This window comes from Hordeum vulgare, chromosome 2H (assembly GCF_904849725.1).
Source record: "Hordeum vulgare subsp. vulgare chromosome 2H, MorexV3_pseudomolecules_assembly, whole genome shotgun sequence".
Lineage (NCBI taxonomy): Eukaryota > Viridiplantae > Streptophyta > Magnoliopsida > Poales > Poaceae > Hordeum > Hordeum vulgare.
Genome location: NC_058519.1, coordinates 641,961,745 through 642,033,833, shown reverse-complemented (window position 1 = coordinate 642,033,833; position 72,089 = coordinate 641,961,745). Strand labels below are relative to the sequence as shown.

The 72,089-nt window shown below is 45.1% G+C and overlaps 3 protein-coding genes across 3 annotated transcripts; 2 read left to right on the top strand and 1 right to left on the bottom strand.

Annotated features, from left to right (window-relative positions):
• Nucleotides 1-5,966: 5,966 nt before the first annotated feature.
• LOC123431144 (probable indole-3-pyruvate monooxygenase YUCCA5) lies at nucleotides 5,967-7,532 on the top strand. Its single transcript, XM_045114979.1, has one exon. It carries the CDS (start codon nucleotides 6,052-6,054, stop codon nucleotides 7,300-7,302), a length of 1,251 nt encoding a protein of 416 aa, XP_044970914.1. The 5' UTR covers nucleotides 5,967-6,051; the 3' UTR covers nucleotides 7,303-7,532.
• Nucleotides 7,533-39,132: 31,600 nt separating this feature from the next.
• Nucleotides 39,133-42,011, top strand: LOC123431143 (exocyst complex component EXO70A1-like). Its single transcript, XM_045114978.1, has 2 exons — nucleotides 39,133-39,325; nucleotides 40,397-42,011. The coding sequence occupies exon 2, from the start codon at nucleotides 40,508-40,510 to the stop codon at nucleotides 41,957-41,959; it is 1,452 nt and encodes a 483-aa protein (XP_044970913.1). The 5' UTR covers nucleotides 39,133-39,325; nucleotides 40,397-40,507; the 3' UTR covers nucleotides 41,960-42,011.
• A 556-nt stretch (nucleotides 42,012-42,567) lies between these two features.
• Nucleotides 42,568-44,669, bottom strand: LOC123431142 (G-type lectin S-receptor-like serine/threonine-protein kinase At1g11410). Its single transcript, XM_045114977.1, has 6 exons — nucleotides 44,476-44,669; nucleotides 44,138-44,334; nucleotides 43,813-44,023; nucleotides 43,477-43,714; nucleotides 43,243-43,393; nucleotides 42,568-43,092 (listed from the first exon to the last, which is right to left on the bottom strand). The coding sequence occupies exons 1-6, from the start codon at nucleotides 44,525-44,527 to the stop codon at nucleotides 42,805-42,807; spliced, it is 1,137 nt and encodes a 378-aa protein (XP_044970912.1). The 5' UTR covers nucleotides 44,528-44,669; the 3' UTR covers nucleotides 42,568-42,804.
• Nucleotides 44,670-72,089: the final 27,420 nt, after the last annotated feature.

The window sequence follows — 72,089 nt, the reverse complement described above, 5'->3', positions numbered from 1 at the left end:
ACTCGGATCCCCTCGGTTCCTCGCTTCTGTTGCATCGGTTCTTTAGGTTTGCGTCACACGTATCTCCTTGGTTGAGCACAAACTGGTTGCGAGCATACCTAGTCTTTCAAAAAAATTCCAGAAAACAAAACTAGTAAACTGTAGCAAACTAGCATCGATAATAATAGCAACGAGCACTGTAGCCGTGGCGTATCGTTCGGAGAAAATGGCAACACATGTGGGCCGAAAAAAGCATGCAACGAGCTCAGTGGTCCTTGGAGTTGCAGCTAGATCACCGTTTAGGGCCTCTTTGATTCACATGATTTTTAAAGCGTGGGAATAAAAAAAGTGGAGGATTTGAGTGGCATGTCCATTTGAACCCTATAGGATTAGGGCTCCTTTGATACAAAGGAATTTTATTGGATTTTTGGAGAATTTTGATCCTTATGATTTTTTCCTACGATGGTCGTTTGATTCATAGTATTGAAATCATTTGGAATTTTTTCATAGGATTCGTTTGTACTACATTTTGGAGGAAAATTTCCATCCACTCAAACCTCTTTGTAGAATTTCTTTATTTTTCCTGTGCTATCAAACACACTTCCAAATCCCGTAGTGTAGAAAAGGACATGCCACTCTATTCCTACGTTTTTCCTATTCCTGCATTTTGAAAATCCTACGAATCAAAGAGGCCCTTAGTAAGTAGTGTTTGATGCCACAAAAAAAACAAAGAAATTGTAAAAAGAAGTTGAAGTGGATGTTATATTTCTTATGAAATGTATTACAAAAGATTTTATAGGAAAAATTTCAATGGGATTCAATCCTATGATTCAAAGGACCAATGTAGGAAAAATTCTAAGGGTTTCAATCCTCCGAAAATCCTATAGAATTCCTTTAAATCAAAGGAGCCCTTAACATGCTAACAAAAGAATGGGATCCTATGCTTATTCCATGTTCTGAACATGTCATGCACACGGCTAACCAACCACACGAAACACAACGTTATTTTTTAGGGGGTGATCTGCGCCGGCGCGCCGGCCGAGATTTTCGGCCGGCCGCGGGCGGGCCGCAGGATCCACCAACCCCGCGCCGTCCGCACCGTTGGATCCGCATGCAACATTTTTTTCCCTATGCAGCAAAATTTCGATGTCATGCAGTAAATTTTTCAACGGTTGCAATAAAAAACAAAAATTGTAGCAAAAAAAAAAACTACGTAATCGTAGCAAAAAAACAAAGCTGATGGTACGTGGTAGCAAAAGTCAAACGCCGGATGTAACAAAAATTTACGTGACGTGTATGCAACTTTTTAGTGAACGGTTGCAGCAAAACATGATGTCGGTTGTAGCAAAAATTAACACGGTTGTAGCAAAAAGTAAAAAACATCGATTGTAACAAAAAATCGATGAACTAGAGTTGCAACCAAACTTATATGTAGCTTTTTTACTGAGACAAAAATATAGTAAAAAAAACGCTTGCAGCAAAAATAACGCAGGTTGCAACATTTTTAGACGAAAAAATGTTGCATCCATTGACCGGAGAAGCGCGCGGCTGGAAAAATTTTGCAAGGCCCGCGCGCGCCAGGGGGCGACTGGCGCGTCGGTTCGGCCGGCGCGCGGGTGGAAAACGATTCCCTATTTTTTTAGGCGCACAAGAAACACACTATACGGCTGTACACTCTTCTGCTTCTTTCGATGCTTTGCACAGTACAGGTCAGTAAGTCCAACTCCACCGCACGACCCCATTTTTTCCGGTCCGAACCTATTTTGTCAGTTTTGTGTCCGACACGACCCATTTCAAGCGCAAACTTGCGCGGGATTTTGGTCACGGAGGACATCAAACGGACGCGCGCTCGTCCGCGTCGGGGACGCGTGGCAGGCGGCCACCAGCCTTCCACCCACCCGCATCAATGCGCACGAGCGGCCAGGCCCCCCTGTCATCCGTCCAGGGGACGGTCGCGATCCTTTTTAAATAAGGAAGTTGTGGACCGGTCGTCCACAGTTCCCATCGCCGCCCCGCGACCTCCTCGAAACCCGACAGTTCCCTCCGCGAACCCTAGCCTCCTCCTCGAACTCGCTGGCCGCCGCAGCCATGGGCCTGTGGAATTACGGTCGGAAGGGCACCTACGACCGTGAGGCTGGCTCCTCGTCGGGACGCCGCCGTGGCTCCGTCAAGGAGGAGGCCGCATCGCCACCGCGCCAAGCTGCGGCCCCCTTCACCATCGCTCCTAGGCCCGCCGGCCATCGCGACCGGCAGTAACTCAACGTTGAGGTCTGCCGGCGCTACTGGGAGACGAGGACGCCGGTCCCGTGGAGCGATGTCCACCTCCCCAACGTGTGGCACCTCTCCACCGACCGCGTCCCTATCCCTCCGGTGCCGACGAGCGGTCGTGCGCGCCGCGAGGAGATCGAGCGCCACCGCCACCTCCTCCCCGACGAACTCTTCTACGAGCCAAGGTACGCCGCCGACTCCACCCTCTGGGACACCTGGCTCAGGGACGAGCACGACGTGCGGCGTGCCTCCTACTTCGTCGGGACGGTCACGGGGCCGCGGCGGGCACGGGAGGTGCGCGGGCGTACACGAGTGCGCTCTTACGCCCACGCCGTCGCCTTCTCCGTCTCCGTCACCACCTCCACCTCCTCGCATGACAGAGGAGGAGGAGGCCCGACTCATGCAGCGCGTCATGGAGGACTCCATGACGACGCATGATGAGCGCCAATGGCCGGGCCTGGACCGCGCCATGGCCCGCTCTGCGGCCGGCGATGTCGCCATCCCCGAGCCGATGGAGGAGGAGGAGGTGGTTGCGTTCCCTCCGAAACTGGTGGGCGCATCGTGTGGCTGGTCGTGCACCGCGTCGGAGATGGCGCATGCAGTGGGGGCCATGAACTGGTGTCCCACGCCGCCGCGGTCACTAGAGCAGGAGGCCTCACCACGGGAGGAGGTGCTGTAGGCCAGCTTCCAGCACGCCCCCGCGCACCGGGGACCGCCGGCCCACCTCTGGACGCCGCTGCCTACGTCAACCTCGTCAGCGACGGCGACGGCGACGACACCGGCGACCAGTGAAGACGACGACGGCGACGGCAACGACGGGCTACTTTCTTTTATGTTAATTATGTTAAACTGGGCCGTTTTGTGACCGTGAAAACTGGGCCTTTATTAATGTTATTCTTATTATCTTTTAAGTTTTTAAACTGCGTTTACTAATTTTTAGTTGAGTTTTTCTTTTTTTAAATCAAGTCCGACACGGACATGATTTGGGGTACGGTCGCGTGGTGGACATGGGCGAACCCATTGCCGTCCCAAATAGACAAAATCTGACCAAACCGGACGTCCGTTTAGAGTGGTACGGTGAAGTTGGCCTAAGACCACCTGGATTTGCTTCCACTTATAGTGCCTCTGGGAAACAAGAAAAAACATTTTTCATACAGATTTACGTCTCATCATCAAGGCACATATTTGCTTTCATGAGAGACGTAGTCGTGCAAATAAGAATAGAAAATACATGTTTTTTCTTTTCTTTCGCGGCACATATCTACTTCTCATGAAGGCACGAATTTGCTTCCTGTGCCTCTTAAGAAAAAGGAAAAAAATATGTTTTTTTTACGAGAGACACATATTTGAGTCTGGTGGAGGCACATATTTGCTTTTGCGAGAGGCACAATTGTGCTTCTCTGAAAAGAAAACGATGCTCCCGGTTTGATTTTTTTCATCATATTTTTTGGAAACAAAATTCTTCAAAACATATCAACTACTATCTATTTTTAAAGATCTCGACACAACAAATTTAGCGGTGAAAATGATTCGAGATCTAGACGCACGGTTTAAGAGATAAATCATTTTTAATAAACTAATCTATGAAAAAAAGAAAAACTTATAGATAGCGCCACTTACCATAACCTGAAGATATAGAAATGACCTTTGCAAAGAATACTTTTTAATTAAGCAACACACATGACGCAGGGGCTGAGGTGACCGCGGTGGGGTAACAAACACCAAAATCGAAGAGGAAAAAAGCATGGAAACGAACCTGAGCAAGTACTATCTGGAGATGCTGCTGCTTCTGATCCAGATCAAAGAAGCTTGGAGCCGCCTAGCGCTGCGAAAAAGGAAAGAATGACTGGAACAAGCAATCTGAAAACGCAAAAATGAAACAAAAAGAGAGGCAGAAATGGACAAAACAGAACAATGCTAACCTTTCCTTATCCTCAAGAAGATGTACTGATATGACAGTGCCCTGTTCTCTTTCCCTGGCAAATTTTTTTTTGTTACTATCTTGTACTTGTCTGAAGAGAATGGAAAGTATCAAACAGACTCGTCCGAAAAATAGTAAAAGTGTTTGCATATCTGGACAATACTTGTCAGTTGTCTTTGCCGTATCTTTATGTTGCTTGCACAATTTGCATAACCGAAAGTTCTAATCAATTTTCTTTTTTAAGATTGATGTTGCATCGATGAAAGATTGGACCAAATCAATGACGTGTCTACAGCGATATCACTCTTTCTGTTCCACTTTTTGTATTTTGATTGATGCATAGTTGCTGCAGAAAGCCACAAAGCTCAATTCTTTTTTGTTAGCCTTAGCTCTTTTTTGTACATTTTCTTGTATAGCCTTTCTTGATTGCTCTTCTCTTTTGCTCTTTGTACCGAACCTTTTTGTAATAATTTTTGAAAATCAATAAAAGTACGTAGCAGAATCCCGCTGTTCCCCTAAAGAAAACTCAATTTATATCTAACTAAAAAAGTAACAGCAAGTGGTGTAGGCACAAGGAGGTTTGACACTCAATTAGAAAAATGGAAAAAAGCATCTTATATTTTTAAAAAGTTGGTCATAATTCTCTGAACATACGCAGAGTGTCTACTCAACATTTTACTAAGCAATGCATTTAAGCCTTCTCTTTCGCTAGCCATGCAAAATCTACAACATAAGCGAGTCGTGCATTTAACTTATAAATTATAATTATTTTCATATTAGTCTATGCATATAACGCTGCAACATCATATATTCATGTTAGTCATTTACATTTTCGTTCGAAATGGTATTTTAAACTCTAATTCAAAAGATTTTATTCTATTTTTAGAAACTTTCTTTTATTGAGTTTTAAGGTTGTACTTTCCCTTCATTAGATTTAACAACTACTTACATATTTTTTTAACAAAGTTACCGCATCAAAGTGCACGGAAAGAGTCATCCTTACTACTCATGTCTATTTTTATTCTTCAATGAAGAAGACACCCTCATGGACAATTCAAAAAAAACTAAACTCACATTATGCTACTTATGTTCCAAAACTATTTTGTAATAATAAACTAATCAAGTATAATAAATCTCATATATTTACATTATCATGCGCGTATTCTTAATTATAATATTTACGTTTTACATAACAAAGTATCATCTAAACACATTGCCAACAATTCTCACACATTACCAACAATTCTCACACATTGCCAACAATTCTCGCAGCAATGCGGCGCGGGGTTTCTCTACTACTCCCTCCGTTCCTAAATATAAGACATTTTAAAAATTGTACTATAAACTACATACGGATGTACATAGACATATTTTAGAGTATAGATTCATTCATTTTGCTTCGTATGTAGTCTTCTAGTGAAATCTCTAAAGGTCTTATATTTTGGAACGGAGGGAGTAGTTATCATGCATTAGGTGCCTAGTTCTTTTATTCTAGTACTAGCTTTATTGACACATTGAGTTGGAATTAATGAAGCTAGACAGAAGCCTTAGCCGCTAATTATCAGATCCACTTTAGTATTAGTAAATTAGCTGCAGCTTTGCACGAATGGGCTATATGCATTAAGAATTTAAGATTAGTGCTTGGAAACATTTTAAATTTGAGGTGCCGCCGTGATAGACCTCCCAGTTAAAAGAGCAGAGCCCTAGTCGCGAATCGAATCCCATCTCCCCACCAAACTCCCACTCACCCTAATTCTCCTGTATTTAAGAGCCTCCGCATGCAAAACATATCGGCACCAGCAGTTGAGCAAACCCAGCAAAGCTCACTCACTCTAGTGATCACTTTCACTTGGCAACCCAGGAAGCGATCGAGGGAAGCAGCCATGATGCTTCGCATGCAAAGCCTCTGCCCTCCTCGTCGTGTGTCGGTGGACGGCCCGATCATCGTCGGCGCCGGCCCCTCCGGGCTCGCCGTGGCGGCCAGCCTCGGCGAGGAGGGCATGCCGTTCCTCATGCTGGAGCGCGAGGACTGCATCGCCTCGCTCTGGCAGAAGCGCACCTACGACCGCGTCAAGCTCCACCTCCCCAAGCACTTCTGCGAGCTCCCTCGCATGCCCTTCCCGGACAGCTACCCGGAGTACCCCACCCGCCGCCAGTTCATCGACTACCTCGAGACCTACGCCGCCAGGTTCGACATCAAGCCGGAGTTCAACACCACCGTGCTCTCCGCCCACTACGACAACACCTCCGGGCTCTGGCACGCGCAGGCCACCCGCGCGGGCGGCGCCCAGGTGGAGTACATCGGCCGCTGGCTCGTGGTCGCCACCGGCGAGAACGCCGTCAACGTCGTCCCGGACATCCCGGGCCTCGGCGGCTTCTGCGGCGAGGTCACCCACGTCAGCCACTACAAGTCCGGCGAGCCCTACAACGGGAAGCGCGTGCTCGTCGTCGGCTGCGGGAACTCCGGCATGGAGGTCTCCCTCGACCTCTGCGACCACGGCGCCCACCCTTTCATGGTGGTGCGCGACGCCATGCACGTCATTCCGCGCGAGGTGCTCGGCAAGTCCACCTTCGAGCTCGCCATGCTGCTCATGGCGTGGCTCCCGCTCTGGTTCGTGGACAAGATCATGATCTTCCTCGCCTGGCTCGTCCTCGGCGACCTCGACAAGCTCGGCATCCACCGCCCGGCTGTCGGCCCGCTCACGCTCAAGCACACGCAGGGACGGGCCCCGGTGCTCGACACCGGCGCGCTCGCCAGGATTAGGAGTGGCCAAATCACCGTCGTCCCCGGCATCACCCGCTTCACGAACTCCGACGCCGTGCTGTCCGATGGCACCGCCGTCCATGTCGATGCTGTCATCCTCGCCACCGGATACAGAAGCAATGTGCCACAGTGGCTCCGGGCAACGGACTTCTTCGGCAAGGACGGCTACCCGAAGACGGAGTTCCCCAACGGCTGGAAGGGCCAGTTTGGCCTCTACTCCGTCGGCTTCGCACGCCGCGGCATCTCCGGTGCCTCCGCCGATGCCGTGCGCATCGCCAAGGACCTCTGCCAGCTCTGGAAGGAGGAGACCACGCCCACAAAGAAGGCCGGCCGGCCATCCTACAGGAGGTCTATCTCCGTCGTCTTGTAATCTAAGCAAGCTTTCAATCTGATCCTCCTTATGTAACTTGGGACCTGGAATTATGTGGAGACGGGATTTTTTTGAGCATCTACTCAGGGGTCACCCTATATGCACTAAAGATCTGAGAATGTTTTGGAGCACACCAGGTCAAACCACACTAAACAAGTAAACATTATGTACCATCCATGACGAGAAGCCCATGCGTGTTATGGAAATTTCCTTTCCTTTCACCAAGCTACCAATGAAATTTGTTAGAGCACTTGTCTTCAAACCACATGGTTGTTTTAAGATGGTCGAATTCCAAATAAACTTCCCTGTTTGAATCAATGTTTGGATCAAGGTCCTTCCAAAAACACTATAATTACTTCAGTGGGTTCCTCTTCCGGATTTCTCATCTAATATGTCTACATATATGAAGATAAAAAATAATACATTGAAGTATAGAGAATGCAGATTAACCTCTTTCGTGGGCTAAACACCTTGTGTTGGAGGTTATCCACGATAGATGTATTCTCGGTTAAGTCCATGTATACAAATTTGGTAAACACACTAGTAAAAAAGGGTCTTTCGACCGAGGGCCGAAAGACCATTAGTCCCGGTTCAAATCAAAACCGGGACCAATGCCAGGCATTGGTCCCGGTTCGATTTGCCGGGGCATTGGTCCCGGTTCGGTTCACCTTACTAGTCCCGGTTCGGGGGAAAATCCGGGACTAAAGATCCAGCGACTCCCACGTGGCGTGCCGCGGATCATTAGTCCCGGTTTGTGGCACGAACCGGGACTAAAGGGTAGGCTATTAGTCTCGATTTTAGACAAAAACCGGGACTAAAGTTCTGCCTATATATACCGTCGCCCCTGCCCACACTCTGCTCTGTTTTTTGGCTGAAGTGTGCCCATGCCATGCCACCCTTGCCACTCTAGTTCATGCACTTGACTTGTTCGATGAAATGCCCGAGCCACACTAGTTAAGCTTTCTCCTCTTCAAATTCGACCTCCAAACTTTATTTTCCTCAATATTTGTCTATGTTTGGCCGTGCACCAACTCCACAAGTGTTTTAAAAGGTTAGCTACTTCATCTTTTCATGTATCACCGCTAGTTTAGCTCATTTGAAATGCTCAAATTAACTTCTTAGAGTCTGCACATGTGAAGGGTGTCGTTCTGTGCCCGTCCTCACCGTTGTCGATCGCCCCGCGCCGATCTCGTCGCGAGCACCACCGCGGTGAGCCTCTTGTTCTTGTCTTCTTTTAAAAAAAATCTTACTTGTATGATTTAGATACATACTTGTATAAATTACTTACTTTCATTATTTTTTGTTATTAAATAGTAAGATGGTTTTGGTATCTGCCTCCGTCGGCCCTCGTCCTGTCTATGATTCGGATGTGGTATATATTATCTTTTATAACTATTTGTTTTATTTATTGTTTATGACAATTATGACGACCAACGTGACATATATTTTTTAATCTAGGAGGTATGTGAACCGAAAATTCCAACCCACATAGAAATTCTTCTCGAGAAGTTAAATTTGGTTGAAAAAGAAAACAAATACTTGAAGGAAAAATTGAAAATAACCGAGGACAAGAATATGAAACTGGAGTTGCATGTCGCCGATGTCATCGATGATTGCAAGATGAAGATCGACGTGATGTTGTTGAAGATGGATGCCCATTTCTTGAAGATGGATGCAATGCGCTCGAAGATGGATGAAATGCGCTTAAAGATTAGGAATATTAGAAAATATGCCATTGATAAAGAGGCTTGGTATCATTATGCTGTTTGGTCAATTGTTACCTTAGTTGCGATTTTGATCGCATTTGTTGTTGCATTTAAATATTTTACATAGTTGTATGTTGTTTTATGAGAGAACTTTATGTATTTATTTTTGCAATAATAACGTTTGATCACTACTGAGCTTTGGTTTTAATGTTATGATGAACTTGTATTAATTTGGTCATTTCTTTATTCATGATGCTCTGGGATTGTTTTTTGATATACTTAATTTCATAATAGAGATGAACCGCTAATGGATGTACGATGACCGGCGCACTTCGGAGTACATTATGAACCGGGACTAAGGGCCAGTTCTTTTGGTAGCTTTTTTGGGCTTCTAGAATAAGCTACCCCCTGCCCAGCTTATTCTAGAAGCCCAACTAAAAATATTTTTCTAGAAGCCTAGTAATCAAGTCTTAATTAGTAGGCTTCTAAAAGAATAAATTTGATTGGGCTTCTAGAATAAGCTGGGTAGGGGGCAGCTTATTTCAGCTTATTCTAAAAGCTACCAAAAGAACTGGCCCTAAATAATGCCCGAGTCACACTAAAGTTCACACGAAATGGTATCCTCGACCGAGGTTAGCAACCTTCTTCATGTGTAATTCATACAAAAATATTGCATGTGTCAATGTACGGTGGTCATTTCACTATTCATATATGATGCCAGATCGATGCACGGAAGCGATGGATGTACGGCGAATGACGCGGTTCCGGATTTATTGCATGCCTGCATAAATTTGTCGATGTGGCTAAGGCAAATAAAGTGGATAATTTTATGCCTTGCCCATGTGTTGGTTGTCGAAACGAGAAGGAGTACTCTAGCTCGAAAGTCATTCATCTCCACTTGCTTCAGAGAGGTTTCATGCCCACATATTATTGTTGGACCATGCACGGAGAAAGAGGGGTTATGATGGAAGACAGTGAAGAAGAATATGATGATGACTACTATCATATGTTCACTGAAGAACACGATGATACTACAATGGAAGACAATGAAGAAGAAGGAGGTGAAGAACAACCGGCATCAGATGAGCCCGCTGATAGTCTTAGTCGGGTCATTTCTGATGCAAAGAGAGAATGCGATACAGAAAAGAAGAAGCTGAAATTGAAGGCCATGCTAAAGGATCGTAAAAAGTTGTTGTACCCAAATTGCGAAGATGGCAGCACAAAACTCGGTACACACTGGAACTGTTAAAATGGAAGGCAGAAACTGGTTTATCTGACAAGGGATTTGAGAAGTTACTGAAAATATTGAAGCCGAAGCTTCCAAAGGATAACGAGTTGCCCGAGACTACGTACGAAGTAAAGAAGGCAATCTGCCCTCTTGGATTAGATGTGCAGAAGATACATGCATGCATTAATGACTGCATCCTGTACCGTGGTGAGAAGTACGAGAATATGGATAAATGCCCGGTATGCACTGCAAGTCGGTACAAGATCAGGCAGGATGACCCTGGTGATGTTGGGGGCGATGACAAGCCCCCCAGGAAGAAGGTTACTGCTAAGGTTATGTGGTATGCTCCTATAATACCACGGTTGAAACGTCTGTTCAGAAACAATGAGCATGCCAAGTTGATGTGATGGCACAAAGACGAGCGTAAGAAAGACGGGAAAAGGTTGAGACACCTCGCAGATGGGTCGCAGTGGAGGAAAATCGAGAGGGAGTGTCCGGACTTTGTAGATGACCCAAGGAACTTATGGCTTGGTCTAAGTACAGACGGCATGAATCCTTTTAGGGAGCAGAGCTGCAGTCACAACACCTGGCCCGTGACTCTATGTATCTACAACCTTCCTCCTTGGTTGTGCATGAAGCGGAAGTTCATTATGATGCCAGTGCTCATCCAAGGACCAAAGCAACCCGGCAACGACATTGATGTGTACCTAAGGCCATTAGTTGATGAACTTTTGCAGTTGTGGGCCAAACCAGGTGTACGTGTGTGGGATGAGCACAGATAGCAGGAATTTGACCTACGAGCATTGTTGTTCGTAACCATCAATGATTGGCCTGCTCTTAGTAATATTTCAGGATAGTCAAACAAGGGTGCAATGCATGCACGCACTGTTAGATAAGACTAAAGGTACATATTTGGAAAAATCTAAGAAGGTTGTCTACCTGGGGTGTCGTCAATTTCTACCGGCCAATCATCCTGTAAGAAAGAAATGCAAGCATTTCAACGGTGAGGCAGATCGTCGGAAGAAGCCTAACCTCCCTACTGGTGATGAGTTATTGGCTATGGTCAAGGATTTGGATCAAATAGTAATCTTTGGAAAGGGTCCTGGTGGTCAATCTGTTCCGAAAGACGACGTTACCAGACACGTGCCCATGTGGAAAAAGAAATCTTTATTTTGGGAGCTACCCTATTGGAAACACCTAGAGGTCCGGTCTTCAATCGACGTGATGCACGTGATGAAGAATCTTTGCGTGAACCTGCTAGGCTTCCTAGGCGTGTATGGGAAGACAAAAGATACAACAGAAGCACGGGAGGAGCAGCAACGTATGAAAGACCCATACGACAAGAAGACTGATAAAGGGCGTCAATACTTAAGCAGCTACGCTCTTAGCAAAGAAGAGAAGGAAATATTTTTTGAATGTCTGAGCAGTATGAAGGTCCTCGCTGGCTTCTCATCTAATATAAAGGGAATAATAAATATGGCAGAGAAAAAATTCCAGAACCCGAAGTCTCATGATTGCCATGTGATTATGACGCAGTTGCTTCCGGTTGCATTGAGGGGGCTTCTACCGGAAAATGTTCGATTACCCATTGTGAAGCTATGTGCATTCCTCAATGCAATATCTCAGAAGGTAATTGATCGAGAACGTCTGGAAAGGCTACAGAAGGATGTGGTCCAATGTCTTGTCGGTTTTGAGTTGGTGTTCCCCCGTCCTTCTTCAATATTATGGCGCATCTCCTGGTTCACCTAGTCGACGAGATTTCCATTCTCGGTCCTGTATTTCTACACAATATGTTCCCCTTTGAGAGGTTCATGGGAGTTTTAAAGAAATATGTTCATAATCGTGCTAGGCTAGAAGGAAGCATCTCCAAGGGCTATGGAACAGAGGAGGTCAATGGGTTCTGTGTAGACTTTCTTCCTAACCTTAAGCCGATTGGTATTCCTGAATCGCGGCATGAGGGGAGACTAAGTGGAAAAGGCACACTAGGAAAGAAAGCAGTGATATGTAGGGACGGGCATTCTTTCACTCAAGCACACTACACAGTTCTATAAAGTTCCACCTTCGTGGCTTCGTATATCGAGGAGCACAAGAATTTTGTACGCTCCGAGTTCCCGGGGAAGGCTATCTCCTGGATTGAAGAAAAACACATGGATACTTTCGACAGTTGGTCGCGAGCACGTCTCATGAATGACAACACTGTTGGAGATCAACTCTACTTGTTGGCCGCGTCACCTTCTTCGACTGTATTACATTTCCCAGGGTACGAGATAAACGGGAATACTTTTTACATGCCCGCCCAAGATAAAAAGGGCACCAACCAAAACAGTGGTGTCCGCTATGATGCGACAGACGATAATGGGAAAAAGGACACATACTATGGTAACATAGAGGATATATGGAAACTTGACTACGGACCTACTTTGAAGGTCCCTTTGTTTCGGTGTAGTTGGGTGAACATGAATGAAGAAGGGGTAAAGGTAGACCAGTTGTACGGAATGACAACAGTTGATCTCAAGAATCTTGGTTACACATACGAGCCATTCGTCCTAGCCAATGATGTGGCTCAGGTTTTCTATGTTAAAGACATGTCCTCCAGACCAAAAAAAAGAAAAAATAAGCAAATGAATACATGAGACGATGAGCCAAAGTGTCACATAGTTCATTCAGGGAAAATAAACATCGTGGGGATCCAGGACAAGACAGACATGTCAGCAGATTAGAATAAGTTTGATGAAATTCCGCCCTTCATAGTGAGAATTGACCTAAGCATCCCGTTAAATAATGAAGATGCTACATGGTTACGGCCAAAGCGATCATAGGCAAGGGATCGAAATATAAATATATGTAATGTATTAAACTTTATGTGATGTGTACTAATGTATTAAACTTTATGTGATGTGTACTACTGCATTAAACTTTATGTGATGTGTACTAATGTATTAAACTTAGAGAGAGATTGTCCGTTTTGTACACGAAGTGCATCCAGTTTTTGTCGTAACCCTCTCAACCTTTTATCACATGCTATGTGGGTGAAATGATGATACCATGCCAATTTTCAACATTTTCAGAGTTCATTTGTAGTGCTTTTCAATTTCAGGGTCAACTAGCTAAAAAAATAAGTAAATGCACGAAAAATATCAAATGAAGTCAGAAATTGTTGAAAAATTGTGATGTACTTTTGAATGGTGCATTTTGAACACACAAAAAGTATGGAGTTCAAATAAGTTCAAAAAATTGAAACCCCTTTGTAACAGATGAGTTATCGTTCGAAACTCTGATACTTCGAGAGAGATTGTCCGTATTATACACAAAGTCCATCCAGTTTTTGTTGTAACCCTCTCAATCTTTTATCACATGCTATGTGGGTGAAATGATGATACCATGCCAACTTTCAACATTTTTAGAGTTCATTTGTAGTGCTTTTCAATTTCAGGGTCAACTAGCTAAAAAAAATAAGTAAATGCACGAAAAATATCAAATGAAGTTAGAAATTGTTGAAAATTTGTGATGTGCCTTTGAATGATGCATTTTGAACACACAAAAAGTATGGAGTTCAAATAAGTTCAAACAAACGAAATCCCTTTGTAACAGATGAGTTATTGTTCAAAACCCTGATACTTTGAGAGAGATTGTCCGTTTTGTACACGAAGTGCATCCAGTTTTTGTCGTAACCCTCTCAATATTTTATCACATGCTATGTGGGTGAAATGATGATACCATGCTAACTTTCAACATTTTCAGAGTTCATTTATAGTGCTTTTCAATTTCAGGGTCAACTAGCTAAAAAAAGTAAATACACGAAAATATCAAATGAAGTCAGAAATTGTTGAAAATTTGTGATGTGCCTTTGAATGGTGCATTTTAAACACACAAAAAATATGGAGTTCAAATAAGTTCAAAAAATGAAATCCCTTTGTAACAGATGAGTTATCGTTCGGAAACGTGATACTCTGAGAGAGATTGTCCGTTTTGTACACGAAGTGCATCCAGTTTTTGTCGTAACCCTCTCAACTTTGTATCACATGCTATGTGGGTGAAATGATGATACCATACCAACTTTCAAAATTTTCAGAGTTCATTTGTAGTGCTTTTCAATTTCAGGGTCAACTAGCTAAAAAAATAAGTAAATGCACGAAAAATATCAAATGAAGTGAGAAATTATTAAAAATTTGTGATGTGCCTTTGAATGGTGCATTTTGAACACATAAAAAGTATGGAGTTCAAGTAAGTTTAAAAAATGAAATCCCTTTGTTAAATCTTAAATAGAAAACAAAAATAAAAGGAAAAAAATTATTATAGTAAAAATAAATGCCGCCTATGGGCCATCACGGCGTGCATATGACTAGAAACCCTACCCGACAGGTGGGCCAGGATGGAGGCCCGCGAGCCAAATATAGGCCCAACAGGCAACGAGAGGACAAATAGGCCCGAAGGCCTGCTTTAGAGAGGAGCTCGATGCAGTTGCTGCGGCGGGGCTTATAAACCAGTGCCAGCGCCCCTCGCTCGGTGAGGTGGGACTAAACATATCGCGCAGCCAGCCCCGGGTCTGGCCCCGACCCGGGGCTAAAGCCCCTCGCCTTCCCGCCTCCTCGCGTGCCGAAAACTACCTTTAGCCCCGGGTCGTGGGAAGAACCGGGACTAAAGGGTGGTCTTTAGTCCCGGTTCTTCCCACGACTTGGGCTAAATCCCGTCCTGTATAAGCGAGGCTTCAATTTTTCCAACCCCCACCATCGCGAGTTTCGTTTTCTTCCTCCTCGCTCTCGCCTGCGCACCGCATGCGACGACGAGCTCGACGCCTCCAGGCTGCCCCAACGTCCGCCTCGCTGTCGCCATCGCCGACGCTCGTCGTCCTCCTCGTCGGCATCGGATCTCTGCGCGGGCCTCTTCTCCCCCGAGGTGAGCCACCGGCCCTATTCTCCCTCTCCTCGTGAGTCCGCAGCCGACGAGCTCGACCGCTCGCCATGGCCGCCCCTCCCCGAGCCCATCCCCCACCTAGCCACTACCAGAGATGCCTGATCCATCTCCGACGTTCGAGCCGCCGGTGCCGTACGCACACACACACGTACACGTACACACACTCTGAAACACTCTAAAAAAATTAGGGTTAAGAAATAAAATTAGTTAATTAGATAGTGAAACAGAAATTTAGGATTATTGTTTTAGGTAATTAAGTGTTAATTAAGTGTCCATATTGTTTTTGGTAATTAAGTGTTTCATATTGTTTTAGTTAATTTAGTAGTTTTAGTTGTTTAGTTTTTTTTGCAAAAGTTTGATGAGAATTTTGACATTTGCAAAAGTTTGTTATGTATTTGCAATTAATTAATCCCTTCGTTCCTAAATATAATTCTTTTTAGAGGTTCCATTAATGGACTACATACAGATGTATATATATAGACATACTTTAGAGAATATGTTCACTCATTTTGCTCCGTATGTAGTTTTCTAATAAATCTTTAAAATGTCTTATATTTTGGAACGGAAGGAGAGTACAAATTTAAAAAAATTTATTAAACAGTAGGAATTTAAATAGTAGGACATACGATGCCCGACCAACATCCTCGTCATCGACTCGGTGGCGGTCACCTGCTTGATATGCGTCAGCCTGTGCGGGACTGGGCTACGCCGGGCTGGCACTGGGAGGAGTTACCTTCCGGGGCGCGCAGCTTGGTGAGGAACGAGGCTCCCGTCGTCGACCCGGAGCTTCTTTGGTGGCGGTCGCGGGGGCCACAGAGGGTGCAGAGGGTGCCGGCCCCCGAGGAGGAGGTACGTCGTCGTGTCAGGGAGGAGGACGAGCACGTCCCTCGCTACATGAAGGCGTTGGATGTCAGGTTCGACAGGACCTGGCAGGTTCTTTGGGGATCTCACCTGAGCTATGATCTGGTTATGGTCCCTGCTCTTTTGGCGTCCACCGCCCGCAGCTCAGTAGTACGACGGCTCTTTGTTGACTGATCAGTCGTTATTATTCTATGTATTACATGTATTCGAGAGATGTATTACTTATGTAATCCAGATTATATATTCGATAATATTAAGTGGATTATTCGATGATGCATTAATTAAGTGGATTATTCGATGTATATAGTTTTAGTTGTTAGTTAATTTAGTTTTTTATGTTTAATTAATTTGTAGATACTATGGATCCACACGGTAGAGACGAATATCAGGAAGACGTGATGCATGGTGTCATCCGCGGGGATGATATTTTAGTTGGCGATGTCGATGTCACCAATCAGTTTCTGAACGAGTCCGGCGAGGGAGATGAGTCTCTCAACACACAAGGTAGAAGCTCCGGTGAGGTAGACGCCCACGCCTCAGGCGAGGGAGGAATCGGCGGCTCCAATGAGGAAGAAGCCGACGAGGGAGAAGCCGACCGCTCCGTCGAGGTGCATATATATATATATATTAATAAATTAATCCTCTCTTATATGTATACATATATTAATGCTCTTTCTTTTAGCCCTCCGGATCGAGCAAAACTTCAGTACGTATGAAACGAGGCCCAACCAAGAAGCTGGATGACGGTGATAGGTACAGGATCGAAACAGTCTCACATGCCGGGGAACCAATTGCTCCCGCAGATGTAAAGCAGAAGTTTGTGAAGGCATGCGGAGTTGTTGTTAGGGACCACATCCCTATCACCATTCGATAATGGATTAAGCCAAGGGATCAGGAAGGAGTCTCATATGTCGGCACAGCAGCAAAAGAAAACCTTTGGAGAAAGCTCATGCTTAATTTCACCCTGCCGGCGCCAAAGGTGGATCCAGATGAGGAGGAGCCAAATGAGGAGGAAATGAATAGGAGAAAAGAGGCCCTAGAGAAAAAAAAGTCAAGGAGTGAGCTCTTAAGAAGATGGCCGATCTATTCAGGGGCTGGAAAAAAGATTGCACCATGAATTTATCTTGAAAAATAAGACTCCAGATTTCGATCACGGCTATGATAAGATAAAAGACTATTGGGCTGAATTTGTGACGTACAAGAAATCGGAGAACGCCTTGAAAAAGTCTGAAAAAAGGCGAATGCAGGCAAGAAGAAGTACCACCACATTATGGGGCCTGGTGGCTACAACGCTAAGATGGCTAAGTGGGAAGCACTTGAGACATCATTTCTGAAGAAAAAAAATCACTCTAGAGCCCTTAAGATGGCTCCCACGAGGAAGAAACTGGTTTTACGGGCATGGGGGCTTGTTGGACGAAGAAGGAAAGGCAGTATATAACCAAAGACACAAAGATAACCCCCTACCCATCGAGGAGATTAGACGTGCAGTACAGGATGTTGAAGAGGGAGTGTTCGTTCCCAATAGAGAGAACAACGAGCTCACTGATACGTCTCCAACGTATCTATAATTTTTGATGGTTTCATGCTATTATCTTGTCAAACTTTGGATGTTTTGTATGCCTTTTATATATTTTTTGGGACTAACTTATTAACTCAGTGCCAAGTGCCAGCTCCTGTTTTTTTCCATGTTTTTGACCCCTTTCAAAGGAGGATTTTGAATGGAGTTCAAACGGAACGAAACTGCCAAAAAGATTTTTTTACGAATCAGGGCAGGGGGCCTGGAGGGACCCCACAAGCCACCTAGCCGTGGCCAGGGGGCCCGCGCCTCCCTGGCTTGTGGGCTCCCTGGGCCACCTCTGCCCTAGGACTTTCGCCTATAAATTCCTTAAAATCCCAGAAAAAATCAGGAGATCATCGAAAGTACTTTTCCGCCGCCGCAAGCTTCTGTCTCCGCAAGATCCCATCTGGTGCACGTTCTGGTGCCCTGCCGGAGGGGGGATTCGGATACGAAGGGCTTCTTCATCAACACCATGACCTCTCCGATGATGCGTGAGTAGTTCACCATAGACCTACGGGTCCATAGCTAGTAGCTAGATGGCTTCTTCTCTCTCTTGGATCTTCAATACAAAGTTCTCCATGATCTTCATGGAGATCTATCCGATGTAATCTTATTTTGTGGCGTGTTTGTCGAGATCTGATGAATTGTGGATTTATGATCAGATTATCTATGAATCCTATTTGAGTTTCTTCTGATCTCTCTTATGCATGATTTCATATCCTTGTAATTCTCTTCGAGTTGTGGGTTTTGTTTGGCCAACTAGATCTATGATTCTTGCAATGGGAGAAGTGCTTGGTTTTGGGTTCATAACGTGCGGTGACCTCACCCAGTGACGGAAGGGGTAGCGAGACACGCATCGTGTTGTTGCCATCAAGGGTAAAAAGATGGGGTTTTCATCATTGGTTTGAGATTATCCCTCTACATCATGTCATCTTCCTTAAAGCGTTACTCTGTTCGTCATGAACTCAATACACTAGATGCATGCTGGATAGCGGTCGATGTGTGGAGTAATAGTAGTAGATGCAGAAAGTATCGGTCTACTTGTTTCGGACGTGATGCCTATATGTATGATCATTTCCTTAGATATCGTCATGACTTTGCGAGGTTCTATCAATTCCTCGACAGTAATTTGTTCACCCACCGTAATATTTGCTATTCTGAGAGAAGCCTCTAGTGAACACTATGGCCCCCGGGTCTACTCCACACCATATTTTCAGCCTTACTCTTTTTTCTTCGTTGCACTTTCCGCCTTCAGATCTCACTTTGCAATCAATCTTGAAGGGATTGACAACCCCTTTATAGCGTTGGGTGCAAGCTCTTTCTGTTTGTGCAGGTACTTTGGACTTGACGAGATTCTCCTACTGGATTGATACCTTGGTTCTCAAACTGAGGGAAATACTTACTGCTCCTGTGCTGCATCACCCTTTCCTCTTCAAGGAAAAACCAACGCAAGCTCAAGAGACGACAGAAGGATTTCTGGCACCATTGCCGGGAAAGGACTTTTGTTGCCGTAGCAGAAGGATTTCTGGCGCCGTTCCCGGGGAGGATCAAGTCAAGAACTCACCCAAGTAAGTGTCGCAGACTCATCTCTTGCATTTACTTTGTTTGCCAGTTGCCTCTCGTTTTCCTCTCCCCGACTTCACCAATTTTCCTTTTTCGTTTGCCTTTTCGTTCGACCTTTTTCTCGCTTGCTCTTTGTTCGCTTGTGTGCTTGCTTGCTTGCCGAAGTCACCATGACTGAAAACACCAAACTTTGTGACTTCTCGAATCCTAATAATAATTATTTTATTAGTACTCCGATTGCTCCCGCCACTAGTGCAGAGTCATACAAAATCATAGAAAATCTTGTTATGAAAGAGCAATTCTCCGGCCTTACTAGTGAAGATGCCGCATCCCATCTTAACACCTTCATTGAGCTTTGCGATATGCAAAAGAAGAAAGATGTGGATAATGATGTGATTAAATTGAAGCTTTTTCCTTTCTCGTTGCGAGATCGAGCAAAAACTTGGTTTTCATCTTTGCCCAAAAATAGTATCAATTCTTGGGATAAGTGCAAAGATGCTTATATATCCAAGTATTTTCCGCCGGCTAAGAGTATCTCTCTCTGTAATGATATCATGAACTTTAAGCAACTTGATCATGAACATGTTGCACAATCATGGGAGAGAATGAAATTGATGATTAGAAATTGTCCCGCTCATGGGTTGAGTCTTTGGATGATTATACAAATCTTCTACGCTGGCTTGAATTTCGCTTCTAGAAATATCTTGGACTCCGCCTCAGGTGGAACGTTCATGGAAATCACGTTAGGAGAAGCCACAAAACTCCTAGACAATATCATGACGAACTACTCTCAGTGGCACACTGAAAGGTCACCTACTAGTAAGAAGGTACACGTTATAGAAGAAATTAACTCGTTGAGTGCTAAGATGGATGAGTTAATGAATTTGGTTGCTAGTAGAAGTGCTCCTTTAGATCCTAATGATATGCCCTTGTCTTCTTTGATTGAGAGTAGCAACGCTAGCTTGGACGTTAATTTTGTTGGTAGGAATAATTTTGGCAACAACAATGCTTTTAGAGGAAACTATGTTCCTAGGCCTTTTCCTAGTAACCCCTCTAATAACTTTGGCAACTCCTACAACAATACTCATGGAAATTACAATAGATTACCCTCTGATCTAGAGAGTAATATCAAAGAGTTTATCAACTCGCAAAAGATTTTCAATGCGTCCATAGAGGAAAAACTACTCAAAATTGACGATTTGGCTAAGAGCGTTGATAGAATGTCTAGTGATATTGATGCTTTGAAAGTTAGATGTGCTCCTCCCAAGATCAATATGGATGAAACTTTGAAAGCTATGCGTGTTTCCATGATTGAGAGCAAAGAAAGAACCGCCCAAATTCGTGTTAGACATGAATGGCTTAGAAAGGCGTGTTCTCGTGATAAGAATCACAAAGATCTTAAAGTGCTTGGTGTTACTCCCATTGAATCTTTGTTTTCTTGTGTCAAACCCAATGATGATGGGGCTGGATATGAATCCACTTTGGTTGAAAAGCGCCCCAATGATTCGGAGTCCATCTATCTTGATGCTAAAAGCATTGAAAGTGGAATAGAAGATATTAAAGCCTTGAGTAGTAATGAAATTAATACTATAGATTTCAAGGAATTCAATTATGATAGTTACTACTTGATTGAATGCATTTCCTTGATGCAATCCATGTTAAACTCTCCGCACACTTATAGCCAAAACAAGGCCTTTACCGATCATATCGTCGAAGCTATGATAAAATCTCTTCAAGAAAAACTTGAATTGGAAGTCTCTATCCCTAGAAAGCTTCATGACGAGTGGGAACCTACTATAAAAATCAAAATCAAAAACTATGAATGCAAGCTTTGTGTGATTTGGGTGTTAGTGTTTCCGCGATTCCAAAGTCTTTATGTGATGTTCTGGGTTTTAATGAGATTGAAGAGTGTTCTCTTAATTTGCATCTTGCGGATTCTACTGTCAAGAAACCCATGGGAAGGATCAGTGATGTTCTTATTATTGCAAAGAGGAACTATGTACCCGTGGATTTCATTGTGCTTGACATTGATTGCAATCCTACATGCCCTATTATTCTTGGTAGAGCTTTCCTAAGGACTATCAGTGCTATCATCGATATGAAGGAAGGGAATATTAGATTTCGATTTCCTTTAAAGAAGGGCATGGAGAACTTTCCTAGAAAGAAAATAAGATTGCCTTATGAATCCATGATGAGCGCTACTTATGGTTTGAGCACCAAAGACGACGATACGTGATTCTATCGCCTTATGCCTAGCTAAGGGCGTTAAACAATAGCGCTTGTTGGGAGGCAACCCAATGAATTTATTTCTTTTTCTTTCTGTTTTGTTGCGTCCACACCATCATAATTCTGTTGTGATTGTGTTTTTCTGTGTTTCTTTTTGTGTTTGAGCCAAGCAAAACCTTTATGACTAGTCTTGGTAATGGTTGTTTGATCCTGCTGGAAAAAGACAGAAACTTTTCGCTCACGAGATGATTTTTCATTTTTATTCAGAAATATCTTTTGAGTTGATTCTTTTTTCTGCCAGGCAGTCGTAATTGTTCAGAATTTGTGAGGTATCATAAGTATACGAAGTATACATATTGCTACAGACTGGTCTGTTTTTGACAGATTCTGTATTTATTGAGTTGGTTGCTTGTTTTGATGAATCTATGGATAATATCGGGGGGTAATAGCCATGGTAAGTGAGAATACAGTAGCCCCACACCAATATAAATAGAAATCAAGGTTGCTACAGTACCTAAAGAGGTGGTAGTTTGTTTTCTTGTGCTAATCTTATCACGAGTTTCTGTTTAAGTTTTGTGTTGTGAAGTTTTCAAGTTTTGGGTGATGTTCTCATGGACAAAGAGATAATGAGTGGAAAGAGCTCAAGCTTGGGGATGCCCAAGGCATACCAAGCCAAATCCAAGGACACCAAAAAGCCTAAGCTTGGGGATGCCCCGGGAAGACATCCCCTCTTTCGTCTTCAATCCACCGGTAACATTACTTGGAGCTATATTTTTATTCACCACATGATATGTGTTTTGCTTGGAGCGTCTTGTATCGTAGGAGTATTTTCTTTTTGTTGTGTCACAATCATCCTTGTTGCACACCTTTATAGAGAGAGACATGCACTCATCGTGATTTTGCTAGAATGCTCATAGTGCTTTACTTATATCTTTTGAGCTAGATAATTTAACTCTATGTGCTTCACTTATATCTTTTAGAGCACGGCGGTGCGTGATTTGGTAGTTGGCTTATGCTATGAAAGTAGTTCCAAAGGTGATAGGTACCCAAAGAGGATACAAAAACCTCCATCTTCATGTGCATTGAGTAGAAAGAGAAGTTTTGATTCATCTCAATTAATTTTGAGACGTGGATTTGGTAATATTAAGAGTTATGTTAGTAGGGTGTTGTGAATCTAGAAATACTTGTGTTAAAGTTAGTGATTCCCGTAGCATGCACGTATGGAGAACCGCTATGTTAGGAAGTCGGAGCATAATTGATCTATTGATTGTCATCCTTTGTGTTGAGGTCGGGACCGCGCGATGGTTGACACCTACCAACCCTTCCCCTAGGAGTATGCGTTTAGCACTTTGTTTCGATTACTAATAAAAACTTTCGCAACAAGTATGTGAGTTCTTCATGACTAATGTGAGTCCATGGTATAGATGCACTTTCACCTTCCACCACTGCTAGCCTCTCTAGTGCCGCGCAATTCTCGCTGGTGCACAAACCCACCATATGCCTTCCTCAAAATAGCCACCATACCTACCTACTATGGCATTTTCATAGCCATTCCGAGATATATTGCATGCAACTCCCACCGTTCCGTCTCATGACTTGTGTTGTCACTCTCATATTGCCATTGCATGATCGTAAGATAGCTAGCGAGATGTTTCAACGTCATACGCCAAGCTAGATCGTTGCACATCCCGGTACACTGCCAGAGGCATTTCCTATAGAGTCATCATCGTTCTAAGCTTTGTTCACTCACCGTAATTTGCCTTAGATATCATCATCCCAGTACACTGCCGGAGGCATTTCCTATACACTGCCGGAGGCATTGATGCCTATATGTATGATCATTGCCTTAGATATCATCATGACTTTGCGCGGTTCTATCAATTGCTCGACAGTAATTTGTTCACCCACCGTAATATTTTCTATTCTGAGAGAAGCCTCTAGTGAACACTATGGCCCCCGGGTCTACTCCACACCATATTCTCAGCCTTACTCTTTTTTCTTCGTTGCACTTTCCGCCTTCAGATCTCACTTTGCAATCAATCTTGAAGGGATTGACAACCCCTTTATAGCATTGGGTGCAAGCTCTTTGTGTTTGTGCAGGTACTTTTGACTTGACGAGATTCTCCTACTGGATTGATACCTTGGTTCTCAAACTAAGGGAAATACTTACTGCTCATGTGCTGCATCACCCTTTCCTCTTCAAGGGAAAACCAATACAAGCTCAAGAGACGACAGAAGGATTTCTGGCACCATTGCCGGGAAAGGACTTTTGTTGCCGTAGCACTCACACGCGCCCTTGGGAATAAGGAACACAAAGGGCGAGCACGAGGCTTACCAGGCTCCCCGCCGTGAACACTTGCATTTTCCGAGGAAAGAAAGACATTTCCCGATAGAAGCCATCAGAGGGGAAAGGAAAAGGAGGCAGCTAAGAAAGCGGCTGTTGTAGACCGGCTGCGTAATGTAGAAGAAGCAGTAAAGTGGGTGCAACGGGATCAAATCGAGAGACAGCAAGGTAGCGACCAATCTCAGCGGCTCATGATAGAAGCTGCATCGAATCGGAAAAGCAGTGTCGCTTCCACACAGCTCCAGGATGATGGTCATGATGCACCGACGACAAGTCCTCCTCGTCACTACCCAGTGGATGATATCACTGAGAGCACATGTTGTGAGCTAAAGGTGAAAGTTGCTAACTTAAGGTTGACGGTGGCGGTCGGCATGGCCTTACCAATTGGACCACATCCAACTTGGCATTGCTCTCTAGTTCCACAAGGGTACGCTGTCGTCGCGGTGGATGAAGTGATGAAATATTATGAGGAGCTGAAGCTCGACCACCCTGCAGGTGAAGATAGGGATTTGATTCAACTTGGAGAAGTCAAATCCCAAACCGTTGTATGGCCAAAGGAGGACATCTTCCTTCCAAATTGGACGCCAAGGCCAGCCCGACTCCTCATAGCAGCAATCCTTCTTCGCCTCCACCTCACCAGTCTCCAGCGCAACCGTCGTCTTTGCCGCCTCACCAATCTCCAGCGCAGCCGTCGTCTTCGCCGCCTCACCAGTCTCCAGCGCAGCCGTCTCCACTGCCCCGTCAGCCGTCTCCACCGCCCCGTCAGCCGTCTCCATCCACTCAAGATCAGAGTAAAAAGCAGAAACAGACCACCGCTAGTAGTGGCGGCAGAAAGAGGATCCGATCACCAAAACGTAAGTTGTCGCCCCTCCCATGAGTACCTCATAAGAATATGGTGAAGAGACATTGGACTATACTGGAGAGGACAATATTAAAAGGGCAAACGCCCATCATGAATAGTGGAAGGCTAAAGTGGCTAACAAGAATAAACCGAAAGAGCCAGAGTACCCGACCACCCCAGGAGAGCACGCCGCGGTAGTGAAAATGCTGAAAAACCTAGAAGATCCCCTACCACCGTTGCCAACAGAATATGAACGCTCTATTATCAAGTCGGCTCAGGCAAAAAAGTAGCGGTTGAAGAGTAGTGCGTCCAGCGGGAAATCAGTTGCCAAGCTCGGACAACAGAAAAACCAAGGGTGCCCCCCGCTCAAAGTGTATTCCGATACAAATGTGTGCTCGAGCAGAGCTGCGGTCCAGCAGAGGAATGATAAAACAGCTGACATCGATCCGGAATTTCTTGCACACTACGAAGAAGCGGCCAAGGCTCAAGGCATGTCTATTGATGAGTACTTAACCCATTTGGAGGTATTCACTGACTTAGAATACACGTACCAGTACGGGCGTCCTCTGGTCAAACCTGAGTTAGTCAAAGAGCTACCAACAAAAATGCGAAGATTGCATGACTGGTACATGCAAGCATGTGATCAATCAAAAAACTGGCTTTACTTAGCATATGAAGACGAGCATTTTGGGACTGGACGAGGCGTGATGATGATTGAATTCGAAGAATTATTTGAGTTATACAAACAAGACACCCTCGACAAAACTATCATCAGTTCCTATTGTTTGTAAGTATTATTAATTTATGTCATTAAGTCTTACTCAGCTCGTTCTTGCATGTATAATCTTACTCATCACTATATTAATTTTGCAGAATGAAGATTCTCGAATGCAAAAGAGGACAAAACTATGACATTGGGTTCATTGACCCAAATTACAATCATCACCTAAGTGTCGAATCGGATCCCCGCGAGACAGAGAATAACTTGGTACAAGTGTTATGGTTTTGCAGTACCAAATGGGAAATACTATTTTCTTACAACTTCAAGTGAGTGTTACTATACACACATTCTATTTTCGCTTACTCGATGTTATTATAAGTGTACGTATAATTGACTCGTTATGTGCGCGTAGGTTCCACTTTATTTTGTTAATCATTGTACCTGACAAAGGACAAGTAATACTCATGGACCCGAAACGCACATCCCTCACTGAATGGACGAACATGCAGGAATGTCTCCACAAGTAATTTCAATCACTATGGCACTACATCGGCAACTTCTCGTTCATTTCCTGATAGCAAGAAATTAATATAGAACTCCTTTATTGATTTCCTTTTCTTGGCAGGGTTTGGAAACGGTTCACCGCCAAGGCTCGGGGTGATTGGAAGCCAGAGCTTATATTTAAACAAATAAATGTAAGTAACTACTAGCTAGATCCGCACATCTCTTTATTCTAGTTTAAATTGTTTGGTAACGTAGCATAAATTCAAAAAAAATTCCTACGCATATTCAGATCTTCCTATGGAGAGACCAGCAACGAGAGAGGGGCGAGTGCATCTTCATACCTTTGAAGATCGCTAAGCGGAAGCATTGCTAGAATGCGGTTGATGGAGTCGTACTCGCGGCGAATCAGATCGCGGTGTGATTCTGATCTAGTGCCGAACCACGGCACCTCCGCGTTCAACACACGTGCAGCCCGGTGACGTCTCTGCACCTTGATCCAGCAAGGAGGAGGGAGAGGTTGGGGAAGATCTCTGGCAGCACGACGGCATGGTGTCGATGGAGAGACGAGGTCTCCCGGCAGGGCTTCGCCAAGCACTGTGGGAGGAGGAGGAAGGAGAGGAGCAGGGCTGCGCCGAGAGGACAAGAAACCGTGTAGAAAACATCCCCAAACCCCTCTCTATTTATAGGAGGAGGGGAGGGGGTGCCACCCCTAGGGTTTCCCCCCTAGGTGGTGCGGCAGCCCCCCCCCCCAGATGGGAGGTGCAGCGGCTAGGGCAGGGGGAGGGGGTGGCGCACCCCTTAGGTGGGCCTTAGGCCCACCAGTGCCAGGGTTCCCCCCCCTTCTCTCCCTCCTGCGCCTTGGGCCTCTTGTGGGAGGCGCACCGGCCCACTTTGGGCTGGTTTCCCTCCCCTTTTTGGCCCATGCTACCTCTTGGGCCTGGTGGCCCCTCCCGGTGGACCCTCGGGACCATTTTCGGTGGTCCCGGTGGTCCCAATACGCTACCGGTGACGCCCGAAACATTTCCGGTGTCCAAAACCATCCATCCTATATATCAATCTTTACCTCCGGACCATTCCGGAGCTCCTCGTGACGTCCGGGATCTCATATGGGACTCCGAACAACTTTCGGTAACCTAGTATAACATTTTCCTATAACCCTAGCGTCATTGAACCTTAAGTGTGTAGACCCTACGTGTTCGAGAAGCATGCAGACATGACCGAGACGTTCTCCGGCCAATAACCATCAGCGGGATCTGGATACCCATGGTGGATCCCACACGTTCCATGATAATCTCATCGGATGAACCACGATGTCAAGGATTCAATCAATCCCGTATACAATTCCCATTGTCTGTCGGTATAGAACTTGCCCGAGATTCGATCATCGGTATACCTATACCTTGTTCAATCTCGTTACCGGTAAGTCTCTTTGCTCGTTCTGTAGCACTCATCGTGTGACTAACTCTTTAGTCACATTGAGCTCATGATGATGTTCTACCGAGTGGGCCCAGAGATACCTCTCCGTCACACGGAGTGACAAATCCCGACCTCGATTCGCACCAACCCAACAGACACTTTCAGAGGTACCCGTAGTGCACCTTTATAGTCACCCAGTTATGTTGTGACGTTTGATACACCCAAAGCACTCCTACGGTATTCGGGAGTTGCACAATCTCGCGGTCGAAGGAAAAGACACTTGACATTAGAAAAGCTTTAGCATACGAACAATACGATCTAGTGCTATGCTTAGGATTGGGTCTTGTCCATCACATCATTCTCCCAATGATGTGATCCCGTTATCAATGACATCTAATGCCCATGATCACGAAACCATGATCATCTATTGATCAACAGCTAGCCAACTAGAGGCTTGCTAGGGACACATTGTGGTCTATTTATTCAGACATGTATTACTATTTCGTGTTAATACAATTATAGCATGAACAATAGACAATTATCATGAACAAGGAAATATGGTAATAACCATTTTATTATTGCCTCTAGGGCATATTTCCAACAGTCTCCCACTTGCACTAGAGTCAATAATCTAGTTACATTGTGATGTATCGAACATCTATAGCATTATGGTGTTGATCATGTTTTGCTCGAGGAAGAGGTTTAGTCAACGGGTCTGCAACATTCAGATCCGTATGTACTTTACAAATCTCTATTACTCCACTCTGTACATGGTCCTGGATGGAGTTGTAGCGGCATTTGATGTGCTTCGTCTTCCGGTGGAACCTGGGCTCCTTGGCTATGGCAATGGCCCCAGTGTTATCACAGAAGAGTGTCATTGGACCCGACGCGCTTGGAACCACTCCATAAACGAGAAACATCTCCTTAGTCCTCTTCAGGTACTTAAGGATATTCTTGACTGTTGTACAGTGTTCCATACCGGGATCACTTTGGTACCTCCCTACCAAACTTATGGCAAGGTTTATATTAGGTCTGGTACACAGCATGGCATACATTAGAGAGGCTACGGCTGAAGCGTAGGGGACAGTACTCATCTTCTCTCTATCTGCTGCCGTGGTTGGTGACTAAGTCTTACTCAATCTCATACCTTGCAAAACTGGCAAGAACCCTTTCTTTGAGTTTTCCATATTGAACTTCTTCAATATCTTGTCAAGGTATGTACTTTGCGAAAGACCTATGAGGCGTCTCGATCTACCTCTATAGATCTTGATGCCTAATATATATGCAGCTTCTCCAAGGTCCTTCATTGAAAAACTCTTGTTCAAATAGGCCTTTATGCTCTCCAACATCTCTATATTATTCCCCATCAATAATATGTCATCCACATATAGTATGAGGAAAGCTACACAGCTCCCACTCACTTTCTTGTACACACAGGCTTCTCCATAAACCTGTATGAACCCAAACTCTTTAATCACCTCATTAAAGCGAATGTTCCAACTCCGAGATGCTTGCACCAGCCCATAGATGGAGCGCTAGAGCTTGCACACTTTGTTAGCACCCTTAGGGTCGACAAAACCTTCTGGTTGCATCATATACAACTCTTCCTTAAGATTCCCGTTAAGGAACGCTGTTTTGACGTCCATTTGCCAAATTTCATAATCATAAAAGGCGGAAATTGCTAACATGATTCGGGCTGACTTCAGCTTCGCTACGGGAGAGAAAGTCTCTTCGTAGTCAACTCCTTGAATTTGTCCAAAACCCTTTGCGACAAGTCGAGCTTTATAAACGGTCACATTACCGTTTGCATCAGTCTTCTTCTTGAAGATCCATTTATTTTCTATGGCTCGCCGGTCATCGAGCAAGTCCACCAAAGTCCATACTTTGTTCTCATATATGGATCCTATCTCGGATTTCATAGCCTCAAGCCATTTGTCGGAATCTGGGCCCGCCATTGCTTCTTCATAGTTCGAAGGTTCACCGTTGTCTAACAACATGATTTTCATCACAAGGTTGTCGTACCACTCTGGTGCGGAGCGTGCCCTTGTGGACCTTCGCGGTTCAGTAGTAACTTGATCCGAAGCTTCATGATCATTACCATTAACTTCCTCTTCAGTTGGTGTAGGCGCCACAGGAACAATTTCCCGCGATGCGCTACTTTCCTGTTCGAGAGGGGGTGTAATTACCTCATCAAGTTCTACTTTCCTCCCACTTACTTCTTTCGAGAGAAACTCTTTCTCTAGAAAGGATCCGTTCTTGGCAACAAAGGTTTTACCTTCGGATCTAAGATAGAAGGTATACCCAATAGTTTCCTTAGGGTATCCTATGAATACGCATTTCTCCGCTTTGGGTTCGAGCTTCTTTGGTTGAAGTTTCTTCACATAAGCATCGCAGCCCCAAACTTTAAGAAACGACAATTTAGGTTTCTTGCCAAACCATAGTTCAAACGGTGTCGTCTCAACGGATTTAGACGGTGCCCTATTTAAAGTGAATGCTGCAGTTTCTAATGCGGATCCCCAAAATGATAGCGGTAAGTCGGTAAGAGACATCATATATCGTACCATATCTAATAAAGTGCGATTACGACATTCAGACACTCCGTTGCGGTGCGGTGTGCCATGCGGCGTCAGTTGTGAAACGATTCCACACTTCCTTAGGTGTGTGCCAAACTCGTGACTCAAATATTCTCCTCCACGATCAGATCGTAGACACTTAATTTTTCTGTCATGTTGATTCTCAACCCCACTCTGAAATTCCTTGAACTTTTCAAACGTCTCAGGTTTGTGTTTCATCAAGTAGATATACCCATACCTACTCAAATCATCGGTGAGAGTGAGAACATAACGGTAGCCACCGCGAGCTTCAACGTTCATTGGACCACACACATCAGTATGTATTATTTCCAATAAGTCGGTCGCTCTCTCCATTATTCCTGAGAATGGAGTCTTAGTCATCTTGCCCATGAGGCACGGTTCGCATGTGTCAAATGATTCAAAGTCAAGAGACTCTAATAGTCCATCAGTATGGAGCTTGTTCATGCGCTTAACACCGATATGACCAAGGCGGCAGTGCCACAAGTATGTGGGACTATCATTATCAACTTTACATATTTTGTTACTAACACTATGAATATGTGTAACATCACGATCGAGATTCATCAAGAATAAACCATTCACCAGCGGAGCATGACCATAAAACATATCACTCATATAAGTAGAACAACCATTATTCTCTGACTTAAATGAGTAGCCGTCTCGCATTGAGCAAGACCCTGATACAATATTCATGCTCAAAGTTGGTACTAAATAACAATTATTAAGGTTTAAAACTAATCCCGACGGTAGATGTAGAGGTAGCGTGCCGACGGCGATCACATCGACCTTGGAGCCATTCCCGACGCGCATCGTCACCTCGTCCTTGGCCAGTCTCCGCTTATTCCGCACTTCCTGCTTTGAGTTGCAAATGTGAGCAACAGCACCGGTATCAAATACCCAGGAGCTACTATGAGCGCTGGTAAGGTACACATCAATAACATGTATATCACATATACCTTTAACATTGCCGGCCTTCTTGTCCGCTAAGTACTTGGAGCAGTTCCGCTTCGAGTGACCTTTTCCCTTGCAATAGAAGCACTCAGTCTCAGGCTTGGGTCCATTCTTTTTCTTCTTCCCGGCATCTGGCTTACCGGGCGCGGCAACGGCTTTGCCGTCTTTCTTGAAGTTCTTCTTACCCTTTCCCTTCTTGAAACTGGTGGCCTTGTTGACCATCAACCCTTGATGCTCTTTCTTAATTTCTACTTATGCAGACTTGAGCATCGAGTACAACTCGGGAATGGTCTTCTCCATCTCTTGCATGTTGTAGTTCAGCACAAAACCTTTGTAGCTTGGTGGGAGAGACTGGAGGATTCTGTCAATTATAGCGTCATCCAGCAGTTCGACTCCAAGTGAAGTCAGATGACCGTGTAACCTAGACATTTTGAGTATGTGCTCACTGACAGAACTGTTCTCCTCCATCTTATGGCTAAAGAACTTGTCGGAGACTTCATATCTCTCGACACGGGCATGAGCTTGAAAAACCAGTTTCAGCTCTTGGAACATCTCATATGCACCGTGTTGCTCAAAACGCCTTTAGAGCCCCGTTTCCAAACTGTATAACATGCCACACCTAAGCAGAGAGTAGTCATCACTCCGCGTTTGCCAGACGTTCAGAATGTCCTGGGCTGCTGCAGGAGTGGGAGGGTCACCTAGCGGCGCATCAAGGACATAAGCCTTTTTAGCTGCTTCAAGGATGAGCTTCAAGTTGTGGACCTAGTCTGCATAGTTGCTACCATCATCTTTCAGCTTGTTTTTCTCTAGGAATGCGTTGAAATTGAGGTTGACGTTGGCCATCTACAATATTTATAAAGACAACTTTTAGACTAAGTTCATGACAATTAAGTTCATTTAATCAAATTAAGTATGAATTCCCACTTAAATCGACATCCCTCTAGTCATCTAAGTGATACATGATCCATGTTGACTAACCCGTGTCCGGTCATCACGTGAGACAGACTAGTCATCATGGTGAGGAACTTAATGTTGATCATATTCAACCATACGACTCATGTCCGACCTTTCGGTCTCTTGTATTCGAGGTCATGTCTGTACATGCTAAGCTCATCGAGTCAACTTAGGTGTTTCGCGTGTGTAAATCTGGCTTACACCCGTTGTATGCGAATGTTAGAATCTATCACACCCGATCATCACGTGGTGCTTCGAGACAACGATCCTTCGCAACAGTGCACACTTAGGGGAATACGTTCTCGAAATTTTAAGAGGGATCATCTTATTATGCTACCGTCGTTCTAAGCAATAAGATGAAAAACATGATAAACATCATAATGCAATCATATAGTGACATGATATGGCCATTATCATCTTTGCTCTTTCGATCTCCATCTTCAGGCATCGCATGATCATCATTGTCACCGGCGTGACACCATGATCTCCATCATCATGTCTCCGTGAAGTCGTCACGCCAACTACTACTATCACTACTACTATAGCTAATCGTTAGCAATGAAATAAAAGTAGTAAGCACAAGGCGTTGCATCTCATACAATAAATTAAGACAACTCCTATGGCTCCTGCCGGTTGTCATACTCATCGACATGCAAGTCGTGAAACCTATTACAATAAAATGATCATCTCATACATCATACATGCAACATCACAACTTTGACCATATCACATCACATGTCAAACCCTGCAAAAACAAGTTAGACGTCCTCTAATTGTTGTTGCAAGTTTTACGTGGCTGATTTGGGTTTCTAGCAAGAACGCCTTCTTACCTACGTGGCAGCCACAACGATGATATGCCAAAGCTATTTACCCTACATAAGGACCCTTTTCATAAAATTCAATCCGACTAGAGTACGAGAGACACACACCCGCTAGCCACATTTATGCACGGTGTGCATGTCTGTCGGTGGAACCAGTCTCATGTAAGCGTACGTGTAAGGTCGGTCCGGGCCGCTTCATCCCAAAATACCGTTGGAAAAGAATAATACTAGTAGTGGCAAGCAATTGACAAATCATCGCCCACAACCTTTTGTGTTCTACTCGTGCATAGAATCTACGCATAGAAAACCTGGCTCAAATGCCACTGTTTGGTAACGTAGCATAAATTCAAAAAATTTCCTACGCATATTCAGATCTTCCTATGGAGAGACCAGCAACGAGAGAGGGGCGAGTGCATCTTCATACCTTTGAAGATCGCTAAGCGGAAGCGTTGCTAGAACGCGGTTGATGGAGTCGTACTCACGGCAATTCAGATTGTGGTGTGATTCGGATCTAGTGCCGAACCACAGCACCTCCGCGTTCAACACACGTGTAGCCCGGTGACGTCTCCCGCACCTTGATCCAGCAAGGAGGAGGGAGAGGTTGGGGAAGATCTCCGGCAGCACGACGGCGTGGTGTCGATGGAGAGACGAGGTCTCCCGGCAAGGCTTCGCCAAGCACCGTGGGAGCAGGAGGAAAGAGAGGAGCAGGGCTGCGCCGAGAGGAGAAGAAACCGTGTAGAAAACAGCCCCAAATCCCTCTCTATTTAATGGAGGAGGGTAGGGGGTACCATCCCTAGGGTTTCCCCCCTAGGTGGTGCGTCAACCCCCCCAGATGGGAGGTGTGGCGGCTAGGGCAGGGGGAGGGGGTGGCGCACCCCTTAGGTGGATCTTAGGCCCACCAGTGCCAGGGTTCCCCCTTTCTCTCCCTCACTTTTGGCTGGTTGCCCTCCCCTTTTTGGCCCATGCTACCTCTTGGGCCTGGTGGCCCCTCCCGGTGCACCGCCGGGACCATTTCCGGTGGTCCCCGTACGCTATCGGTGACGCCCGAAACATTTCCGGTGTCCAAAACCATCCATCCTATATATCAATATTTACCTCCGGACCATTCCGGAGCTCCTCGTGACGTCCGGGATCTCATCCAGGACTCCGAACAACTTTCGGTAACCTCGTATAACATTTCCATATAACCCTAGCGTCATCGAACCTTAAGTGTGTAGACCCTACGGGTTCGGGAAGCATGCAGACATGACCGAGACGTTCTCCGGCCAATAACCATCAGCGGGATCTGGATACCCATGGTGGCTCCCACACGTTCCACGATGATCTCATCGGATGAACCACGATGTCAAGGATTCAATCAATCCCGTATACAATTCCCTTTGTCTGTCGGTATAGAACATGCCCGAGATTCGATCGTCGGTATACCTATACCTTGTTCAATCTCGTTACCGGTAAGTCTCTTTACTCGTTCTGTAGCACGTCATCGTGTGACTAACTCTTTAGTCACATTGAGCTAGTGATGATGTTCTACCGAGTGGGCCCAGAGATACCTCTCCGTCACACGGAGTGACAAATCCCGATCTCGATTTGCACCAACCCAACAGACACTTTCAGAGGTACCCGTAGTGCACCTTTATAGTCACCCAGTTACGTTGTGACGTTTGATACACCCAAAGCACTCATATGGTATCCGGGAGTTGCACAATCTCACGGTCGAAGGAAAAGACACTTGACATTAGAAAAGCTTTACATACGAACAATATGATCTAATGCTATGCTTAGGATTGGGTCTTGTCCATCACATCATTCTCCCAATGATGTGATCCCAATGATGTGATCCCGTTATCAATGGCATCTAATGCCCATGATTAGGAAACCATGATCATCTATTGATCAACGAGCTAGCCAACTAGAGGCTTGCTAGGGACACATTATGATCTATTTATTCACACATGTATTACTGTTTCCTGTTAATACAATTATAGCATGAACAATAGACGATTATCATGAACAAGGAAATATGATAATAACCATTTTATTATTGCCTCTAGGGCATATTTGCAACATCAATACCATTATAATTCTTGATTATGTTTTTGATTGAACTCTGTTCTCGTAAAGTGCTTGAGACAGAAACACGGGAACAATTTATGTGGATATTATGTTTGCGAGTTCATTCGCCAAACGACCCATGAGAAGGGCAAAACCCGGAACATCAAAAAAATCGAAGTACGATAAACAATACTCACAACTTTATTTTATTACCATGAATTGTGTTCGGTTTCATTGATATATATATATATTGACCCATTCTTTAAATTAGACCGAACGGTTGCGGGGCGGTCTTCTACCACAGGAACGTGTACGAGAAATTCAAGAGAAAATTGCCGGATTCTTTGATGCAGAGGTCCTAGATCCCAAGGGAGAATACTATTGCCATTTGATGGAAAAGATACAAAATGATATAGTGTAAAAACGATGCATATATGTGCATGTAACTCGTGTCTACATTTTGTAAGTACGTTCGACAAAGCACGACAGATGAGATGGTGTAATATATTCGTGACGATGTGCAATATAGTTGTTCCTTTATTGTTGTGTATGTGCAATCCAATTTAGTGCAAAACAAAAATTAATAAATGCCCAAAACAAATATATGGGAAAATAGGGGCAGCAAAACCCTAAACCCCATCCAATTTAGTGCAAAACCCTAAATCCAAAAGTTGCTCTAAAAAACAACGAAGAAATAGCCCCGGTTCGTAATACGAACCGGGACTAATACCCCTCCCCCTCGCTCCCAGCCCCGCCACGTGGAAGGCCATTAGCCCCGGTTCGGGGCCGAACCGGGGCTAGCATTAGTCCGATTGATTAGTCCCGGTTCGTGAACCGGGACTAATGGCCCAACCGAACCGAGGCTAAATGCCCTTTTTCTACTAGTGACACCGGTCTTATCCCAAGGTCACTTCATATTGGGAAAACCAAGGTGCCATTGAATAAAGATATGCATGTGGTTCGTGCATACGGGGGTGATTCTTACGAATGATAACTTGACAAAGCGTGTTTGGAGGAAAGTAAACAGTGTTGCTTTTCTAACCGTGACGAATCAATACAACCCATTTTTCTCCAATGCCCCCTAGCCAAGTTATTATGACGTACCATTCATGCATCCTTTAATGTTTCTCCTCCCAGCAACTTATCTAGCCTATTGGGACATGGTTAATGAGGTAGAGCCTAAGACAGCGGCACTTATTCGAGTAGGAGTGTGTGCACTACTTTAGGCCATATCGGTTTGTTGAAATGATGTCGCCTTTAACAGACAAACAATCACAAAAAAATGCATGTCATCTTCAGGGTGTCTGTTTGGATCCGTACATGGTCGTTACTCAACCATGCGGATCACGGAGAGCTAATGAATATTGGGTGCAACCACTGGGAGACATTCGCATAGGATACTTACAACCAGTTTGGATGGTGATCCAACAATATGATGGGCGTTTAGTCAACTTACCCTATTTTTGCCGGTTGTGACAACTTTTTAAGCGTTGTTCTAGGATTATATGGAACTTTGTTCGATACATGGTACTTTGATTAATAAAATGGTTGTGTGAATCATGTGATGCAGAGGTCGAGGGTCATCCTCCTTTTCGGAAAAATATAAAGAATGCAATCACAACTCATCGGCGGTCGTGACGGCAAACTCATCATCATCGGTAGCGGCGGTGGAATGATCATCGTCGGCAGCGGAGACAGCGGCGGTGTGCTCCTCCTTTGACCCGGGATACACCAACTCCGAGTCGGTGGTGTGCTCTTCCTAACCCGCAATGCTCTTGTTGTCATAGTCATCGAGAGTATCGTCCGAAATGTGTGTGTGGGGGGGTGAGTGCACACGAATCGACTCAAGAAAGGTGACCCCGTCACTAGAGGAGGGGATATCCAATGGCTTAGACTATGTCGGGACTGTGCTGCATTTTTTTGCGCCAATAATAAGTACTTGCAGGTATCTCTATAGAGCTAACTTTGTAATAATTAATTAAGAAACTAGCTAGCTATGAATGTATATTGTTCATTGATTGTAACAATATACATTTGCTTGATATGCTTCTTACATAGGCATTGATTAGAGCAATGTAGGTATGCTTGATATATGATACTTGTGATCTGCGTTGGGTTTTTCGTGAAGAGGAACGGGTTATCACAACATAATGTAACATAATGTGGGTAAGTATTTCCCTCAGTTATGAAACCACGATTTATCGAACCAATAGGAATATCAAACACAACCGTCTCGAACGGCTACACACAAAAGAACAAACAACTTGCACCCAAAGCAGGCAAGAGGGTTGCCAATCCTCTTGTGTTGTTTAATTGTAGATACCAAGATAAAATAAAAACAAGTAAATGGTAGCAAGGTATTGAAGGTTTTATCAATATGTTGCGAATAGACCCGGGAGGCATAGCTTTCCTTAATGGCAACTCTCATGAAAAATACCACACGATGGGTAAACAAATTACTGTTGGGCAATTGACAGAAAAGCGGGCAGTTACGCGATATTCACAACAATGATCATGTGTATATAGGCATCACGTCGATAAACAAAAAGGCTGACTTCTTCCTACACCTATTACTATTACTCCACTCACCAACCGCTATCCAGCAGCAACTAGAGTATTAACTAAAATATAGTACTGCATGGCGAACAATGACATGATGTATACAAAGTAATTCAAGCAGTATGAATAAAACCCATCATTTTAGCTTTAGTAGCAGCAACACAAAGGCGCATCTTGTCCCCTTATGTCACTGCGATATAGAAATTCGCTAGGTTGAACCTACCACAACAAGGGAGCTCCTACCTGCCGCTCATTGCGGGAGGGAGCTCCAGCGCCGCATAGGGGGCGCCCCTAATGGGTTGGCCCAGTTTTATTTCTTTTTTCTGTTACCTTTTTCCTTCACTGTTATTTTTATATTTTTTGTTTCATTTTTTTTCCTTTTTCCTTTGTTTTTTATTTAAAGCAAAAACATTTTTCGAATTAAAAAAACAATTTTCAGAAAACGTTAATAAATTTGGAAGCATGAACATTTTTTGAATCTTGACAACAAAATTTTGAAAAATGAGAACAATTTTGAAAAATCCCAAACAAATTTGAAAGTACAAACACATTTTTTAAGCACAAACATTTTTTGAATTATGAGAACAAAAAAAAAACTTTTTAGAAAATATGTGCAAAACCGTTTTCAAATTCTGTAACATTTTTAAAAAATTCGGAAAAGTTTCAAATTCTGAAACATTTTTTCAAATTCGGAACATTTGTTTAAATTCTGGAACATTTTCCAAATACCAAAACATTTTTTCAAATACGGAGCATTTTTTAAAATTTGTAGACGTTTTTCATATTCCGGAAATTATTCTAAAATTCCGGAACATTTTTTGAAATTCCACAACATTGGTCAAATTCCGGGACATTTTTCAATTTCCAGAACATTTTTTCAAATTCCAGATTGTTTTTTCAAATACCGGAACATTTTTACAATTTCTAAAACATTTTTTCAAATTCCAGAACATTTTTTAAACTCCGAAACATTTTTTACATTCTGGAACATTTCTTCAAATTCCGAACATTTTCCAAAGTACGGAACATTTTTTCAAATTCTAAAACATTTAACATTTTTTAAAAATCCAGAACAATTTTGAAACAAAACAAAAAAAGAATAAATAAAACAGAAAAAAAAACCGGTTTAGAAAATCTTCTAGAAAGATTTGAAAACCGGAAAAAAACAAGTACAAAAGGTTCCCAAAACCGGAAACACTGAGACGGTTAAACGGGTCGGCTCAATCCTAACGACCGCTCGATCTTCCTATGCGAAGCTACGGTATTTTGACGCAACGCGCGTTAAATAGGGATTTTCCGACATGGTACGACCCGGCTAATATTGATGTCTGGACGGGTCGTGTCGTCCCGGGCCGTTTGGGTAGGTTCAGATCTGGCCAAACGGGCCGTTCTAGTCGGGCCGGCCTGACAGCCTACTGGCCAGGCACGACACGAGACGGGCCCGACATGAATTAAACGGGTCGTGCCAGGCACGCGGCACGCCTTGGGTCGTGCTTGAGCCTGGAGGCTGGGCATGCGGGCCGGCACGACACGGCCCGTTTAACTTTTTTATTTTTTATTTTTATTTATTTATATATATGAGATATATAAATGAGATGAAAATAAAGCTCAACAAGTTAATATTAATCAAAAAACAGTCCAAAATGTCAAAACCGACCCAAATAATAGTCGAACGGGCTAAAATCAACCCAAATAACGGCCTAAAATATTAAAATCCTAGCAGGCCAGCGGGCCGGTCCGATTAAAGGACATGCTGCGCTTGGGCCTGGTTGCCTGGCACGCGGGCCGGCACGGCACGGCCCGTTTAATAATCGAGTCCAGGCGTGTCGTGTCGTGTCTAGCACGATTATGGCGGGCCGGTTCGTTTGGTCAGGTATGGGCAGGTATGGTTCCGGTAGCTGCAAACCCGCAAAGTCTGCCCACGTCTCTCCCAGTGTTGACTTTGACTAGTGCACGCGCTTCTTGCGACTTGCTTTGTCTCCAGTCGAAAATCTGTAACGCTGCCACTGCAAGCCGCCGGGAACCGACGACTCCGTTGCCGCGAGCTCGGCCTCCGGAGGTTGGAAGTCGCCGATGAGGTCGTAAGGAGGTGGGCATCTCGGGGCGCGGCCGTCGAGGACAGCCACGGCGTGTCCTACTCGGCTGGTCTTTCAGCGGCGGTCAAGGACCTCATCTCCCTCGGCTCAGGTGGCTGCCTCCATGCCTTACAGGTAAGGCTAGCCGTGCAGCCTCACTTCTGGTAGTAGATTCAGATTCTTGTAGGAGTATCATTATTCATTATTCATTATTCATTAATATATCTGACGCTCAATTTGGCAAATCGAGTGTAGCTTCTGAAGGTAGAAAGTTCAGAATTGGGTGTAGTATTCTGGTTTCAACAAATGTTGTGTTGTATGAGAAAATTACAGAAATGGAGAGACGCATCTCTCAAACATATCAATCTTGAATAGAATTCGTGGGACGGGGACAGTAAATCTGAGAAGAAAAAAATAGCACATGAGCACAGCATAAAACTATGATGTCACAATGATCAAATAAAAATAAAAAATAGCTCAAGAAAAATGTATTTTTGTTATATGACAATATTATCTATCTCATATTTTCCTCCAGATTTTGTTTGAGCTTTCAAAGATACCAGCCAGGACCTGAGTGCGTGAACCGGAGCGCAAGATGCCCCTGCACACTGAAGCATCTCCATAACTAGAATTCTATGTTACGTTATAACCTACATGCTCTTCAATCTAACGGGTTGATAACTAGAATTCTCTGTTCTGTTAATAACATACATGTTCTTCAATCTATATGGTTGATTTAAATACTTCCAGTGCTATCAGCAGATATTATGACTTAAACATATGACAAAGTCATGTTCATATTGACTTCTTTGACAACATGTATATAATCTTTTTTGTAAAGACAATAGTAGGTGCTCTGCTTTTTCATTAAGTAGGGGGAGAAAAATCTTTACAAGGACAGATTTAGGGGGGATCCGTTTGCAAGAGCAGTAACGGCTGTACATAAAAGAACCTACGACTAAATCTCCCATGCCTCTTAAAGGAGGCTAATGTTTGCTCGGATACTATTGGAGGTGTCCGCAACATATATGTAATCAGTCAGATAAAAAATTTCAATTCCACAAACTCACTAATGAAATATTTCCCTAGAAACTAATCTACCACATTTTTATCTTGATGCTGATAAAACTATGCCAATTCAGCAAAATTTGGTTATGTGCGAGTTATGCAGGAAGTACTTGAATTAACCGCTTCGTTCCCCTGCAGGCTGCCATTGTACACCTTGAGGACGACTTCCACCAAGTTCTTAGTTCGGGCACATATTTACACCCCCCTAGCAGTCTCCAAGAATCACTGCACGAGTGCATTGCCCCCTTTATGCGATCCTTCTCATTTTCATCAATCCCCAACTTGGAAGATCTCAGCTTCTCCTCATTTTCCACAAGTCCTAATGGTGAGAGCCGAAGTTATGGTACTGGATATAGCAGAGGTCTTGTGTGGATGGAGAAAGTACACATGTATCTGATTGACCCTGAAGCTTCAATCTTGCTAAAGGAGATTGCTGAGCTTATGATCCTTGCTGGCCATGCACCAAACATGTGTCGCGCTTACGGAGAAACACGCCACAACATGTTAATGCGATGCCTTTCTCTGCTCGATGTTCAGATTGAGCAAAAAAGCTACGACAACCCAGCAGCAGCAACTGCTAACGGTGCATGCAGCATGCAGCTTTATGAGAAGAATCAGAAAATGTGGATCCAAGCACTCAAAGTCTTTGTCAGCACAATCCTCCCTGAAGAACGCAATTCTTGCGCTCAGATATTCGGATGTGATCGTAAGGTGGAGGAAGATTGTTTTGCCAGAGCCACCACACGGTGTACTGGAGAATTACTCACATTTGGAAGTATGATGGCCAATGTCAAAGTGAATGACCAGCAACATCATAAAGTGCCCCTGCTTCTACAGATGCATGAAGAATTGTTAAAGCTTCAACCAACTATAAATAACCTCATGTCTGGTGAGGCCAAGGGTGTGATTAGTGAGCAGGCCAGTATGCTTCTCGATAAGCTTGGGAAAGAAGCATCAAGTCTCCTTCTGGAGTTTCTGAATGTATGTTCTAACCTCAAACCATGGCAAAATACAGTACTTGATGGAGATATCCTGCCATTGACACAACATGTCGTGGGTTTTGTTGAACAACTTAATGAGTACAGTGACATGATCGATCTTATATTATTACTCACTGTGGAGAAGGAGGACAAAGAGATAACTAAGAGTCCTTGGGAACGCTATGTGCTCATGCTGCTCGCACGTTTGCAGGTGAAGGTTGAGGAGAAAGCTGAATCTTACAAGGATGAGCGCCTGAGGTACATTTTCCTGATGAATAATGCAATGCATGTGCTTAAAGGCTCAGGGTCTTCCGATCTGAGTATGTCCATGTGGGATGATCAGAACCGCCAACAATTTGTCATAAGAGTGGAACAGTATGCAACAGCTTACCTTCGAGCATCATGGACTGGAGCTTTGTTTCAGTTGAGTGATCAAGCTGTGCCAAGAGAGTTACCATATGAGATACGAAGTACTAACTCGGTGAAAAAAAGCATGAAGAAATTCAATTCGGCACTCGGGGAAATAAGCAGGGTCCAAACGACATGGAAAGTGCCCAACCCTCAACTTAGACAACACTTACGGTTAGTTATATTGCAGCATGTCTTCCCCGCTTACCGCGCACATTTACGAAGGCCAAGGCCGGGCTTCCATATGGAGAAGCACGTAAAGTACACTCTTGACGACATAGAGAATCATGTTTTAGACTTGTTTGAAGGTTAACAAGGATCCGCGGTAAGTAGCAGACACACAAATGGAGCAGGGTGGTCAATGATATATGCAATCATACTTAACAGAGCATGGCCTATTCGGCCATGTTAACCACGTACTAGTGTACATGTACATCTGTAATATACTTTGTTTGTGTTCATTGATCAATAATTTAGATTTCAGAGCACTAGGCACCCACAAATGCCTATACTGGTGTGTCCATACATATTGCACCACCACATCATGAGGATCAGGATTTTGTTGTATAAACCGTACCGTGTTGATATTGGCCAATGGCCGAACTTATGAATAAATCACTCCACGTCTCTCTCCCTTCTCGCTCCACCATCTCACTTTTGTTGTTTGACAATTGGATCTCTCATGTGTTGGATTTCTGGTTCTTGAGTTCAGATAGGTTACATATACATGATGGCATGATTTTGACGTTTAATCGGCTCATTCCGTGCATATAAATTTGTACCACGAAGGTGAGCACTCATGTGCTTGCTTTGCAGGCTCCTTCATTCCTTTCTTTCATGCCTATTACCATTCCAATGGCACAGGCCCAATATAGTCTGCTCACCCAAACATCACAGTTTATCATACAAAATAACAGAACATACAAGAACAAGAAACTCAAAATAAATTTTCCGATCATTTACACAACTATATACAATCAGTATCACAATATACATATTGCTCATAAATTACAAATAGATTCATACCGAAATTTTGAAAAGCACTATAAGCAACAGGAAGGGCAACAATGGAACAGTCACATTGAAACACCATCTTTGGTAGCAATCCACAGACACAAACATCAGCAACCGGAGCCAAGGGCTCACTTCAAAATCTGGCTACCTGCCTTCCAATTCAGTATATGTCAAGTGGTTCCCTGATTCGGTATCCTTGTCGTCCGAAGGAGCTCTTCCGACAAAGAACGCGGCACGCTTCGGAGCGGGAAGCTCGACGTCGCCACACAGCATCCTCAGCACGAGAGGCATGGCTGGCCTGTCGCCTGGTAACTCCTGCACGCACAGGAGACCCACCTGGATGCACCTGCTGACCTCGTCCTTAGAGTACGTGGTGCCCATCAGCGCATCGATGAGCTCCGAGGCTCTGCCTTCCTGCCACAACGTCCATGCCTGAAATTTGGAGCCAGCATGGATAATGGAACGCATGATGATTGTTAGTAACTTGTTTTACATAGCAAAATGGCAAAGTTGAGTTATTTTTGAGTCACTTATTTTGGGACGGAGGGAGTATATTAGAGAAGACAGTGCAGGCTATCTTACGTGGCCCACAAGGTTCATTGACCATTCGTGATCAATGAGGGAGCTGTTCCTACGCCCACACACGATCTCCAGGATCAACACGCCGAAACTGAAGACGTCGGATTTCTCGGAGAATTTTCCCTCCATCGCGTACTCTGGGGCGATATAGCCACTGCATTTTCCACATATTTTAACACATTAGCCTGAAGCCATGTTCATCTATACTAGGTGCACAAACAAGATCAGGGGACTCACTAGGTTCCAACAATTCGGTGAGTAAGGGCTTGACGTTGGTATTCGCCAAAAATTCTCGCCATGCCGAAGTCGGATATCTTGGGAATGAAATCATCATCAAGCAGAACATTGCTCGCTTTGAGGTCCCTGTGAATAATTCTCAGCGTGGAGTCCTGATGAAGGTAGAGCAACCCTTTCCCGATCCCCTGAATGATATTGCACCGCAGTTTCCAACCCAACACCGATCTCTTAGTTTCATCTGATAAATTTGCCATCAAGCAGACAAGTTCAGTTACAGGGTTATTACTGCTAAAAGATTCACACCGCCCTAATCGCAGGAACCAAAACTGAACTTACCAAAAATAAAGGAGTCAAGACTGTTGTTAGGCATGTATTCATACACCAGCATCTTCTCTTCTCCATGAACACAGCAACCAAAAAGCCTAACCAAGTTTCGGTGCTGGAGTTTGGATAGAACGGTCACCTCATTCTTGAACTCTTCTGATCCCTGACTGGAGCTGTTCGACAACCTCTTGATAGCGATTTCCTGGCCATCTGGTAGCCTCCCCTGCAAGTATTATCAACTCATGATGGTCAGGTGATGATCTAGATACATCGCCAAGAATGAAAAAGCTCGATGGCATTCCTGGAACAAGATATGTGGAAGTTTGAATTTCCCTACCTTGTAAACTGGACCAAATCCACCGGCACCAAGCTTGTCGTTGAAATTGTTCGTTGCTGAAAGAACTGTAGTGAACTCAATCAAAGCTGAGCTCAGAAGTGCTCCATTCAGTGAATTGCTTTCAAATGCGTTTTCGTCTGCAAATGGTTTAGCTTCTTCAATGGCCCTTTGTGGCATCCCTTGTATTCTCCTTGTGCCTGCAATTTGACGAAAAGATTTAAGGGGAAAAGTTGATAATATTTATGCAAGTCAAACTGTTAACTGTTGATCAGGAGAAAAAGAAGAACACCATGTAAAAGAAAATCATTCAGATGCATGCAAGAAACCCATTAAGTCACCTATTTTCTTGATGATGAACCTCGACACACATCCAACTACGCAGAAAACCATGGTGTTAATCGGGAAGTCCGTTCGTACCCTACAATCTGATCAGTCTGGTCTTTATAGCTTGCATAGTGGGATACAAGTCAGGGAGGAACTTGCGCGGTTTTGCGAGCCAAGGCGTTGACAATGCACCATTTTCCCCATCAGAAGCACTTAGTCAACTAGATATGGGTAGCGTGATGATTATAAAACTGTCAGCCCTATAAGACCATGGACATGATAGACTTTGCTTGCTTGACACCTCCCGTCCTGGTCCAACTTCTCGGGTGAGCGCCGCACTTATGGTATCGCGATTTAACTACTGTAGGATAAACTGCCTGCCCGTGCCACCCTGCAAACACGCGGTTTCTGAAGATGAACTTGTAAACATATAAGAGACAGTTGAATGGCACTCATTGGTCAAGTAGATGATTCGACGGGAACAAACGCATACAAAATTAACTGCAAACAACTAGTCCTGGATCACTCCGGTCAAACGTGCAAATATGTATATCTTATAGCTTCCTTGTCACCCTTGATATTACGCCGCTACCAAGTTGTCTGATTACTGATAGCCGAACACATGGAACCAATGTATGCATACGGATGGGAATTGGAACTATGACTGAACAGAATTTGAGAAACCATAGGTACCCTGCCTTCACAAAATATTCCCCAATGGTGAATTTAACAAACAGTAGAATTTGAGTATTTTGTATTGGTTACTGTAGGAGATTAGGTTTAGGCTGTTGAAGACACAATATTGATTGGGTGCACTAGGCACGTATATATAGGTACAAGATGGGCCTCTATCTTAGCTATACAAGGGACCAGGAGGAGGGCCCAATAACACAATATACATGCACAAATATATATTCAACACCCCCCCCCCAATCAAAGCGTCGTCACACACACAGAGACTGGAACGAAACTCCTCAAAGGTGGAAGTAGGCAGTCCCTTAATCATCACATCGGCGAACTGTTGTGCGGACGGAACATGAAGGACCCGGATATGACCAAGGGCGGCATGTTCGCGCACAAAGTGGATATCAAGGTCGATGTGCTTCGTCCGGCGATGATGAACTGGGTTGGCGGAAAGATACAGAGCAGAAACGTTGTCGTAGTAGACGACCGTGGCCTTAGCGACACCGTGATGCAACTCCTGTAGAAGTTGTCGAAGCCAGGAACACTCGGCGACAGCATTAGCGACTGCTCGGTACTCAGTCTCCGCGCTGGAGCGCGAAACGTTTGGTTGTCGCTTGGACGACCATGAAATGAGTGAAGGACCGAGGTAGACGCAGTAGCCGGATGTGGAGCATCGTGTGTCAGGACAGCCGGCCCAATCAGCATCAGAATAGGCCACCAGATCCAAAGAGGGAGACGCCGTGAGGGTGAGTCCGAGGGACATCGTGCCACGGATATACCGGAGAATCCATTTCACGAGAGTCCAGTAGGAGTCACAAGGGGGCGTGCATATGAAGGCACACCTGCTGCACAGCATACTGCAAGTCTGGTCTAGTGAGCGTCGCATACTGAAGAGCACCAACGATGGAGCGATAGAATGGAGCATCAGTCGCCAGCGTACCCTCCTGAGCAGAAACCTTGGCCTTCGTGTCAATAGGAGTAGCAACAGGATGACAGTTGAGCATATCAGCGCGCTCAAGCAGTTCATGCGCATACTTATGTTGATGAAGAAAGAACTCGTCGGGTCGACGAACGACCTCAATGCCAAGGAAGTAATGAACACCCAAATCCTTAATGGCAAACTCGTCACGCAGCCGCAAAGTGATCTCTTGAAGGAGAGCTGCTGAGGAGGTCGTGAGGATGATGTCATCGACGTATAGTAGCAGGTAGGCAGTCGTGTCGTAGTGGTGGAGAACAAACAAGGAGGCGTCCGAGCGAGTAACACCGAAGCCGAGTGTCCGTAGAAATCCTGCAATACACTAGTACGAGGCGCGTGGGGCTTGCTTCAGACCGTAGAGAGACCGGGACAGCAAGCACACATGACTGAGAAGAGTGGCGTCGATGAAACCAGTGGGTTGTTCACAGTAAACCTGCTCAGCAAGGTGACCATGAAGGAAGGCGTTGGAGACATCCATCTGATGAACGGGTCAGCCACGAGAGACCGCTAACTGTAGGACAGTGCGGATCGTGCCTGGTTTCACAACGGCGCAAACGTCTTGGTGAAGTCAACACCAGCTCGCTAACGGAAACTACGGACCACCCAACGAACCTTGTAGCGCTCGAGAGTGCCATCTGGGCAGGTCTTATGGTGAAAAACCCATTTGCCGCTGATGACATTGGCGCGAGGGGGCCGCAGAACCAAAGTCCAAGTGCGATTCCGCTGAAGGGCGTCGAACTCTTCCTGCATGGCGGCTAGCCAGTGAGGATCATGGAGCGCTGCCACACAGAAACAGGAAGCGGCGACGGCTCGGAGCTGGATGCTGCAAGAAGATATCCAGCGCTGGAGTACCGCTGGTTCGGCCAGTGAACACCGGCCCGAGCCCGTGTCAGGGGGTCGGCTGTAGAGGGGTCGGCTGGCAAGTGGTCGTCTGTCGAGGGGCCGACTGCCGAGGAGCCGGCTGTCGAGGGGTCGGCTGCCCAGGGGCCGGTTGCCGAGCCGATGATGACACACAAGTATAGGGGATCAATCGTAGTCCTTTCGATAAGTAAGTGTGTCGAACCCAACGAGGAGCATAAGGCTCTGATAAACGGTTTTCAGCAAGGTAATAACTGCAAGCACTGAAAGTAGCGGTAACAAGTGATGGTGTAGTGAGGTACAATGTAGCAAGCGAAAAGTAACAAGTAACAAGTAGTAGCAACGATGCAGCAAAGTGGCCCAATCCCTTTTGTAGCAAGGGACAAGCCTGAACAAATTCTTATAGGAGGAAAAACGTTCCTGAGGACACACGGGAATTTTTGTCATGCTAGTTTCATCATGTTCATATGATTCACGTTCGTTACTTTGATAGTTTGATATGTGGGTGGACCGGCGCTTGGGTACTGCCCTTATTTGGACAAGCATCCCACTTATGATTAACCCCTCTCGCAAGCATCCGCAACTACGAAAGAAGAATTAAGACAACGTCTAACCATAGCATTAAACTAGTGGATCCAAATCAGCCCCTTACGAAGCAACACATAGACTGGGGTTTAAACTTCTGTCACTCTAGCAACCCATCATCTACTTACTACTCCCCAATGCCTTCCTCTAGGCCCAAATATGGTGAAGTGCTATGTAGTCGACGTTCACATAACACCACTAGAGGAAAAGACAACATACAGCATATCAAAATACCGAACGAATACCAAATTCACATGACTACTATTAGCATGACTTATCCCATGTCCCGAGGAACAAAAGTAACTACTCCCTCCGTCACGGTTTAGAAGGCAAGCTTGGAAAATCTCTGGGACCAAGGTAGTCATCGATTGGTTGTGGGATGTAGTAGGTGTAGGTGCTAATGCGCCTAATCAACTGAGAAAATACTAGTACTAATGCGTGAGCAGAAAATTAGGAGGGCGCATGCATGAGTAGTACTAGTACTAATTAATGAGAGTAATTGCTTTCACGCCTTAAACCTTGTCTATTTTGGAAATGCACGCAAGTTTAACTGTGCCTTCTAAACCGTGACGGAGGGAGTACTCACAAAGCATAATCATAATCATGATCAGAGGTGTAATGAGTAGCATCAAGGATCTGAACATAAACTTTTCCACCAAGTAATCCAACTAGCATCAACTACAAAGAGTAATCAACACTACTAGCAACCTTACAAGTACCAATCGGAGTCGCGAGACGGAGATTGGTTATAAGAGATGAACTAGGGTTTGGAGAGGAGATGGTGCTGATGAAGATGTTGATGGAGATGACTCCCCTCCGACGAGAGGAGTGTTGGTGATGACGATGGCGATGATTTCCCCCTCCGGGAGGGAAGTTTCCCCGACAGGATCGTCCTGCCGGAGCTCTAGATTGGTTCTGCTCAAGTTCCGCCTCGTGGCGGCGGAGAATCCATGAAAAAGCTCCACCCTGATTTTTTCCTGGACGAAACCCTTCATATAGCAAAAGAGGGGGGCCAGTGGGCCACCAGGGTGCCCACAAGCCCTGTTGCCGCGGCCAGAGGGGTAGGCCGCGGCCACCAGGCTTGTGGGCCCCTGGCAGCTCCCCTCTGGCACTTCTTTCGCCCAATATTTTTTATATATTCCCAAAAAAATCCACGTTGATTTTTAGGGCATTTGGAGTTGCGCAAAATAGAGGACTCAGACTTGCTCCTTTTCCAGTCCAGAATTCCAGCTGCCGGTATTATCCCTCTTCAAATAAACCTTGCAAAATAAGAGAGAAAAGGCATAAGTATGGTACCACAAAGTATAATAACAGTCCATAAAGCGATAAATATCAACATGAAAGCATGATGCAAAATGGACGTATCAGCCGGCGGCAGAGGAGCCGGTCATGAAGGAGTCTGAAGCCATGGTTGTTGAAGAGGCGTAGTCGGCCGTCCGGTCCACGACGCAAGGAGCGCTGAACCCTGGCGATGGTCCAAGAGCCAACCGAGACCGACCACCAGAAGAGGGTGTCGAAGGGCCGCTAATGGACGGCGATGATGCGACAGTTGTAGGTACCTGCTGAAATGGAAACAACTTCTCATCAAAGTAAACGTGTCGCGAGGTGAAGACACGGTGGGAGACGGTATCATAGTAGCGGTATCCTTTTGTGTTGGGTGGGTTGCCAAGGAAAATGCAAGCGACGGAGCAGGGTGCGAGCTTATGGGGTGCAGTGGCGGCGATGCTAGGGTAGCAGAGACAGCCGAAGATGCGAAGCTCATCATAGGAGGGTGGTGAACCAAAGAGAAGATGGTGAGGTGCAAAGTTGCCGCGAGTGCGGCAAGGGCGAATGTTAAGGAGAAGGGATGCGGTGGCGAGGGCGTCAGGCCAGAAGCGCGGAAGCACATTGGCATGAAAGAGAAGCATACGAACGCAAAGAGTGCGAAGGATGCGCTCAACTCGACCGTTCTGTTGCAAAGTGTAGGGGAAAGTGAGACGAAATATCGTGCCATGTGTGGTGAGGAGAGTATGAACAGCCAGGTTGTCGAACTCCTTCCCATTGCCTGTTTGGAACACAAGAATGGGACACCCAAATTGTGTAGAGACGTAGGAGTAAAAAGTTGCAAGGGTGGTGATGGCGTCGGACTTGCACCGCAATGGAAAGGTCCACACATAGTGCGAAAAATCATCGAGAATGACAAGATAGTAGGAGTAGCCCGTATTACTTGCAACAGGAGAGGTCCACACATAACTATGAATTAACTCAAAAGGGTATGAAGCAACATGAGAAGAAGCATGAAAAGGGAGATGAGTATGTTTGCCAAGACGACAAGCGTGGCAGGAGTGATTCTCGTTCTTATTACATGTGAAGGAAAAACTGCCGAGAATATGACGAAGGGTGGCTGGGTTGGGATGACCCAAGAGAGTGTGCCAAAGGTCCACCCCGGTGGCGAGAGCGATAGGAGCTGCGGAGGTGGAGGAGGAAGTGAAGCCGAACGGGTAGAGGTCTTCAGGACTGTCACATGGTGAAGCACCATCCGGGTACGGGCGTCCTTGGCAGAAAAACCAAACTCATCAAATTCAACAGTAACGGGATTTTCACGTGTAAAGTAGCGAACGGATACAAGGTTTTTGGTAAGGTCAGGAGAAACTAAGATGTTGGATAAAGAGAGGGGTGTGGAGGAAGAGGGAAAAGAAGCATGTCCTATATGAGTAATGGGTACAGAAGAACCGTCACCGACGGTGATGCGAGTAAAGGTGTTGACGAGATAAGACGTGTGGAGAGTACCCGAATGAGCAGCCATGTGGGCCGTAGCACTGGTATCCATATACCAGTCACCGCCGCCAACGTAGTTTGTCGGTGTAGGGGTGGAGTGCAGTGCCGCAAGCAGGGACGGCTCCCAGGGGGCCGGGGGTAGCCCGCTGGACTGCGCCGACTGGAATGGCAGGGGCGTCGACTGCCCTTTGGACTGGGCCGGTTGGCCGAGTGAGAGAGGGCCGTACGGACTGATGCGACGGGGGCCGGGGTCCGAGGAGACCGGGAGCAGGAGCACGGGGAACCGGGATGGAATAAGTGTGCACGAAGCCGGCCCATGGATTCTGCCAGGCGTACCATGGAGCCATTTGCTGCTGTGGAGGGCGAGCGGTGCCACCCGGAGCGCCGTTCGGCTGCTACTGTTGACGCCCACTGCGCCGACCACCGCGACGGCGGCCGTTTCCAGGCGGGCCCAACTGCGGAGGCTGAAAGGCAGGCTGTGGGGGAGCCGGCCGCGGGGGAGCAGGTCCACCGCGAGTGGCGGTGGTGAGAGCCGTGTGCGTGGCCCGGATCCGCGCCATCTTCACGCGACGTTCCTCAAGCTTGAGGTATGCCACTACCTTGGCGAAGGTTGGCTCCGGGATAAGAGTCAGGTTGGAGGCGGCGTTCCCGAAGTCGTTGTTGAGGCTGGCAGCGAGGGTTCTGATGAGGAGCTCGTCGATGATCGTCTCGCCAAGATCATGAAGCTCGTCGTCAAGCTTTTTGAGGCGCATGCAAAAATCATCAATGGATGAATCAAGCTGCTTGCACCCATAAAACTCGCCGTGGAGGAGGACCTTGCGCTGGAGTTTGTTGTCGGTGAAGAGGCCGTTGAGCTTTGTCCAGACGGTGTAGGCGTCGTCCTCATCACACACCACCGTGTGAAAGAGATCTTTGGAGATGATGAGGTAGAACCAGCGGATGATGGTGGCGTCGAGGATCATCCAGTCCTCGTCGTTCACCATGAGGGCCAAGTCCACAGTGCCATCAATGTGGTTGTGGAGTAGGTACTCACGGAACACCAAGGAGAAGTACCTCTTCCACACGGAGTAGGAGCCGGTGGACTGATCAAGAACCACCGGGACGCGGTCGAAGATGTTGTGATCGCGAACGAGGGTAACGTCCGGGCCAGCAAACGGATTGCTGCCCGAGGAGATTGAGGAACGCGGAGAGACCATGGTGGTGTCGGGGGATGAAGGGTTGCGGTGGCGGAAGCGGTGGAGAGGGGATGCGGCGGCGGCGGCGGCGCTCGAGATGGCGCGGCGGTGGCGGCAGCGGCGGCGCGTGAGATGGCGCGGCGGCGGCGGCTAGGTCAGGAACGTGGAGGAATCTGATACCATGTAGAAGATTAGTTTTAGGCTGTGCAATACACAATATTGATTGGGTGCACTAGGCACGTATATATAGGTACCAAATGGGCCTCTACCTCAACTATACAAGAGACTAGGAGGATAGCCCAATAACACAATATACATGCACAAATATATATTCAACAGTTACCACTTAAGAGACTGCGCCGGGGGTGGGGGTTAGCATCCGGACTTACCAATTGTGAATTCACCCTTCCCGGCACTGACAGGATGTAAGCATCGGGTTATCGAGTCAGCTAGTGGTCGCGGTTGCACGCGGCATATTCCTCCCGTTCATCGCCGGCGAGATACTTACCGCCATATGGCGAGCATTGATGTCGTCATCGCCCACCATCACCTTCCCTTGAACGAGGACGACGGGCATTGGGCATGGCCCGGTGTATGGCCTAGTGTAGAATGACCCGGGAGGGCGAGCGCAGCCCGAGCTCATATCTAGGGTATCTTCTGTCTCGCTGAAGCTTTCTCAACTCTGTATAGTACTGGATCGGCCCGTTCATGCCGTTGTGCTCGTTGATGGTAACATTCTAGGATCTTCTTTGAAGTTTTCTTCTTCAGTTTTCTTTATGTTTCTTCGCAGATTTTTCTTTCTTTGCTATGCTTTGTTTTCTTTTGCTTTTCTTGGTTTCTTTGTTCTCTTCATCATTCTTTTCTCGGTTTCGTAATTGTTTTCTCGATACATTTCTAATGTTCTCTTTTCATTCTACATTTTTTCGTATACGACAAGAATATTTTCTAACACATGTTTAACATTTTTCAAACACTAGTTTAATTTTGTTAATACATGGTTGATATTTTTTTCTATATCATTTTTTGTATACATAAAAGCGAGCCACAATTGGCGGGAGCAGCAAGTTCACACTACATACTAATATTTTTTTACTAGATAGGCACAAACCAATTTGACTTGTAAAGTTGAGTTTAATTACATTTGTAGTCTCTCTTTACGATGGGGGCTCGGTATCATAATGAAATTCAGGATAACTAGATTTCTGTATTTAAACGAAAGCACAATTTTTTGTCTGAAAAACGGTAGGAGATGAGATGTAACAAATCGACCAAAATGAATCTAGACTAGCATGTGAGATAATCAAATCATATGCCAAAGTACAATCTAGAATATTTAATGTTTTATATATTATAATAATGGTGCCAACTTAAATACAAGTACACGCACATGTTGTCAACCTATTACTAAACTCAACTTGCAAATCATATTTGCCATGACCTGGAAATTTCTACGAATATGATTACTTAACATATACTAGAAACTACTATTAATACATTTGTTAGTTTGTATGATTTAAGAAATATCTACCATGATATTCATTATATTAAAAGATATATATGAACACTTTCTTGTATACACTATATAATTTATGAAATATATTTAAAATAATTCAAAGAATTTTTTAACTAGAAAACATTTTTATTACATATTACAATTTATACTTCACACAAGAAAATTTTCAATTAATATATATATTACATATGTATAGTAAGGAACACTGTAACTATTATTTAGAAAACCAACATTATTATGCGGCTAATTATGATTTCAAGGTAATTAATAAATTATGCCAATTAAATTTCAGATATGCTATAATTAGTTCAAAATAAGTATAAATGTTTGGTATAAAAAAATAATTGGCTTACATATTTCCGGTTCAAAAAAATGGTTTCGACCGCATGTGTAGTCATAATTAAACATAAGACGTTGAAACAAAACCTCAGCTATTACAACAATGACCAAAGGAAAAAATATATTAAAAATAAGTATTTGACCTTGGTATTAAGAAGTGATCTTTTTAAACCAGTTGTGATTTGTTCATATTGTTGTTGGGAGCTCAATTCAAATTTATTTGTCGTATTTTACTGTAACGAATTGATAACTTTATCAATTCGTCTACACTCTTCAGATAATCAGGCTGGAAAAAACATAATAAATTATTTTAATCTCAGCCCAATATGATTAAAAGTTAATGTCGACATTGAAATATGATAAGAGAATAAAAGAAGTTTGACCTTTCGAACAAAACTGGACCTGCTTTCTGAGTCGAATTTTAAAAGGTTTTAGATATAATATCTAAATTAATAAGAAAATAAACATATATCATATTCGGATGCATTAATTATATGAATAATATAAACGTACAATCCAAAATCTTGGGTATATATATATATAATAATGGAATTTATATTTCAGAAATCAGAAAATATGCAGTATACTAATTTTGGGAATATATATAAATAATCAAATTTATATTTCATAAATCAAAAAATATGTAGTATATTTGACATGACCTTATTGATGCTAATATTACATCTATATTTATAAAAGGTATAGTATAGTTTTTAGTTATTATTAATATATTTTCTGATTCAAGTACTATTGATAAAGTCTGAACAACAAAATTTGAAAAGTTATTCTTCTCGCCTACCCGGATGTGCAGATTCTCTGTGTTTGAGTAATCGACTTAATTGTACGGCAATAACAGCAATTGGATACAAACACTTTAAGTAATGTAAAATTGTTAAGAGGAAGGTAAGCTAGTTCTTTTTTAAACAGTATCACTCAAACGTTACGCTGTTGTCGGTGTGGTTGATGTAGCAACAGGCGATGCTGCACCTTGAGGTGGGCGACAACGGGAGTAGTAGATGGAAGCGGAGCACCAGTGGTAAGATGGGGTGGTCTCGCTATCCTTCCGCCATGGATTGTAACTGGCGGCGACACGAGCATGGTTTTGCTTTTACATGGAGCGTCGAGAGCGGCCGAAGCTCCAGGCATGGGTGGTCAGTGACCTCATCGCACGCTCCTTCCGAAGCTTGTGGTATGGAGACCTGGCGAGATCGGCGATGGTGGGCCCGCACTAGTACATGGGTGTGGTGAGCTCCGGAGCGGATGTAGCTTCCCCGACAAAGTCGTACGACGAAGCACCAGTACTAGGGAGTCATGTGGTGGATCATCCGTACGTCATCGGGTCCGAGCAACTTCTGTGAGTTGCAGCACCGATTGGCGCGACGAGTGATGACGAATGCGCAGGCGAAGCCGAGTAGTACGACCGCAGTGGTAGCGGCTTCCCCCGTCGCCACTATAGTCGCCTTCTTGGTGTTGTGGCGAGCAGCAGTAGTAGAGGGCATGTGGAGACATCGGAGGTGATGGTGTTTGGAGGGATGAACCGTACCACCGCCGCCGTCGCCATCATTGGACGCCGACAGTGGGAAGAAATCGCCTGGAGTGGCATCAAACGTCGACACCGGAGGGCTGGGGTCGGAGCTTAAGTACGGCACAGGTGTTGGCAGCAACGGGGTGATGGAGTCCACTTAATGGGTAATAACCCATAAGTATAGTGGATCACAATCGTATTCGCGGGTAGTATTACACCCTAATTTATTGGTTCGACACAAGGGAAACCAAAAAATATTTATTGATCTTGACAGTTGAGTTGTCAATTCAACCACACCTAAGATATCTCTTTGTGGCAAAAGTTTTAATAGCACTTCAAAATAGTAGTAGTAACGGTAACGATAACAACAACAGTTTTGTAGTGATTGTAACAGTAGCAGCAACAATAGTAACTTTGCAAGATTCGGTATATGAAAAAGCATAGCCATGTAGATCGGTGATGGATAAAGATTTAGACGATATTCATCATGTAACAGCTACACACTAGAGTGACACGGAACTAGCTCTAATTCATCAATATAACGTATGCATGTATTACGTATATAGTCATACATGCTTCTAATAAGAACTTGCATGACATTTTTTGTCCTACCCTCCCTTGGTAGCAGGGTCCATAAGGAAACTAAGGGGTATTAAGATCTTCTTTTTAATACAGAACCGGAACAAAGCATTAACACATAGTGAATATATGAACTCCTCAAACTACGGCAAAATCACCGGAAAGAATCTCAATTATTGTCACCTTGGTGTATGTGGATCATGACACATAATGGGTGTGTATAACTTGCAAGATAAGATCTAAAACACTCTCATATTCATGGAAACATAATAGGTTCAGATCTGAAATCATGTCACTCGGGCCCTAGTGACAAGCATTAAGCATAGCAAAGTCATAGCATCAATCTCAGTATTGGGGAACGTTGCATGGGAAACAACAAATTTCCTATGTACACACAAGATCTATCCATGGTGACGACCATCTACGAGAGGAGAGTTCAGATTCACATACCCTTGTAGATCGCTATGCGGGAATCGTTAAGAAACACGGTTGACGTAGTCGAACGACTTCGCGATCCAAACCGCAAGCCTTCCCGCGATCCAATCACAATCTAGTGTCGAAAGGAAGGCACATCCGCGTTCAGCACACGTACAATTTGATGACGATCTCTGCCTTCTTGATCTAGCAAGGGGGCGAAGAGGTAGCTGAGTTCTCCGACAGCATGACGGCGTGGTGGCGGTGTTGGAGAAGTTGATCCGGCAGGGCTAGGTCGTGCACCACCAAATCAACCTACGGGATATGAAAAACTAGTGGAGGGAGAGGGGCTCCCGTGGCTTATGTGTTCGGCTAGGCCCTCTCCCCTCCACTATATATAGGATGGAGGGAGGGGTCGCACCGTAGGAAAAAAACCACTAGGGTTGGCCGGCGGCACAAGGGGAGGAGTCCTCCTCCAATTCGATTTGGTAGAGGAGGACTCTCCTTCCTAGTGGGATTCCCCCTTCCCCTTTTGTAGTTCGGCCGAATACGCCTATTGGGCTCGCCGCCCAGCCCACCAGGGGCTGGTGCGCCACCTTTAGGACTATTTGGTCCCCCTCTGGGTGGGTGGCCCCTCCCGGTGAAACCGCAGAACTCATTCGTCACTCCCGGTACTTTACCGGTAATGCTCGAAATATTTCCAGAAGGCAAATACACCTTCCTATATATCAATCTTCGTCTCCGGAACTCCTTGTGACGTCCGCGATCTCATCCAGGACTCCGAACAACATTCGGTCACCAACATACGTAACTCAAATATACCGAAATGTCACTGAACATTAAGTGTGCAGACCCTGCGGGTTCGAGAACTATGCAAACATGACCGAAACACTCTTCGGTCAATAACCAATAGCGGGACCTGGATTTCCATATTGGCTCCTACATATTTTACGAAGATCTTCATCGGTTGAACCTCTATGTCAAGGATTCAGTTAATATCGTATAACATTCCCTTTGTCTATCGGTATGTTACTTGCCCGAGATTCGATCGTCGGTATCTCTATACCTAGTTCAATCCCGTTATCGATAAGTCTCTTTACCCATTTCGTAATATAAGATCACGTGACTAACTCTTTAGTCACATTGCTTGCAAGGATTGTTGTGATGTTTTATTACCGAGTGGGCCCTAAGATACCTCTCCGTCACACGGAGTGACAAATCCCAGTCTTGATCCATGCCAACTCAACACTCACCCTCGAAGATACCTGTAGTGCACCTTTATAGTCACCCAGTTACGTTGCGACGTTTGATACACACAAGGTATTCCGACGATGTCAGTGAGTTTACATGATCTCATGGTCATAGGAACATATACTTCACATGTAGAAAACAGTAGCAATAAACTGACATGATCATATGATACGTTCATAGTTTTGGTCTTGTTCATCACATCATTCTCCTAATGATGTGTGACAGCCCGAGACCGACGTTCCGGAAGATTCCCCTCTTTTCCGTTGTTGTCGTGTGATTATTTTAATTGTCGCATCATCATCACATCATTCGCATCATCTGCATTGCATCGACATCCCGTTGCCGCCAGTTTTCAAAACTTGCATCTCTTATTAGTTGTTGTTTCTCATCGTGTTTGTAGTTGTCCGTGTTGAGCCCGACCACACACGCACGCGCCCGCGGCATTGTCAAAACCTTGTTTTTAAAAGTGTATATAAAACTTTCTCTGATTGGGTTGAAACTTGGCGTGCGGTCTTATTTAGTTATAGGTAGGCCGCCTGACAAATTTCGTCGCAATCAGAGTCCGTCTGGTACTTGAACGGTCGACCGTAGCGGCACCATATTCGGTCTATCGTCGGACGTTTTCCGGTATTTTAAAACTCGTTGCCGGGTTGCCATTTTTCTGTTGGGTAACGTAGCATAAATTCAAAATTTTCCTACGCATATTTAGATCTTCCTATGGAGAGACCAGCAACGAGAGAGGGGTAAGAGCATCTTCATACCTTTGAAGATCGCTAAGCGGAAGCGTTGCTAGAACGCGGTTGATGGAGTCGTACTCGCAGCGATTCTGATCTAGTGCCGAACTACGGCACCTCCGCGTTCAACACACGTGCAGCCCGGTGACGTCTCCCGCACCTTGATCCAGCAAGGAGGAGGGAGAGGTTGGGGAAGAACTCCAGCAGCACGACGGTGTGGTGTCGATGGAGAGAAGAGGTCTCCCGGCAGGGCTTCGCCAAGCACCGGCAGAGAGGAGGAGAAAGAAGAGCAGGGCTACGCCGAGGGAGAGGGAAAAGTCTGATCCCCGATGGCCAAAAGTGCCCAATATATATAGGGGGAGGGGAGAGGGGGTGCCACCCCTAGGGTTCCCACCCTAGGTGGTGCGGCAGCCCCCCAGATGGGAGGTGCGGCGGCCAGAGGGGGGAGGAGGGGTTGGCGCACCAACTGGTGGGCCTTAGGCCCACCTGGCTTAGGGTTTGCCCCCCCCCCTTTTCTCTCCCCTGCGTATTGGGCTGAGTGGGGAGGCGCACCAGGCCACCTAGGGGCTGGTTCCCACCCCCACTTGGCCCACCTTACCTCCCGGGGTCGTTGCCCCCCTTCGGTGGTCCCCCGGGGCCACCTCCGATGGTCCCGGTACGTTACCGGTGATGCCCGAAACACTTCCGGTATCCGAAACCATCCGTCCTATATATCAATCTTTACTCCGGACCATTCCGGAGCTCCTCCTGACGTCCGGGCTCTCATCCGGGACTCCGAACAACTTTCGGTAATCTCGTATAACAATTCCCTATAACCCTAGCGTCATCGAACCTTAAGTGTGTAGACCCTACAGGTTCGGGAGACAGGCAGACATGACCGAGACACCTCTCTGGCCAATAACCATAAGCGGGGTCTGGATACCCATGGTGGCTCCCACTTGCTCCATGATGATCTCATCGGATGAACCACGATGTCAAGGATTCAATCAATCCCGTATACGATTCCTTTTGTCTGTCGGTATTGAACTTGCCCGAGATTCGATCGTCGGTATACCTATACCTTGTTCAATCTCGTTACCGGTAAGTCTCTTTACTCGTTTTGTAGCACGTCATCGTGTGACTAACTCCTTAGTCACATTGAGCTCATGATGATGTTCTACCGAGTGGGCCCAGGGATACCTCTCCGTCACACGGAGTGACAAATCCCGATCTCGATTCGTACCAACCCAACAAACACTTTCGGAGGTACCCGTAGTGCACCTTTATAGTCACCCAGTTACGTTGTGACGTTTGGTACACCCAAAGCACTCCTACGGTATCCGGGAGTTGCACAATCTCACGGTCGAAGGAAAAGATACTTGACATTAGAAAAGCTTTAGCATACAAACAATACGATCTAGTGCTATGCTTAGTATTGGGTCTTGTCCATCACATCATTCTCCCAATGATGTCATCCCGTTATCAATGACATCTAATGCCCATGATCAGGAAACCATGATCATCTATTGACTAACGAGCTAGCCAACTAGAGGCTTGCTAGGGACACATTGTGATCTATTTATTCACACATGTATTACTGTTTCCTGTTAATACAATTATAGCATGAACAATAGACGATTATCATGAACAAGGGAATATGATAATAACCATTTTATTATTGCCTCTAGGGCATATTTCAAACAGTCTCCCACTTGCACTAGAGTCAATAATATAGTTACATTGTGATGTATCGAACACCCATAGCATTATGGTGTTGATCATGTTTTGCTCGTGGAAGAGGTTTAGTCAACGGGTCTGCAATATTCAGATCCGTGTGTACTTTACAAATATCTATCACTCCACTCTGGACATGGTCCTGGATGGAGTTGTAGTGGCGTTTGATGTGCTTCGTCTTCCGGTGAAACCTGGGCTCCTTGGCTATGGCAATGGATCCAGTGTTATCACAGAAGAGTGTCATTGGACCCGACGCGCTTGGAACCACTCCAAGGTCGATGATGATCTCCTTCATCCAAATTCCTTCATGAGCTGCTTCTGAAGCAGCTATGTACTCCGCTTCACATGTAGATGCTGCCACGACTTCTTGCTTGCTGCTGCACCAGCTCACTGCCCCACCATTCAACACATATACGTATCCGGTCTGTGACTTAGAGTCATCCGGATCTGTGTCGAAGCTAGCGTCGACGTAACCCTTTACGACGAGCTCTTCGTCACCTCCATAAACGAGAAACATTCCTTAGTCCTTTTCAGGTACTTAAGGATATTCTTAACCGCTGTCCAGTGTTCCATACCGGGATCACTTTGGTACCTCCCTACCAAACTTATGGCAAGGTTTATATCAGGTCTGGTACACAGCATGGCATACATTAGAGAGCCCACGGCTGAAGCGTAGGGGACATAACTCATCTTCTGTCTATCTGTTGCCGTGGTCGGCGACTGAGTCTTACTCAATCTCATACCTTGCAAAACTGGCAAGAACCCTTTCTTTGAGTTTTCCATATTGAATTCTTCAATATCTTGTCAAGGTATGTACTTTGCGAAAGACCTATGAGGCGTCTTGATCTATCTCTATAGATCTTGATGCCTAATATGTATGCAGCTTCTCCAAGGTCCTTCATTGAAAAACTCTTGTTCAAATAGGCCTTTATGCTCTATAATATCTCTATATTATTCCCCATCAATAATATGTCATCCACATACAGTATGAGGAAAGCTACAGAGCTCCCACTCACTTTCTTGTACAGACAGGCTTCTCCGTAAACCTGTATGAACCCAAACGCTTTAATCACCTCATTAAAGCGAATGTTCCAACTCCGAGATGCTTGCACCAGCCCATAGATGGAGCGCTGGAGCTTGCATACTTTGTTAGCACCCTTAGGGTCGACAAAACCTTCTGGTTGCATCATATACAACTCTTCCTTAAGGTTCCCGTTAAGGAACGTTGTTTTGACGTCCATTTGCCAAATTTCATAATCATAAAAGGCGGCAATTGCTAACATAATTCGGACTGATTTCAGCTTCGCTACGGGAGAGAAATTCTATTCGTAGTCAACTCCTTGAATTTGTCGAAAACCCTTTGCGACAAGTCGAGCTTTGTAAACGGTTACATTACCGTTTGCATCAGTCTTCTTCTTGAAGATCCATTTATTTTCTATGGCTCGCCGGTCATCGGGCAAGTCCACCAAAGTCCATACTTTGTTCTCATACATCGATCCTATCTCGGATTTCATAGCCTCAAGCCATTTGTTGGAATCCGGGCCCGTCATCGCTTCTTCATAGTTCGAAGGTTCACCGTTGTCTAACAACATGATTTCCATCACAGGGTTGCCGTACCACTCTGGTGCGGAGCGTGCTCTTGTGGACCTTCGCGGTTCAGTAGTAACTTGATCCGAAGCTTCATGATCATCATCATTAACTTCATCTTCAGTCGGTGTAGGCGCCACAGGAACAACTTCCCGCGCTGCGCTACTATCCTGTTCGAGAGGGGGTGTAATTATCTCATCAAGTTCTACCTTCCTCCCACTTACTTCTTTCGAGAGAAACTCTTTCTCTAGAAAGGATCCATTCTTGCCAACAAAGGTTTTACCTTCGGATCTAGATAGAAGGTATACCCAATAGTTTCCTTAGGGTATCCTATGAATACGCATTTCTCCGCTTTGGGTTCGAGCTTTTCTGGTTGAAGTTTCTTCACATAAGCATCGCAGCCCCAAACTTTAAGAAACTACAACTTAGGTTTCTTGCCAAACCATAGTTCATACGGTGTCGTCTCAACGGATTTAGACGGTGCCCTATTTAAAGTGAATGTTGCAGTTTCTAATGTGTATCCCCAAAATGATAGCGGCAAGTCGGTAAGAGACATCATAGATCGTACCATATCTAATAAAGTGTGATTACGACGTTCAATCACTCCGTTGCGTTGTGGTGTGCCAGGCGGCGTCAGTTGTGAAACGATTCCACACTTCCTTAGGTGTGTGCCAAACTCGTGACTCAAATATTCTCCTCCACGATCAGATCGTAGACATTTAATTTTTCTGTCACGTTGATTCTCAACCTCACTCTGAAATTCCTTGAACTTTTCAAACGTCTCAGATTTGTGCTTCATCAAGTAGATATACCCATACCTACTCAAATCATCGGTGAGAATGAGAACATAACGATAACCACCGCGAGCTTCAACGTTCATTGGACCACACACATCAGTATGTATTATTTCCAATAAGTCGGTTGCTCTCTCCATTACTCCTGAGAATGGAGTCTTAGTCATCTTGCCCATGAGGCACAGTTCGCATGTGTCAAATGATTCAGAGTCAAGAGACTCTAATAGTCCATCAGTATGGAGCTTCTTCATGCGCTTAACGCCGATATGACCAAGGCGGCAGTGCCACAAGTATGTGGGACTATCATTATCAACTTTACATCTTTTGGTACTCACACTATGAATATGTGTAACATCACGATCGAGATTCATCAAGAATAAACCATTCACCAGCGGAGCATGACCATAAAACATATCACTCATATAAATAGAACAACCATTATTCTCTGACTTAAATGAGTAGCCGTCTCGTATTAAGCAAGACCCTGATACAATGTTCATGCTTAAAGCTGGTACTAAATAACAATTATTAAGGTTTAAAACTAATCCCGATGGTAGATGTAGAGGTAGCGTGCCGACGGCGATCACATCGACCTTTGAACCATTCCCGACGCGCATCGTCACCTCGTCCTTTGCTAGTCTCCGCTTATTCCGCAGTTCCTGCTTTGAGTTGCAAATGTGAGCAACAACACCGGTATCAAATACCCAAGAGCTACTACGAGCGTTGGTAAGGTACACATCAATAACATGTATATCACATATACCTTTAACGTTGCTGGCCTTCTTGTCCGCTAAGTATTTGGGGCAGTTCCGCTTCCAGTGATCTTTTCCCTTGCAATAGAAGCACTCAGTCTCAGGCTTGGGTCCATTCTTTTTCTTCTTCCCTTCATCTGGCTTACCGGGCGCGGCAACAGCTTTGCCATCTTTCTTGAAGTTCTTCTTACCCTTGCCTTTCTTGAAACTAGTGGTCTTGTTGACCATCAACACTTGATGCTCTTTCTTGATTTCTACTTCTGCAAACTTGAGCATTGAGTACAACTCGGGAATGGTCTTCTCCATCCCTTGCATGTTGTAGTTAAGCACAAAACCTTTGTAGCTTGGTGGGAGAGACTGGATGATTCTGTCAATTATAGCATCATCCGGAAGTTCGACTCCAATTGAAGTCAGACGACCGTGTAACCCAGACATTTTGAGTATGTGCTCACTGACAGAACTGTTCTCCTCCATCTTACAGCTAAAGAACTTGTCGGAGACTTCATATCTCTCGACACGGGCATGAGCTTGAAAAACTAGCTTCAGCTCCTGGAACATCTCATATGCCCCGTGTTGCTCAAAACGCCTTTGGAGCCCCGTTTCTAAACTGTATAACATGCCACACCTAACCACAGAGTAGTCATCACTCCGCGTTTGTCAGACGTTCAGAATGTCCTGGGCTGCTGCGGGAGCGGGAGGGTCACCTAGCGACGCATCAAGGACTTAAGCCTTTTTAGCTGCTTCAAGGATGAGCTTCAAGTTGCGAACCCAGTCCGCATAGTGTTGGAAATATGCCCTAGAGGCAATAATAAAATGGTTATTATCATATTTCCTTGTTCATGATAATCGTCTATTGTTCATGCTATAATTGTATTAACAGGAAACAGTAATACATGTGTGAATAAATAGATCACAATGTGTCCCTAGCAAGCCTCTAGTTGGCTAGCTCGTTAGTCAATAGATGATCATGGTTTTCTGATCATGGGCATTAGATGTCATTGATAACGGGATCACATCATTGGGAGAATGATGTGATGGACAAGACCCAATCCTAAGCATAGCACTAGATCGTATTGTTCGTATGCTAAAGCTTTTCTAATGTCAAGTGTCTTTTCCTTCGACCGCGAGATTGTGCAACTCCCGAATACCGTAGGAGTGCTTTGGGTGTATCAAACGTCACAACATAACTGGGTGACTATAAAGGTGCACTACGGGTACCTCTGAAAGTGTCTGTTGGGTTGGTGCGAATCGAGGTCGGGATTTGTCACTCCGTGTGACGGAGAGGTATCTCTGGGCCCACTCGGTAGAACATCATCATGAGCTCAATGTGACTAAAGAGTTAGTCACACGATGAGTGCTACAGAACGAGCAAAGAGACTTACCGGTAACGAGATTGAACAAGGTATAGGTATACCGATGATCGAATCTCGGGCAAGTTCTATACCGACAGACAAAGGGAATTGTATACGGGATTGATTGAATCCTTGACATCGTGGTTCATCCGATGAGATTATCATGGAACGTGTGGGATCCACCATGGGTATCCAGATCCCGCTGATGGTTATTGGCCGGAGAACGTCTCGGTCATGTCTGCATGCTTCTCGAACACGTAGGGTCTACACACTTAAGGTTCAATGACGCTAGGGTTATAGGAAAATGTTATACTAGGTTACCGAAAGTTGTTCGGAGTCCCATATGAGATCCCGGACGTCACGAGGAGCTCCGGAATGGTCCGGAGGTAAAGATTGATATATAGGATGGATGGTTTTGGACACCGGAAATGTTTCGGGCGTCACCGGTAGCGTATTGGGACCACCGGGACCACCGGAAATGGTCCCGAGGGTCCACCGGGAGGGGCCACCAGGCCCAAGAGGTAGCATGGGCCAAAAAGGGGAGGGAAACCAGCCCAAAGGCTCGTTTTCTCGAAGCACCACGTGATGATCGGGTGTGATAGATTCTAACGTTCGCATACAACGGGTGTAAGCCAGATTTACACACGCGAAACACCTAGGTTGACTCGATGAGCTTAGCATGTACAGACATGACCTCGAATACAAGAGACCGAAAGGTCGAACATGAGTCGTATGGTTGAATGCGATCAGCATGGAGTTGCTCACCATGGTGACTAGTCCGTCTCACGTGATGATCGGACACGGGTTAGTCAACATGGATCATGTATCACTTAGATGACTAGAGGGATGTCGATTTAAGTGGGAGTTCATACTTAATTTGATTAAATGAACTTAATTGTCATGAACTTAGTCTAAAAGTTGTCTTTATAAATATTGTAGATGTCCAACGTCAACCTCAATTTCAACGCATTCCTACAGAAAAACAAGCTGAAAGATGATGGTAGCAACTATGCGGACTGGGTTCGCAACTTGAAGCTCATCCTTGAAGCAGCTAAAAAGGCTTATGTCCTTGATGCGCCGCTAGGTGACCCTCCCGCTCCCGCGGCAGCCCAGGACATTCTGAACGTCTGGCAAATGCGGAGTGATGACTACTCTCTGGTCAGGTGTGGCATGTTATACAGTTTAGAAACGGGGCTCCAAAGGCGTTTTGAGCAACACGGGGCATATGAGATGTTCCAGGAGCTGAAGCTAGTTTTTCAAGCTCATGCCCGTGTCGAGAGATATGAAGTCTCCGACAAGTTCTTCAGCTGTAAGATGGAGGAGAACAGTTCTGTCAGTGAGCACATACTCAAAATGTCTGGGTTACACGGTCGTCTGACTTCACTTGGAGTCGAACTTCCGGATGATGCTATAATTGACAGAATCCTCCAGTCTCTCCCACCAAGCTACAAAGGCTTTTTGCTTAACTACAACATGCAAGGGATGGAGAAGACCATTCCCGAGTTGTACTCGATGCTCAAGTCTGCAGAAGTAGAAATCAAGAAAGAGCATCAAGTGTTGATGGTCAACAAGACCACTAGTTTCAAGAAAGGCAAGGGTAAGAAGAACTTCAAGAAAGACGGCAAAGCTGTTGCCGCGCCCGGTAAGCCAGATGTCGGGAAGAAGAAAAAGAATGGACCCAAGCCTGAGACTGAGTGCTTCTATTGCAAGGGAAAGGGTCATTGGAAGAGGAACTGCCCCAAATACTTAGCAGACAAGAAGGTCGGCAATGTTAAAGGTATATGTGATATACATGTTATTGATGTGTACCTTACCAGCGCTCGTAGTAGCTCCTGGGTATTTGATACCGGTGTTGTTGCTCACATTTGCAACTCAAAGCAGGAACTGCGGAATAAGCGGAGACTGGCCAAGGACGAGGTGACAATGCGCGTCGGGAATGGTTCAAAGGTCGATGTGATCGCCGTCGGCACGCTACCTCTACATCTACCATCGGGATTAGTTTTAAACCTTAATAATTGTTATTTATTACCAGCTTTAAGCATGAACATTGTATCAGGGTCTTGCTTAATGCGCGACGGCTACTCATTTAAGTCAGAGAATAATGGTTGTTCTATTTATATGAGTGATATGTTTTATGGTCATGCTCCGCTGGTGAATGGTTTATTCTTGATGAATCTCGATCTTGATGTTACACATATTCATAGTGTGAGTACCAAAAGATGTAAAGTTGATAATGATAGTCCCACATACTTGTGGCACTGCCGCCTTGGTCATATCGGCGTTAAGCGCATGAAGAAGCTCCATACTGATGGACTATTAGAGTCTCTTGACTCTGAATCATTTGACACATGCGAACCGTGCCTCATGGGCAAGATGACTAAGACTCCATTCTCAGGAATAATGGAGAGAGCAACCGACTTATTGGAAATAATACATATTGATGTGTGTGGTCCAATGAACGTTGAAGCTCGCGGTGGTTATCGTTATGTTCTCACTCTCACCGATGATTTGAGTAGGTATGGGTATATCTACTTGATGAAGCACAAATCTGAGACGTTTGAAAGTTCAAGGAATTTCAGAGTGAGGTTGAGAATCAACGTGACAGAAAATTAAATGTCTACGATCTGATCATGGAGGAGAATATTTGAGTCACGAGTTTGGCACACACCTAAGGAAGTGTGGAATCGTTTCACAACTGACGCCGCCTGGCACACCGGAGCACAACGGAGTGTCTGAACGTCGTAACGCACTTTATTAGATATGGTACGATCTATGATGTCTCTCACCGACTTACCGCTATCATTTTGGGGATACGCATTAGAAACTGCAGCATTCACTTTAAATAGGGCACCGTCTAAATCCGTTGAGACGACACGTATGAACTATGGTTTGGCAAGAAACCTAAGTTGTCGTTTCTTAAAGTTTGGGGCTGCGATGCTTATGTGAAGAAACTTCAACCAGAAAAGCTCGAACCCAAAGCGGAGAAATGTGTATTCATAGGATACCCTAAGGAAACTATTGGGTATACCTTCTATCTTAGATCCGAAGGTAAAACCTTTGTTGCCAAGAACGGATCCTTTCTAGAGAAAGAGTTTCTCTCGAAAGAAGTAAGTGGGAGGAAGGTAGAACTTGATGAGGTAATTACACCCCTCTCGAACAGGATAGTAGCGCAGCACGGGAAGTTGTTCCTGTGGCGCCTACACCGACTGAAGAGGAAGTTAATGATGATGATCATGAAGCTTCGGATCAAGTTACTACTGAACCGCGAAGGTCCACAAGGGCACGCTCCGCACCAGAGTGGTACGGCAACCCTGTGATGGAAATCATGTTGTTAGACAACGGTGAACCTTCGAACTATGAAGAAGCAATGGCGGGCCCAGATTCCAACAAATGGCTTGAGGCTATGAAATACGAGATAGGATCCATGTATGAGAACAAAGTATGGACTTTGGTGGACTTGCCCGATGACCGGCGAGCCATAGAAAATAAATGGATCTTCAAGAAGAAGACTGATGCAAACGGTAATGTAACCGTTTACAAAGCTCGACTTGTCGCAAAGGGTTTTCGACAAATTCAAGGAGTTGAATACGAAGAGACTTTCTCACCCGTAGCGAAGCTGAAATCAGTTCGAATCATGTTAGCAATTGCCGCCTTTTATGATTATGAAATTTAGCAAATGGACGTCAAAACAGCGTTCCTTAACGGGAACCTTAAGGAAGAGTTGTATATGATGCAACCAGAAGGTTTTGTCGACCCTAAAGGTGCTAACAAAGTGTGCAAGCTCCAGCGCTCCATCTATGGGCTGGTGCAAGCATCTCGGAGTTGGAACATTCGCTTTAATGAGGTGATTAAAGCGTTTGGGTTCATATAGGTTTACGGAGAAGCCTCTCTGTACAAGAAAGTGAGTGGGAGCTCTCTAGCTTTCCTCATACTACATGTGGATGACATATTATTGATGGGCAATAATATAGAGATGTTGGAGAGCATAAAGGCCTATTTGAACAAGAGTTTTTCAATGAAGGACCTTGGAGAAGCTGCACACATATTAGGCATCAAGATCTATAGAGATAGATCGAGACGCCTCATAGGTCTTTCGCAAAGTACATAGCTTGACAAGATATTGAAGAAGTTCAATATGGAAAACTCAAAGAAAGGGTTCTTGCCAGTTTTGCAAGGTATGAGATTGAGTAAGACTCAGTCGCCGACCACGGCAGCAGATAGAGAGAAGATGAGTTCTATCCCCTACGCTTCAGCCGTGGGCTCTCTAATCTATGCCATGATGTGTACCAGACCTGATATAAACCTTGCCATAAGTTTGGTAGGGAGGTACCAAAGTGATCCCGGTACGGAACACTGGACAGCGGTCAAGAATATCCTTAAGTACCTGAAAAGGACTAAGGAAATGTTTCTCATTTATGGAGGTGACGAAGAGCTCGTCGTAAAGGGTTACGTCAACGCTAGCTTCGACCCAGATCCGGATGACTCTAAGTCACAGACCGGATACGTATATGTGTTGAATGGTGGGGCAGTGAGCTGGTGCAGCAGCAAGCAAGAAGTCGTGGCAGCATCTACATGTGAAGCAGAGTACATAGCTGCTTCAGAAGCGGCTCATGAAGGAATTTGGATGAAGGAGCTCATCACCGACCTTGGAGTGGTTCCAAGCGCGTCGGGTCCTATGACACTCTTCTGTAATAACACTGGAGCCATTGCCATAGCCAAGGAGCCCAGGTTTCACCGGAAGACGAAGCACATCAAGCGCCGCTACAACTCCATCCAGGACCATGTCCAGAGTGGAGTGATAGATATTTATAAAGTACACACGGATCTGAATATTGCAGACCCGTTGACTAAACCTCTTCCACGAGCAAAACATGATCAACACCATAATGCTATGGGTGTTCGATACATCACAATGTAACTAGATTATTGACTCTAGTGCAAGTGGGAGACAGTTGGAAATATGCCCTAGAGGCAATAATAAAATGGTTATTATCATATTTCCTTGTTCATGATAATCGTCTATTGTTCATGCTATAATTGTATTAACAGGAAACAGTAATACATGTGTGAATAAATAGATCACAATGTGTCCCTAGCAAGCCTCTAGTTGGCTAGCTCGTTAGTCAATAGATGATCATGGTTTCCTGATCATGGGCATTAGATGTCATTTATAACGGGATCACATCATTGGGAGAATGATTTGATGGACAAGACCCAATCCTAAGCCTAGCACTAGATCGTATTGTTCGTATGCTAATGCTTTTCCAATGTCAAGTATCTTTTCCTTCGACCGTGAGATTGTGCAACTCCCGGATACCGTAGGAGTGCTTTGGGTGTATCAAACGTCACAAACTAACTGAGTGACTATAAAGGTGCACTACGGGTACCTCCGAAAGTGTCTGTTGGGTTGGTACGAATCGAGATCGGGATTTATCACTCCGTGTGACGGAGAGGTATCTCTGGACCCACTCGGTAGAACATCATCATAAGCTCAATGTGACTAAGGAGTTAGTCACACGATGACGTGCTATGGAACGAGTAAAGAGACTTACCGGTAACGAGATTGAACAAGGTATAGGTATACCGACGATCGAATCTCGGGCAAGTTCAATCGTATATGGGATTGATTGAATCCTTGACATCGTGGTTCATCCGATGAGATCATCGTGGAGCAAGTGGGAGCCACCATGGGTATCTAGACCCCGCTGATGGTTATTGGCCAGAGAGGTGTCTCGGTCATGTCTGCGTGTCACCCGAACCCGTAGGGTCTACACACTTAAGGTTCGATGACGCTAGGGTTATAGGGAATTGTTATACGAGGTTACCGAAAGTTGTTCGGAGTCCCGGATGAGATCCCGGACGTCACGAGGAGCTCCGGAATGGTCCGGAGGTAAAGATTGATATATAGGACGGATGGTTTCGGATACCGGAAGTGTTTCGGGCATCATCGGTAACGTACCGGGACCACCGGGACCGCCAGAGGCGGCCCCGGGGGACCACCGAAGGGGGGCAACGACCCCGGGAGATAAGGTGGGCCAAGTGGGGGTGGGAACCAGCCCCTGGGTGGGCTGGTGCGCCTCCCCACACAGCCCATTGCGCAAGGGAGAGAAAAGGGGGGGGCAAATCCTAGGCCAGGTGGGCCTAAGGCCCACCAGATGGTGCGCCACCCCCTCCTCCCCCCTGTGGCCGCCGCACCTCCCATCTGGGGGGCTGCCGCACCCCCTAGGGTGGGAACCCTAGGGGTGGCACCCCCTCTCCCCTCCCCCTATATATATATCGGGCACTTTTGGCCATTGAGACACACGGTTTTTTCCCTCTCTCTCGGCGCAGCCCTGCTCTTCTTCCTCCTCCTCTCCGCCGGTGCTTGGCGAAGCGCTGCCGGGAGACCTCGTCTCTCCATCGACACCACGCCGTCGTGTTGCTGGAGTTCTTCCCCAACCTCTCCCTCCTCCTTGCTGGATCAAGGTGCGGGAGACGTCACCGGGCTGCACGTGTGTTGAACGCGGAGCTGCCGTTGTTCGGCACTAGATCGGAATCGCTACGAGTACGACTCCATCAACCGCGTTCTAGCAATGCTTCCGCTTAGCTATCTTCAAAGGTAAGAAGATGCTCTTACCCCTCTCTCGTTGCTGGTCTATCCATAGGAAGATCTGACTATGCGTAGGAAATTTATTGAATTTATGCTACGTTACCCAACACATAGTTGCTACCATCATCTTTCAGCTTGTTTTTCTCTAGGAACGCGTTGAAATTGAGGTTGACGTTGGCCATCTACAATATTTATAAAGACAACTTTTAGACTAAGTTTATGACAATTAAGTTCATTTAATCAAATTAAGTATGAACTCCCACTTAAATTGACATCCCTCTAGTCATCTAAGTGATACATGATCCATGTTGACTAACCCGTGTCCGATCATCACGTGAGACGGACTAGTCACCATGGTGAGCAACTTCATACTGATCGTATTCAACCATACAACTCATGTTCGACTTTTCGGTCTCTTGTATTCGAGGTCATGTTTGTACATGCTAAGCTCGTCGAGTCAACCTAGGTGTTTCGCGTGTGTAAATCTGGTTTACACCCGTTGTATACGAACGTTAGAATCTATCACACCCGATCATCACGTGGTGCTTCGAGACAACGAGCCTTTGCAACGGTGCACACTTAGGGGAATACGTTCTCGAAATTTTTGAGAGGGATCCTCTTATCATGCTACCGTCGTTCTAAGCAATAAGATGAAAAACATGATAAACATCACAATGCAATCATATAGTGACATGATATGGCCATTATCATCTTTGCTCTTTCGATCTCCATCTTCAGGCATCGCATGATCATCATCGTCACCAGCGTGACACCATGATATCCATCATCATGATCTCCATCATCGTGTCTCCGTGAAGTCGTTACGCCAACTACTACTATCACTACTACTATAGCTAACCATTAGCAATGAAGTAAAAGTAGTAAGCACATGGCGTTGCATCTCATACAATAAATTAAGACAACTCCTATGGCTCTTGCCGGTTGTCATACTCATCGACGTGCAAGTCGTGAAACCTATTACAATAACATGATCATCTCATACATCATACATGCAACATCACAACTTTGGCCATATCACATCACATGTCAAACCCTGCAGAAACAAGTTAGACGTCCTCTAATTGTTGTTGCAAGTTTTACGTGGCTGATTTGGGTTTCTAGCAAGAACGCCTTCTTACCTACGTGACAGCCACAACGATGATATGCCAAAGCTATTTACCCTTCATAAGGACCCTTTTCATCAAATCCAATCCGACTAGAGTAGGAGAGACAGACACCCGCTAGCCACCTTTATGCACGGTGTGCATGTCTGTCGGTGGAACCAGTCTCACGTAAGCGTACGTGTAAAGTCAGTCTGGGCCGCTTCATCCCACAATACCGCCGGAAAAGGATAAGACTAGTAGCGGCAAGCAAATTGACAAATCATCGCCCACAACTTTTGTGTTCTACTCGTGCATAGAATCTATGCATAGAAAACCTGGCTCGGATGC

Excerpts from the sequence above, each read along its gene's own strand:
- LOC123431144 (XM_045114979.1), top strand. The coding sequence starts at position 6,052 with ATGATGCTTCGCATGCAAAGCCTCTGCCCTCCTCGTCGTGTGTCGGTG.
- LOC123431142 (XM_045114977.1), bottom strand. The coding sequence starts at position 44,527 with ATGGTTTTCTGCGTAGTTGGATGTGTGTCGAGGTTCATCATCAAGAAA. Across the intron at positions 44,024-44,137 it reads GATTTGGTCCAGTTTACAAG|GGGAGGCTACCAGATGGCCA; the intron begins GTAGGGAAATTC and ends TAATACTTGCAG. Across the intron at positions 43,093-43,242 it reads CAATGAACCTTGTGGGCCAC|GCATGGACGTTGTGGCAGGA; the intron begins GTAAGATAGCCT and ends TCCAAATTTCAG.
- LOC123431143 (XM_045114978.1), top strand. The coding sequence starts at position 40,508 with ATGCGATCCTTCTCATTTTCATCAATCCCCAACTTGGAAGATCTCAGC.